This window comes from Acipenser ruthenus, chromosome 1, assembly GCF_902713425.1.
Source record: "Acipenser ruthenus chromosome 1, fAciRut3.2 maternal haplotype, whole genome shotgun sequence".
NCBI classification, from domain to species: Eukaryota; Metazoa; Chordata; class Actinopteri; order Acipenseriformes; family Acipenseridae; genus Acipenser; species Acipenser ruthenus.
Window position 1 is genome coordinate 61,750,822 of NC_081189.1, and position 72,089 is coordinate 61,822,910.

The 72,089-nt window shown below is 37.8% G+C and overlaps 1 protein-coding gene across 9 annotated transcripts; it reads left to right on the plus strand.

Annotated features, from left to right (window-relative positions):
• The first annotated feature begins 3,992 nt into the window (after positions 1 to 3,992).
• On the plus strand, positions 3,993 to 60,222 carry pcm1 (pericentriolar material 1). 9 transcript variants are annotated; one of them, XM_059027084.1, is made up of 40 exons: positions 3,993 to 4,277; positions 7,283 to 7,418; positions 9,413 to 9,658; positions 9,946 to 10,215; positions 10,506 to 10,676; positions 16,027 to 16,143; positions 19,258 to 19,435; positions 25,826 to 25,935; positions 26,022 to 26,235; positions 26,477 to 26,657; positions 27,050 to 27,229; positions 30,031 to 30,185; positions 30,839 to 31,077; positions 31,269 to 31,405; positions 32,493 to 32,622; positions 34,522 to 34,656; positions 34,950 to 35,122; positions 35,300 to 35,509; positions 35,827 to 36,052; positions 37,909 to 38,054; positions 38,754 to 38,935; positions 39,255 to 39,429; positions 41,254 to 41,597; positions 42,013 to 42,162; positions 47,862 to 47,918; positions 48,475 to 48,647; positions 49,681 to 49,812; positions 50,800 to 50,935; positions 51,096 to 51,230; positions 51,421 to 51,545; positions 51,631 to 51,765; positions 53,627 to 53,821; positions 53,967 to 54,026; positions 54,370 to 54,523; positions 56,549 to 56,694; positions 56,998 to 57,070; positions 58,161 to 58,417; positions 58,648 to 58,740; positions 59,074 to 59,191; positions 59,860 to 60,222. In XM_059027084.1, the coding sequence occupies exons 2-40, from the start codon at positions 7,317 to 7,319 to the stop codon at positions 59,883 to 59,885; spliced, it is 6,186 nt and encodes a 2,061-aa protein (XP_058883067.1). In that variant the 5' UTR covers positions 3,993 to 4,277; positions 7,283 to 7,316; the 3' UTR covers positions 59,886 to 60,222. The 9 variants fall into 9 exon arrangements, with proteins under 9 accessions (XP_058883067.1, XP_058883061.1, XP_058883101.1 ...); XM_059027078.1 differs by having other exon boundaries at positions 3,996 to 4,285; positions 56,537 to 56,694; XM_059027069.1 differs by having other exon boundaries at positions 3,997 to 4,277; positions 56,537 to 56,694.
• The last annotated feature ends 11,867 nt before the right edge of the window (positions 60,223 to 72,089 follow it).

The window sequence follows — 72,089 nt, forward strand, 5'->3', positions numbered from 1 at the left end:
CTTCCTTCCATATGATGATGTAGATATCCTTCTGTCTGGTGTTGATGGCTGAAGTGTAATGCTGGCTCCAGGGATCAGCTTATTGCCTCCCTAGCGCATCAGCACACACAACGGCTGCGATGCTGGCTCCGGGGATCAACCACAGTGCGGCCTCCCCAGCGCATCAGCATGACAACCGTCTGGATTGAGCTAAGTAGGGTACATCTCTGGGGTCTTCAAGTGGGCACCTTCCATCCTCGGTGTTTCGTAGACTAGCCCACGACACCTCAAGAGGGCTCGACAGTGATTCTGGCGTCCCAGCATCACCCCCCTCCGTCCCCCACTCAACTCAGCCCAGCTTACTTACCTGTACATCAGCTTTCCTTTCTATTGTGCTTGAGATCCCCAGCCAGAATCTTTCTGTCTCAACCACAGCCAATTGCTGCTCCTCTCTGCTGCTTCAGATAAGTTATTCACTGTACGACGCAACTCTTGGCCACTGAATCTGACGTTGCTGAGAAACCGGGTTGTAGACTGTGCCACAAATCCTCGACAACCCACCTCCACTGGGTAAACCCGGACTCTCCATCCTCGCTGTTCCGCTTCAGTGGCTAGTTGAGCATAATGCAGTTTCTTCCTCTCATACGCCTCATCTACAGCATCCTCCCATGGCACTGTTAACTCTACCAGGTGAACAAGGTGTGCTTGTCTTCCAATGCTAAGGCCAAACATCGCAGCACCTGGTCATGGCGCCAAGTAAACCGTCCTTGGCTAAGAGCCACTTTACATCCTGTCAAAATGTGCCTTAATGTTGCAGGTGATGAACACAAAGGACATGAGGGATCCTCTCCTACCCAGAGGTTTAGGTTCTGTGGTGATGGGAGAACATCATATGTTGACCTGATGAGGAAACTGATCCTGCTCTGTTCCATTGACCATAGGTCTTGCCAGACAATCTTGCGTTGTTCCACACTCTCCCATCTCATCCATTCTCCCTGCTTGGCCTGGGAAATGGCCTTTATACACCTCATCCTCTCCTCCTGCTTTTGCACCTCGTTGACTACCAGCTTCTCCCGTTGAGCTGGGGCTGCCTTGTGCCATGTAGGAGGAGCTGAACTGAGACCAAGACCCCCTCTTCCATGCTGAACTTGCCCCATGATATCACCAATTCGAAGGGCAGCCTTTGCATCCTCCACAGCTTTCTTTGCCGCCCCCTTTCTTCCAGTTTTCAACACAGGTGCTGCCTCCCTTACGCATTTGTCGCGTGACTCTACTATTGTCATTTCCAGTCTGACCTTGGCGCACTTAAACTCCTCGGTTAGAGTGGAGACTGGTAGCTGCAGTATTCCTTTACCATAAAGTCCCACTCTGCTGAGGCAGCGTGGAACTCCCAACCATTTCCTGATATTTGAACTGATTAAAGCTTCCAGCTTCTCTACTGTTGTCAAAGAAACCTCGTACACAGTCAGTGGCCACAGCAACCACGGCAGTAGACCAAACTGAAAGCACCAGAGTTTTAGTTTGCCTGGTAAAGCGCTGCTGTCTGCGCTCTTCAACCCTTCCATTGCTTGTTGTTTAACTTCTCCCACACGAACTGTACCCGTCGTACCATCTCCCAAGGCTCTTCACTGGCTTCTCAGACACTGTTGGTATTGCCTCACTATTAATGAAGAACGTTTTATCTACTACTTTACCTTTAATTATAGAGATGCTCCTTGATTTAGTGGGCTTGAATTGCATTCGTGCCCATTCAATGTTATTGGTTAATTTGCCCAATAACCGATTTGTGCAGGCTACTGTTGTAGTCATGGTTGTCATGTCATCCATGTATGCTCGAATTGGTGGTAGTCACATTCCAGAAGCCAAGCGCTCTCCTCCCACTACCCATTTTGATGCCCTAATGATTACTTCCATTGCCATGGTAAAACCCAGTGGAGAAATAGTGCAACCTGCCATTATTCCAACTTCTAGGCATTGCCATGTAGTGCTGAATTCTGAAGTTGAAAAACTAAATTGCAAATCTCCAAAGTAGGCTTTCACTAAATTTGTTATTGTCATCGGTACACTGAAAAAATCAAATGCTGCCCAAAGAAGTTAATGTGGCACTGAACCATATGCATTAGCCAAATCCAGTCACATGGAGCTCCTTCCTCTCCTTTTTAGCTGATTGAATTTGTTGCCAGATCACATTGATGTGTTCTAAGCATCCTGGGAAACCTGGAATGCCCGCTTTTTGTATTGAAGTGTCAATGAAGCAGTTCTTTAATAGGTAAGTTGACAATCTCTGAGCAATAATGCTGAAGAAAATCTTGCCTTCTACGTTTAATAGGGAAATAGGGCGAAACTGATGGATGCTTGTAGAATCTTTTTCTTTAGGTATAAAGACTCCACCTGCTCGGCGCCATGCTCTTAGTACAACCTGTTTTTCCCATGCCACTTTCATCAATTTCCACAGGATTCGTAGAACTCCTGAAGCACTTGTACACACTGTACGGAACTCCATTAGGCCCTGGTGATGATGAAGCCCTCGCTTTTTTCACAGCTTGCTCTACTTCTTTCCACTTAGGTGCACAGTCCTCCATTTGGTATTCTGGTGGATTGATAGGTGGGATGTCTGAAGGAATTGACATAGGCTCCTGCCTTTTTGAATCTGTATGTGTTTCCTCCAAATATCTCTCCAGCTCAAACTTAGATGCTTTTAGTGTGCCATTCTTCTCACTGGTGAATAACTTCTTTACAAATTTGAATGGGTCTTTATAAAAGTTAGTTCTCGCACGCTCCTTCTTTTTGTAGCGTTTCAGTAGGCGCTCAGCTCGGCGCAATGTTGCAAGCTTATCTTTTATGACCCTTTGTAAGAGATTGAGTCCCTCCTCCTGACTTTGTTCTGTTCTTCTCCATTGCTTCCTCAGCTGTCTCCTTTCTCTAACTAAGCGTTCAATCTCCTGCTGCCGTCTAGACTTTCCAGAAATAGTTTGTACTTTTTCCTTCCTTTTTTCAACTCCAAACCTCTCGCTTCCATATACGTAGATGATGTCCCCAAATTTATCCAGCTTCTTTTCAACTGTTCCACTTAACCTTTCCAATGCAAAGCAGAGATGTGTGTTTACTGTGTCCCATGCAGTTTTCTCACAAACTCTTGGCCATTTAACTCCAGGCTTGTGCCCGTTGAGATTCTTTTCTCTCTTGTGCTGGTTTGTCTGACCGGGTTCACAAGGATCATTAGGTTCATCACTAACTGTGTCCATGCAAGTCCTCCTCACGTCTATGACAGGGGTGCTGATATCCTGCGAACTGTGGTTTGCTTCCTGTCGCTGGATTTCATTCGACTTACTTGACTGACTTCGTAAGAAGTACTTATCTAACGCCATTTGACACTTTGACATTTAGTTCCTGCTTCAGTAATATATCAGAAAGCAGTTAGGGCCCACAGAACTGTCCAAACCAAATAAAATACGTTTATGTCATGTTAACGCTGTGTACATTTTACCAGAGAGCAGACCCCAATACAAGTTCAGTTGGTTTACATTATGTACAGCCCTCATGGATTCACCTTATTTACTCTTGGGGGTTTATAATATTTTTTAACATTACACTTTGTCACGACTTCACCAAGGCACTTTATATTGGCTTTAATAATTTTAAGCTAAAAAATACATAAGCTAAATTACATAATGGATACATTAAAAGTGAGTTTACATTTTAAAGAAAATTATTCTAGTTATAAATTCGAGGTTAAATAGAAAAATAAGAATGTTAAGCATATAAAAAAGACAGTTGGTGGAGCAGGTGTCTCACAGCAACCTACTTTGGTCTTGAATTTAGAAAGTTTTCCATTGGAACAGTCCAAATGCTTTCTCCCAGTTGCTGCATTTAGCGCCAAATCCCTCCACCACTACACGTAATCATTCGAGAGAACAATTAGTCCCCAGCATTCAGCCATTGATTTATCATCAATATGTAAAGATAGCCTTTGTTATTATAGAGTACGTCGTATAAAAATCATTATAGACATTATTTTCAAGTAAAATAGATCACCTATTGTAATATTGTGTGTTTGCAAACCGGTCGCTATTGGTAACGGCATATTCCTCCGCACCTGAGCTAGAGAACACTAAGAAAGATGGCGGCTGACCCACTGTTCTTCCTGGACTGGAAAAGGATTGACTAAATATATGTTTTAAAATTGGCGTTACTGGAATGGTTTTGAAAATATAACAGTACTCGTTTCACGGTATCACTCATATTTAAAAAAAGCTATACTAGCAGTCTGAAGTGGACGTGTTGATTCGTAACATAAGGTAATAATGTAGGTTTGTTCGTAATATATTATTCATTCATTTATTTATTTATTTATTTATTTATTTATTTATTGATTACTGTTCCTCAGTTTGTTGTTGCGGAAAAAAAAAAAAGCCAAGTACGTCCTGAAGGCCTCGGGGGAAAAAAAGAAAAGTTATGTTTTGTTTACAGAGCTGTGTATACATGTGTTGGTGTATTTATAGAATTTTAATGTTAGGATTTAATAGGAACACATGTAATTAAGAATTCAGGATTCAGGTACGGTAATTAAAGGCAAGATAAAGAAAATGTCATGCAGTGTGACGAGCCAGTAATATTTTTTTTTTACAAGAGGGTGTGTAAATGTTGCACTTTGTTAAAAGCAGCAACATAATCCCAGTGTTACTGTACAGTGCAAGACTAAAAACAAACCCAAGTTGCCAACACAGGCTAGGTAGGTTTCAGTCGTTTATTATTAAAAGGTGACTGCAATAATTAACGTTTTTTTTTTTTTGCGCAGTCTGTAATTATAGAATTTTAATGTTAAGATTTAATAGGAACACATGTAATTAATAACTCAGGTACGGTAACTGAGGGCAAGATAAAGAACATGTTGTTATGCAGTGTAACGTCACGAGCCCAGTAATGTTTGTTTTTACAAGAGGGTGTCTAAATGTTGCACTTTGTTAAAGCAACAAAATAATGCCAGTATTGCTGGACTGAAAACAAACTCAAGTTGCCAATTCAGGATGGGCTTCAGTCGTTATTAATAAAAGGTGACTGCAATAATTAATAACTGTGTGTGTGTATTTTGTATAATCTAAACTTTGGCAGCCTACAGGACGGATTTGTGTTATGTTTCCATGGTGACCGTGTATTTTGCTGTAATATTAACTGCATCAGTTTCAATTACTTTACCCCTAATCGTTTTCTTGTCAAGTTTTTCTTCCCTTGTTGAATTTACTAAAGTTTAGAAGCTTGTGTTTGTACGAAACTCTGCTAAATTGAGAACGTTTAAAAACAGTTGCGTATGAATAATTGTATGCTACTATTATTATTTTTGCAATCCTGCCCAAGTGAATTGCGTACTTGCAGTTTTCACTTTTCTATTAATGTAAGAAAAGAAAAAAAGTCGGTCTTTTTTGGTATCTTGTTCTTATGCAAATATTTTATTTTCCTAATTTCTATATCACAAGATACACTGGATGTTTTTTGTAAAACGATTGTTTGAAATAAACTGGTACATATGTTTTGGTTGTGTGATAATTGGTAACTTTTACATTCAATCCATGTATGCTAAAATGCATTTTATTTTTTTCTTGTGAAAGGAAACATTTTTATGGTGACTTCTCTGCCGGAGGTCGTTCGCAGAGGTTGGACTGTGCAGGGATTTGTCTGCTGATATTTGCCGGCAAAAATAGCTGTTTTAGCGCGGTATTTGTTTTACCAAAGATACTAAATAAACAGTACCGTTGGTTTATTGTTTGGTGACAAGGAAAGAGATTTTGGAACAGATCGCGAGAGCGAGGTTGTAATTTCCAGAAGAAACCCGCATGTAATTGTTTCTGGATTGAGCCTTGTGGTTTCTTTGTTGTAAATAACATTGTGTTTCTTTAAGTTTTCCTGGCTTTTACAAGGTATACTGGAATCAGATTTGCATTGGATATTTATGAAAAACAGACATTTCTTCAGGTATGCGGAAACGTGTTTCTTTTAAACGTGGGATATGGAAACATTTGTAATTGCCATAGCTGTAGCTCTGTGGTGTAAATTAACGTCTTTTGAAGTATTTTTTAAAAATGTATTTTACCTTTTTAAAAAGAAAAGCATATTGTGTTTTCACACAGAATCGTCTTGATTTTTAGGCCTTGTATATCACTGAAGCTTGTGGTGGTAAATACTGTGATGTACAAATTATTTTTTGCGCTGTGTTTTTGCAGCATCAGTCAGACTGATGCATGACTGAGTGTCGATTATTTAGGGCTTTTGACTCTGCTGGAACTTGTATTGCTTTTGGGCACGACATGTTTGCTTCCTCGTGGACTCAATTTAATGGATTTTTCATTTAATGACTAGTTTGGCATTGTTCCAGCAGCACACAACTTGATTATAACAGTAGGGTCATTGCGTGTCAATTGAACCAGTCAATCTCACCATACGTCTCCGATTTGGATAAAGATCGGCACAAAATTAGTAAAAGCGTTTTTATTGAAAAATCTGAGCGACTGTTTACACTTTTGGGGGTGCGGGGGGATGCGTAAGCACCACTTTTATTTTGTAGTTTTATTACTGTGTTTTATTTTCCCTGTTTCTTTCACATTTTGTCATTCATTCATTGCCCTGGGCGGACTAAAATAAATCCGTGCGCCTGAGTGGCGTTACAAATAAAGTTCTGTCTCCTGTGTGTCAGTGAATTGTCCACCACCCTTCCACACACCCCTAGGTGTAAACAGTCATATCTCAGGAACTATTAGGAGTTGACCGCTCAGATTTCAGATTTTTCCATGACATCGCTTTTACTAACTATCCAAATCTGAGACGTATGGTGACATTCACAAAATGTCGGTTAATTTGACCCAGTAGGGTGTCAGCATGTTTAGAACTTCAGGTGTAATCACTTTATGTAATACTGCATCCTTTTTGTAAACCGTTCTGGGTTCTGACTTGTCATTTAGTATTTGAAATTTGACTAACACTTGTTTATGTTTAGACCCATCTTAGGTTATGGTACATTGCCAGCAGTATTTCTAATATTTGGAATGTTTCTAAAGTCAGCAGTCTTAATTGGTCTTTAAATTTAAATATAAAGTTAATTTGAACATAACAGGCTCTACCAAATGTTATTCTGATCATGATCTTTTAACAAGGTACTGTAGGAGCAGCATTTCCTTCTCAGTAACAGGGAAAGTTCTAATTGTTTTTTTCAATATGTCACCCCCCACCTGAGCTAGACTTCCATGTTGACCATGTATTTGTTCACTCTGGTGATACAATATCAATTTACATGCTGTCTATGTAATATTAGCTTTTTGCAGGTATATGCTTTAAAGCTGTGAAGTATGGCGACTGGAGGGGCTCCTTTTGAAGAAGGTGTTGATGACCAGGACTTGCCTAACTGGAGTATCAGCAATGGAAGTCTGGAGGACAGGCTAAATAATATGGTAGGTGTTAATGCACCTGATGTAGTACTTTTAAAATCTGGTTAACCATGTGAAGCAGATACTGGTATGCATTGAAACTAAATTACAAGAATATTGTTTATAAGATAACTTCTATAATTAAAGTTGTTGTTGTTGTTCTTAAAGGGACTTTTATTGTTTTTATTTAAATTTGTATTGTGCCTTGGGCTATCTTTTTTTTAGTTTATTTTGTAAAGTGAACTTCATAAATGAAAAATAGATAACTCTAGAACAATCTCTCCTCTCTCTCCTATAAAAAAAAATATATACAGTGCCTTGCAAAAGTATTCAGACCCCTGACCAATTCTCTCATATTACTGAATTACAAATGGTACATTGAAATTTCGTTCTGTTTGATATTTTATTTTAAAACACTGAAACTCAAAATCAATTATTGTAAGGTGACATTGGTTTTATGTTGGGAAATATTTTTAAGAAAAATAAAAAACTGAAATATCTTGTTTGCATTAGTATTCAACTCCTGTGCTGTGGAAGCTCCCAGTTTACACCGCTGAAAGAAATTGCCCTAACGAGGACACAATTACCTTACCATTGGCCTCCACCTGTGAACCATTAAAGTTGCTGTCACATTTTCTGGATAAAAACCCCACTGTTGAAGGATCATTGGTCAGGCTGTGAATCTGAAGGAAAATGAAGACCAAAGAGCATTCTACAGAAGTTAGAGATAAAGTAATACAAATGCATAGATTAGGGAAAGGGTACAAAATAATATCCAAGTGTTTGGATAGCCCAGCGAGCACAGTTGGATCAATAATCAGGAAGTGGAAGCTGCATCACACCACCCAGGCACTGCCAAGAAAAGGCCGTCCCTCAAAACTCAGCGCTCAAACAAGAAGGAGACTTGTGAGAGAAGCCACAGAGAGGCCAACAATCACTTTAAAGGAGCTACAGAGTTCAGTGGCTGGGAGTGGAGTAATGGTGCACCAGTCAGCCATATCAAGAGCTCTGCATAACACTGGCCTGTATGGGAGGGTGGCAAGAAAGAAGCCGTTACTCAAAAAGTACCATCTGAAAGCACGTCTGGAGTTTGCCAGAAAGCATGACCCAGCTGCGATGTGGGAAAAGGTTTTGTGGTCAGATGAGACCAAGATAGAGCTTTTTGGCCAAAACTCGAAGCGCTATGTGTGGCGCAAAACAAACACTGCCCATGCCTCAAGACACACCATCCCTACAGTGAAGTATGGTGGTGGCAGCATCATGCTGTGGGGATGCTTCTCATCAGCAGGGACTGGGCATCTTGTTAAAATTGAAGGAAGAATGGATGGAGCAAAATACAGGGAAATACTGCAAGAGAAACTGCTTCAGTCTGCTAAAAAACTGAAGCTTGGGAGGAAATTCACCTTTCAGCAGGACAATGATCCCAAGCACAAGGCCAAAGCAACATTGGAGTGGCTCAGGAATAAAAAGGTGAATGTCCTACAGTGGCCCAGTCAAAGTCCTGATCTCAATCCCATTCAGAATCTGTGGCACTATTTGAAATTTGCGGTCCACAAGCGTTGTCCAACCAACCTGAACAACCTGGAGCAAATCTGCCAAGAAGAATGGGCCAAAATCATTCCGACACTGTGTGCAAAGCTGGTACATACTTACCCCAAAAGACTTAAAGCTGTTATTGCAGCGAAAGGTGGCTCTACCAAATATTAATGTGTGGGGGTTGAATACTTAAGCAAGCAAGATATTTCAGTTTTTTATTTTTCTTAAATATTTCCCAACATAAAACCAATGTCACCTTACAATAATTGATTTTGAGTTTCAGTGTTTTAAAATAAAATGTCAAACAGAACAAAATTTCAATGTACCATTTGTAATTCAGTAATATGAGAGAATTGGTCAGGGGTCTGAATACTTTTGCAAGGCACTGTAATGTGTGTGTGTGTGTGTGTGTGTGTGTGTGTGTGTGTGTATATATATATATATATATATATATATAAAAATATATTATTTTTGTTTTTTAGGATTGGGGTGTGCAACATAAAAAAGCAAATGGGTCCTCTGAAAAAAACAAGAAAAAGTTTGCCGTTGGAGCTGAAAGTAGAGTAACCAATGACATTTCTCCGGAGTCATCTCCAGGAACAGGTCGAAGAAGAACCAGAACTCCTCATTCATTCTCCCATGTGAAATATGCAACCCAGATGTCTGTTCCAGAACAAGCCGAGTTGGAGAGACTCAAACAGAGGATTAATTTCAGTGATTTAGATGAGGTTGGTGAACTGACTTTTTTTTCCTTAGTATTTACATTGCCAAAACTACAGTAATCGACTTCTGGATCACCACATAAGTGTAATATAATATAACCCAAAAACTTAAATTTATTCACCATTAATTTGTTTTTGCCTAGTTAAGATTTTGATATGAAATAGTTTCTGATTATTAACACTTTTTTTAGCCATAGTTGCATCGCACAGACGTGTAGTGTGAAAAAAAGGATTGTTTTATTCTTATTTAAACTAATATTGAAAATATTTACTTTTTTTTTTTTTTAATACAGAGGAGCATTGGGAGTGATTCCCAAGGCCGAGCCACTGCTGCTAATAACCAGCGTCAATTTGCTGAAAACAAAAAGCCATTTAACTTTTTACCACTATATGTTAACACTAACAAAAGCAAGGAAGTAGCTCTCACTCCAAGCAAAGAGACAACGCAGCAGTCTTCAGGCAAAGATTTGTTTGCGTCAGTTTTGAGCAAAGATTCTTTTCAGATTGAGCAGATGTCTCAAAGTGAAGACGGAAGAGGAGAACCTGAAATAGACAGCAGCCAGGTAAATATTTTCATGCATTGTCTTTGTCAAAGACAATGCATGGTCTTTCTTTTAGAAACAGGTTTAACAAATGGGGAGGGGGTGCTTGTCTTTGGGTGTTCTGCACATGTCCTGTAGTTCCACAGGTTGCAGAGTTCCTCAGTGTTTTGTAAAGCTTTGACGCATGCAAATGTGATTTGATTGAAACTCAACATATTTCCATTAAACCATTTTCACTGATGCAGAAGTGCATAACTGAGTCTCTTTAACTCCATAAAAAAATTACTCTCAAGTATTTCTCTGCTTTTTAGGTTGTCAGCAAACTTGTCCAAATCCGGGAGTATATAACAAAGGCCAGCTCTATGCGGGATGACCTTGTGGAAAAAAATGAAATATCTGCTAATGTTGACCGTTTGTCACATCTAATTGAACACCTTAAGGAACAGGAGAAATCTTACCTAAAATTTCTTCAAAAGATGTTGGTTAGTACAATTTACTAAATATAGTGGCGACACCTGTAAATTCTGTAAAATTTAATTTGGCTGTCTCATCCAGTTGATAAACTTTTGAAGAACAACCTTTAGCTCAAGATTTGAGATGGTACAGTATTTGATTTCTTTGCTATGATTTATTGTGTAAGAATGCATAAAATAAACTAAATATTGTGTTTTGGTATTGTTTGTGTAATATATATATATATATATATCTATATATATATATATATATATCTATATCTCAGTGTTCTCCCCAGGCCTTTTCAGCCGGGTGGGTCGCCCGGCAAAGTGGCTGTAGCCACCCAGCTGAAAAAACCCGATCCGCCCGTTTTGCAGATGCTATTGTGCCTTTAACAACATTTAACCAATCAGAGAGTTGAAGGGGTGGGTTTTCTGTGTTAAGCACTTCGAGAGGCTAGAACGTTAAATGACTGCTAAAAAGTAACCAATTATTTTCAAAGCAAAAACAGTGACAATGAATGCAGGGGCACAATCCACCACCTAATAATATATTTGCGGCAGCTATTTTATTAAAAAAAAAAATTAATTATTTTCGGTTATTATCATTGTCAGTTTTTTGTCGTATTATTATTGTACTGTAAGGTGATATATAGTACACAATGACTATACCTATGCACCACAAAAAAAGCTTATTCTTTTTGTTGTGATATCGTAACACTATGTACCCAGGTGCTTGTGAGAGATATTGGCGGTTCATTTATAGAGACTGTATGCCTTTAAGAAGAAAGGCGTGATGGGAGATCAGCTGCTGTCAGTGCACAGGTGCTGGATTATTACACTGGTTTCATGCAACAGTTATGATGGTGACCAAACTGTGTGAGTACTGTTGTGTTAAAAAATGGTTAAAATGAACAGTTGCATTAAGAAAATGTAGAATAGCAAAAAACAAAAATAGACGTGCATTAACAAAATAAAATGCCCAGCAAACTTAGCATAAAGAAAACTATTTAAATGAAGCAATAAGCTAAAAAGCAAGTGAAAAGTCAACGAAAGACAACACATTATTTAAATTCTTTCTTGCATTATATATTTAAGGTAAGGCAAGTTTATTTTTCCTTTAAGTGTGCCCAGCTATAATGTTCTGAAGCCCGGTTGTACAGAATTCCTGGGGATAACCCTGTGTGTGTGTTTATATTAGTGCTGGCACGATTTGTGCTATTCGCTCATAAATGAAATATTTGTTCGTTTTCAAAAAGTAATGAAAGCCATTATATTGCTCAGAACGCAGGCAGAGACAGCACAGCATCAAGGGCAGGGAGGCTGCAGTAACAAATACATAATATATAAAATCTATATAAAAATCACTACACAACATTTCCAGCAAGTTGGGCACGGTTTAAGTGAAGCATTTAAGAATGACGTGCTTGCCTGAGATTCTGATTCGCTCTGAAGCAGCACAACATAGCTGGCCTTCCTTAGAGATCACTGTGTGCGTGCTCATAATCTAGTTTTAAAAAAAAATATATATATATATTAATCTCGCACCACACGAATGTCGCTTTCATTTGCCATTTTTGAAACTGTTGCGCAACTTCTGGTCAGGTGGTAAATAAGTGCAAGGTATTTTTGTCATTTCTAGCGAATACGAACATCTAATTTTTGTATCCCAGTACATGTCCAAAAATATTCGTTCGGATATTTGTCCCAGCATGCTTATTGGGATACAGAAGTGTGTGTGTGTGTGTGTGTGAGATAATAAATATATATATATACAGTACTGTGCAAAAGTTTTAGGCAGGTGTGAAAAAATGCTGTAAAGTAAGAATGCTTTCAAAAATAGACTATGTTAATAGATTATATTTATCAATTAACTAAATGCAAAGTGAGTTAACAGAAGAAAAATCTAAATCAAATCCATATTTGGTGTGACCACCCTTTGCCTTCAAAACAGCATCAATTCTTCTAGGTACACTTGCACAAAGTCAGGGATTTTGTAGGCATACAGTCAGGTGTATGATTAAACAATTATACCAAACAGGTGCTAGTGATCATCAATTCAATATGTAGGTTGAAACACAATCATTAACTGAAACAGAAACAGCTGTGTAGGAGGAATAAAACTGGGTGAGGAACAGCCAAACTCAGCTAACAAGGTGAGGGTGCTGAAGACAGTTTACTGTCACAAGTCATACACCATGGCAAGACTGAGCACAGCAACAAGACACAAGGTAGTTATACTGCATCAGCAAGGTCTCTCCCAGGCAGAAATTTCAAGGCAGACAGGGGTTTCCAGATGTGCTGTCCAAGCTCTTTTGAAGAAGCACAAAGAAACGGGCAACGTTGAGGACCGTAGACGCAGTGGTCGGCCAAGGAGACTTACTGCAGCAGATGAAAGACACATCATGCTTAGTTCCCTTCGCAATCGGAAGATGTCCAGCAGTGCCATCAGCTCAGAATTGGCAGAAAACAGTGGGACCCTGGTACACCCATCTACTGTCCGGAGAAGTCTGGTCAGAAGTGGCCTTCATGGAAGACTTGCGGCCAAAAAGCCATACCTCCGACTTGGAAACAAGGCCAAGCGACTCAACTATGCACGAAAACACAGGAACTGGGGTGCAGAAAAATGGCAGCAGGTGCTCTGGACTGATAAGTCAAAATGTGAAATATTTGGCTGTAGCAGAAGGCAGTTTGTTCGCCGAAGGGCTGGAGCGCGGTACACAAATGAGTGTCTGCAGGCAACAGTGAAGCATGGTGGAGGTTCCTTGCAAGTTTGGCTTCATTTCTGCAAATGGAGTTGGGGATTTGGTCAGAATTAATGGTCTCCTCAATGCTGAGAAGTACAGGCAGTTACTTATCCATCATGCAATACCATCAGGGAGGCATGTGATTGGCCCCAAATTTATTCTGCAGCATGACAACGACCCCACACATACAGCGAAAGTCATTAAGAACTATCTTCAGCGTAAAGAAGAACAAGGAATCCTGGAAGTGATGGTATGGCCTCCACAGAGCCCTGATCTCAACATCGAGTCTGTCTGGGATTACATGAAGAGAGAGAAGCAACTGAGGCTGCCTAAATCCACAGAAGAACTGTGGTTAGTTCTCCAAGATGTTTGGGCCAACCTACCTGCCGAGTTCCTTCAAAAACTGTGTGCAAGTTTACCTAGAAGAATTGATACTGTTTTGAAGGCAAAGGGCGGTCACACCAAATATTGATTTGATGTAGATTTTTCTTCTGTTCGCTCACTTTGCATTTTGTTAATTGATAAATATAAACTATTAACATGTCTATTTTTGAAAGCATTCTTACTTTAAAGCATTTTCACACCTGCCTAAAACTTTTGCACAATACTCTGTGTGTGTGTGTGTGTGTGTGTGTATATATATATATATATATATATATATATATATATATATATAGATATATAGATATATATATAATGGTGATTAAAAAGTAAGTTTACCACATCAACGTACAATTTCTCACAAACAGGAGGGCATAGGAAGATGAAGTTGCATACGGTTAAGGGAACCATGGCAACACAAATGCCACAGTTAATTTGTCACTAGAGGGTGCCAATGTGGTTACTGCTGCATATTTCCATACTACAGTACTGTGGGTATAAATAGCCACTTGTAAGACACTACAGTCTTCATGCAGGATGGTGCCCCTCCGCATATTGGTAACCAGGGGAAACTTGTCTTGCAGGAGCACTTTCAGGATAGAATAATTTCACATAACTTTCCTTGTAAATGGCCATCTCGTTCACTTGACCTTACACCAGCATATTTCTGGTTATGCGGGTACCTGAAGTCATGTGCGTACCGAGGGAACCATTGCAGAATTTCAAACCTCGATGCCATTGTCCGGGAGGTGGCTAGCATACCTGATGAGATGCGTAATGTAGCTGTAAGGTCCGTTGTCACACAAATGCAGTTCATTCTGGATCATGGAGGAGCACATGTTGAACACTTGTGATTGTCAGAGGTAGGTCATAGTGGCGCCCACTAGAGACAAATTTAATAACTGGCATTTGCGTCCCCATGGTTCACTTAAAGGTGATAGGAAACACTTTTCGGTTTGTTTGTAAATTATCAGATAGATGGGAAAACAGTGTAATCTCTGGTTTGTTTTCATATGTCATGAGCTGTTTAACTTCCGCCATTGCTGGAAATCCCTCCTGTGACGTCACTGGTTGGAGAAGGCAGTGTGAGAAGTGATTTCTGTAATGCAAATTGTTTGGTAAATGTCACATTTTAACATGAGATTCAGAGCTTTATATTGTGACTTACTGATGATGATTTTGTACAATATGATTATAACAAAGTAATTTATATACAATTTACATTTAGCTTTTACATGAGTTGTCCAGTTTCCAAATGTCCATAGTACTTCGTAGTAAAGTAAATGCACTTGGCATCAGTGACTTGGGGCCGGTTGTACTAGTGGATCAGAAAACAGGATTGGATCCCGGTGCATTTTTAGCTGGTTCATGAAAAGGTGTTTGTGTACAAAGTGGTTTTTTTTGGGTTTTTTTTCAAATCAGATCTTTTAACAGCACTTGCGGTAACTAGGGAGAATGAGGAGTAGAGAATGCACGCATATGTATGGTGCTTTAGGTTTCTGCATACAGAGTGACAATAAAGATTCAAAGGTAGACAAGAGGTGGCTTTAGCAGTGCCTTTTCGTGAGAAAGAAACTACCCACGGGGGAAAAAGAGATAAAACTTAAAAAATAATAATAAATAAAATAATAATATGTTAACTTAGCGCACTTAAATCTTTGTTTACAAACCAGCTGTTTGAGCAGTCCAACCAGAGTCTTTTTATTGTGTTATATGGTAAATACAAGGGTGTTGAGAAATGTTATCGTTAGCACTTGAATAATGAATAATGAATAATTTTAATGCACAAGTCCCGCCATTTCCCTTCCCACTTTAACAACCATATGCAATTTCACCTTCCTATGCCCTACCATTTGAGATATGGTCTGTTGATGTGGTAAACTTACTTTATAATTACCCATATATATATATATAGGAGACTTTGTGGTCCAGTGGTTAAAGAAAAGGGTTTATAACCAGGAGGTCCCCGGTTCAAATCCCACCTCAGCCACTGACTCATTGTGTGACCCTGAGCAAGTTACTTAACCTCCTTTCCTCCGTCTTTCGGGTGAGACGTAATTGTAAGTGACTCTGCAGCTGACGCATAGTTCACACACCCTAGTTTCTGTAAGTCGCCTTGGATAAAGGCGTCTGCTAAATAAACAAATTATGATTTTATATATATATATATATATATATATATATATATATATATATATATATATATATATATATATATATATAAATAATTTAAGCAATTCAATGAATTGCAGGCAAGAGAGAATGATGAAGATGAAGTCTGCACTATTGATTCAGCTGTGGGTTCTGGTTCTGTTGCTGAGAGCACATCTCTGAACATAGAAGTGCACTCAGAAGCTTCACATGCCACGGTAAGCAGTTTTAAGCTTATATTCGCCTTGTATGTTAATTAATAACTTAATAAAATAAGTTAATTGTAGTTCATGTTCAATAGCTTTTGAAGAAATTAGCAGACTTTGCTACTGGGATAAAAATCCAAGCATAATTTGGTCAATGGCACAGCTCTGTAGTAAATGTAAAATAATCTTTATGCAGTGGATTGCAATAATGACTCTGAGTATTCTGTCTATAATAAGAGGCCTTAATTTACTTACTTAGATACCAAATGCTTGACAGTTTTTGCAAATAATTCAGGGCAACACTAGCTTATGAGTTTGTGTCCTTATTTAACATAGTGTTTGTCATTTTAACCTAATTAACTACTAAACTGTTACGAAGGAGGCATCTCGTATTCTGAGATTTCGACCCCGTTTTGAGGACACTCTAGGGAAATTAGCCTCACAAGGACAGGTGACAGACTTTGATGTTACTACAACATCAAAAGGGAAAAGGGAGAGAGCTGCTCTGAATTGCAGGGGAATATGGTCTGTTGCTGATAGGATTAATAGCCAGGATCGTGGAGAACCATCAAAGGTACCTAAAAAACATTGCTTTCGACCTTTACTAATTTAGACTTAACTCTGTTGGATGGTGTTGGGAGAAAGTTTGTCTCCTTTCTTGTGTAAATTGACATTTAAATCTTTTGTATTTGTTAGGGGTGCATCGATAATTTGTAGCCTATCGGCATGGCACTGATGAGGGAAAAAAACACGATCGGCAGTTTTTGTTATTTTAGCCGGTAATGTACACCGATATTCATGCTTGAATTTCTTCCAGTACAGAACTGAATGTTTTGTCAGACGCACTTATTACCGTATTCCTTCGAGTTTAAGACACCCTCGAATTTAAAACGCAGCCCAAATTTACCACCCTTAATCTGAGGAAAAAATAAAACATCAAATAAATATGCATTTACAAAGATACAACCTCAATTACGCTGTTGTATCGTACAAAACTGACACGAAACAGTGTGTTGTAGATTAACCATTGAACTTATTGTGCTGTGTACTATAGTACTTAAGATGTTGTCTCTGTCATACACACACACACACACACACACACACACACACACACACACACCCCTCACTCACTTATGGCATCACGTATCCCGGCAACAGCAAGCACGACACAACACTCCACTACATCAGGCAACATGTAACACAGCAACCACAACAGCTTTGATAGCATTGCAAACACAACAGTCAGAAAGGTATGCACAGTACCAACTAACAAAGCATAACATACGCATATGGAGATTGCTCACACCTATTTTACTCCCAATTGTTATTGCGTGGCTTGTTAAACAATACAGGGGTCTGATCAGCATTTCCGATCTGTCCAAGCTGGTACTGTTAGAAACACAGACATTGTAAAAGCTTCTTTGAATACCTCAGGAAGCTATGACTCTTCTTTGAAAATGGCTGCCTGTATGTCATGGATGATTTGAGATCGGGCAGTAACGTTTTGTTTCGTCTTTTTTCGGCAGTCGGTCACGTAGCTGTTTGTGTACTAGGGTAGTCACGTCTTTTGTTTGCCGATTTTAATACATGCGTCACTGTAATGTACTTAAATTTAAGACGCAGGCTATTTTTGAGAAGCAAAAAATGGTTAAAGTGCATCCTTAAATTCGAAGGAATGTGGTATACTAATGATGCAAGAACACAAAGACATTCCCAGTGCTGTGTAACTTGCGATAACTTGCAGTAAATATATCTGTCAAAAGAGCGGTGTTTGGATTTTTTTTAAATATCTGAAGACAATAGGATAGCTGAGTTGTGTGCAGCAGAACAGACTTGATGCTACATTAAATCAAACGATGAACTGTGAGTAGAATATTATTCTGATGCTTTTTTAAAAAAGTGCTCTCCTTAAGACTCTGGAGTGTTTGCCTGACAAATTTTAATAATTACAAAATGGCCTTTTGTAGTTTTTGTTTCTTGCTTAATCTGCATTGCATTCAGCAGGTGTATTCAGCAGCATTTTGAAGCAGAAATGGATTACTGTGCCATCTTTTGTGAAGTAACAAATTCAAGTTTGTCTGAATTTTGTAACTGGAAATTGAATATTTTTATGACATCGTTTTTTATTAAGTGAACAATTTAAGTTGTGCTGCATATAAGCAGTGTATGCATAGGCTACATTTCTCTTCTATTGTACAGTATAGGTAGAAGTTTTGTTTGACAGCAAGTAGCTATAAAATGTCACTATTTTTTTTTCTACAGAAGTGTTTTTACTCGTACAAATGCAAAATGTTATTTTTGTGTGACTTGTAAAACAAATGTATAAATTGCTGTCAGGCACACTATACTACGTTATTCTTTGTATTCATTTTCTGAAGTAAATGCAACAAGTAAACAATACTTGTTAATTTGTCAAATACAACAAGTAAGCCATATCCGTTCATTTAACATATGTAATATACAAATTTAAATATAGGCCCTATGCCTTGTTCTAGTAGCACTAGCTATTATCAATATCCTATTGATATCGGCAAATATGGGTAGATAACCATCGGCTATCGGTATCGGCCAAGAAAATCTCTATCGGTGCACCCTTAGTATTTATTTATTTATTTAATTTTCTTGTTTACTGTGGATATAATATCTCATAGATTTGAAGATAACCTGTTCCACTCCTTATCTTTTGACTTTGTTTCCTGCAATTAGCTGACAATTGAGTAGCTTGTTCCATACTTTTAAAATGCTTGCACTTACATGTCTAGCTAATGATCATTGTTTTCCTTTTCAAAGATGAGCAAGAACATTTCATTGGCACAAAATCACTTACTTTTACACATATCAAAAATAGAAATTGTAATATGCTGACATGGTAATAAAACTAAATTGTCCTCCATTTAGACAGGAAGACCCTTTATTTATTTATTTATTTATTTATTTATTTATTTATTTATTTATTTATACAACCATATGCCCCCAAAGTTGCAGACCCCACATTTTACAAACTGACCAGTCAACCAAGTGCACCACTTGAAACTGGTAACAGAACTTCTGGCTACTATAAAGTACATTAAGTTTAGTTGCATAGAAAAGGTCCTATAAATAAAAATTGGTCTCCTTGCTTCACAGGGTAGCGGTCCAAACCACGATGCAAAAGAAGAGTTGGAAAATCTGAAAAAACAGCATGATCTCCTGAAGAAAATGTTACAACAACAGGAACAGTTGAGAGCACTACAGGGAAGACAAGCAGCACTGCTGGCAATGCAGCATAAAACAGAACAAGCCATAGCAGTAATGGATGACACTGGTATAGCATGATTTAAGTATTTTCTATAGTTTATGTATTTTTAAGGTATATAATTAAAACTTTCTGAATATGTATGGGAAACTTTGAGGCCCAGTCTTTAGCTAGTCCAAGTCTAAATGCTGTTTAACCCTTTTGCTACTATGAATATTCTACCTGTTTGAGGTCTGACTGACATAACTTGACTTCAGCTTGTGTATCGGGATAAATATCCACCAAAAGTATACCATATTATACCTTTCAAAACAGTTGAGAGTCTGAAGATTATTAAGAGAATAACGTTTTCACACTGATGAAATATACCCTACTTACCCAGTTTGAATGTAAAAAATAAGTCTTAACCCTCAGAGTACTACGTCACGGTGAGTGCTCTACGCCACAGGACTACAGCTGTCACACGCAAATAACAGCTTCGGATAGCGTAGCAAATTACTTAATTTTACGCCCAAAAATGTATATATTATATGAAACCTATATATCACAAGAAACGTAAGACATTGAAGTTTTTTGTTCTTTCTGTTATTGATATATTTTTGGACTGAATATAGAAATATGTATTGGCAAAGACACCTTTGTTATACAAACGGTATTTTTATCATCAAAACATCAGTTATTTTCAAAACCAACCATGCACACACGTTCGAAATATGACATATAAATCCCCAGAATGTTCTTTTTAAAATGTAAAAAAACGACAGATGTTTACAAACAACGAATCAAAAGATATATTCAATTTTGCAAGCAATACATCTAGCTGTACAAACAGATCGGAACCGCACAGCACAGTAAACGTACTTGCCCTCGAAAGCCTTTTCTTTTATATAAAGATTGTTCAACATGTATACCAATACAAATAAGTGTTAATTAAATATAAAAGCATATGCAAAACTACTACTTATTATTATTATTATTTATTATTATTAATACACGTAACTTACTTGAGTTGTGGAGACATCTGAATTGGCACAGGGAAGCTTATTCTCTGTAAAGTCCTTTTGCAATCAGTGTTTTTTTTTCAGGTTTGTAAATCCAGTTTGGTGAAGTCAGTTGTTTTTGTGTAGTAATATTTCTTGTTCTTGTACTTGGTTATGATAGCTAGGGTACATCCAAAATGTGTAGGCCACCTGTTCACCAACTTTGCATTTTGGAACCGAAGGTAAGTATTTTCTGTTGCCACGCAGTGTACCAACAAGCTGGGTTTCGTGCTGATAAGTGAAAACTGAAGCGAGTGGTACGGATGTGTAAAAATTGTCAGTAATCAAAGTATGTCCCTTATCCAACAGACCATCCATGAGAGACATAACATCATAGGGCTGGCCAAATTCACTCTTTTCTGTGTTGTTTGAAGCACCTGTGTACACTTTTAATTTGTATACGTACCCGTTTGTACTGTCAGCAAGCACCCACAGCTTTATTCCAGATCGGTGATGTTTTTTGTTTGGAAGATACTGCATAAGTGACGTTCGGTTTTTCAATCCAACCAGGCTTTCGTCGATTGCAATGAATTCATTTAAAACGTAGTACTTCGTAAGAAGAGACTCCACTTTAGTAAATACTGGTCGCACTTTGAATAAACTGTTGTAACCAGGTTCGTCTTTTTTTCTTTTGGTTTCTGTTGTTGAAGTGCAGGTTTGCAAGACAAAAAAGAAACTTGTTGCGGGACATTATTCGCACAAATCCTGGTGTTGCTTGTAGTGCATCTTTTGTGTTCCAGTATTCTTTCATGTCAGGCTTCCACACTAACCCCATTTTCAGCCACAATCCTAAAACAGCACGTAATCTGTTTTGTGTCATACTGCCAGACACCGACCACCATGAAAATAGCCTCTCGTACGTTTTAGATTTAGCATTTCTTTCCCTGTATTTGTTGTTAATTTCTAATGCGTATATATTGGACTTGTTGCAGAAGTGTTCTTGGAGCTCCGTTGAAAACAGCAGCTCAAAGAATTCAGCAGGCCGGGTTGCGCTGCGTGAAATAAATCTCGGACCACTAACCTATGTATACTTCTTTATGTTCGATGTTATTTTCTGTTCTGGCAATTCTGTTACTTGGGTCCAAATCGGGACTCTGAAGTGTTTGTTCAGCAACAGAATTATTATTATTATTATTATTATTATTATTATTATTATTATTATTATTATTTATTTTTTAGCAGACGCCCTTATCCAGGGCGACTTACAATTGTTACAAGATATCACATTATTTTTACATACAATTACATTATTTTTTACATTTTATTTTTACATACAATTACCCATTTATACAGTTGGTTTTTTTTTTACTGGAGCAATCTAGGTAAAGTACCTTGCTCAAGGGTACAGCAACAGTGTCCCCCAGCTGGGATTGAACCCACGACCCTCTGGTCAAGAGTCCAGAGCCCTAACCACTACTCCACACTGCATGTCTTCGTCTGTACTGTTGTCACCTCCCGCCACATCCTCCTCCTCTTCTTCATCCCCCTCGTCATCCTCTTGTTCTCCATCCTCCTCCTCTTTTAAATTGCTGTCATCACTATCCACATAGATATAGTCCCAACCAATTATACGTTTTATCAGCCACAGAAGTTGTAAAACCTTCAAAACATTCTCCGTCCGAATAGCTTAAAAACTCACTCTCTAATCTGCCATTTCTCAACTCTCAGCTAGCCTAGGAGACAGGGTTTTCTTTTTAACCAATAAAAAAAAAATATTAACACCAAAGCCCTCTGCTATTGTTCGGCACGGTTTGTTGCTAGGTAAAATTGACCAATAAAAAAATAACAGAGCAAATGGGAGGGCAGATCTATGTCCGATAATCGGCCCTTTAGTCCTCACGCAGCACACCTCCGTGGGCCGATCATCGGCCCTGTAGTACTCTGAGGGTTAATGTACTAAAGTTCATTTTTCTTTAGAAATGTCTCTGTGTAATTTTAGTGATCTCCAACCTAAAAACTGTAAATGTATCAGTGGTAGCCACAACTCTCAGGAACTAGGACCAGAAATACATTTATAAATAGTGTCTCGTTTTCATTTTACACCAAATTGTTTGACGGGTACATAATGTGAAGAAGTTCGCCATCAGATAGATCTGTCAACTCCAACATTTTCTTAAATAATATATAATTCTACATGATTTAGAAACATTGAAAATATTTCTTAAGGCCCCAGTTGTAGCATTAAAAAGAGAAGCAAATTTAGGTGATATTTTAGTTCACAGTAAACATAAGACTAATTGACAGAATAGGTTCTACAAATACTTGCACTAGTACATGTAAAGTGTAAATACATGGACAAAAGTAAAAATATAATTAAACATAAGATCAACACATCCACTAAAAAGTAATACCTACTGTAAAAAAAAAAAAACAATGTCTATGGAAAAGCCGGTGAAATGTGATGAAATAAAATGTTAGAGACTGGAACAACTTTCATTAATTACAAATAAAAAAATGAATGAACAAAAAGTACAGCACTTCACCAGTCAAGGACATGACATAAATGATGTAATGTTCGTGGTATTAGAACAGCTAAAATTAGACAATGCGACAGAATGAACTAATTAACTCCAATAAATATATAACATTTAAATAAATAAATAAAAAATAAAATTAATTCAGAAGATGTACATGCTGATGCACTGGGGAGGCCAAATCAAGGCTGATCCTTAGCGCCAGCATTGCATGATAATATAAATATAAGTTTATATAAAATAATGTTAATTAAAATTAATACAGATTTAAAGATAGAAGTAAAAATGATGTAACAATATATAGAACACCATTACATCATGTAAGAATAAATCATGGATTTTAATATAACCAATAACAAGTAGCTGTCATGCCGTCAAAAACCTAAAAATACCTAAATACCCTTTGATTCAAACACATGCTCCCTTGAGAAAGATACGTACAACATATCAAAACGTTGGGCAGCTGGCTCTTTGAGCTTTATATATATATATATATATATATATATATATATATATATATATATATATATATATATATATATATATATATATATAATATATTTGTAAAGCAATTTAGTATGCTCTCCGGTAATGCTGCACTTTAAAATCATGGTATTATTATTATTATTTATTTGTTAGCAGACGCCCTTATCCAGGGCGACTTACAATTGTTACAAGATATCACATTAATTTTACATACAATTACATAATTTATTATTAATTATTTTTACATATAATTACCCATTTATACAGTTGGGTTTTTACTGGAGCAATCTAGGTAAAGTACCTTGCTCAAGGGTACAGCAGCAGTGTCCCCCACCTGGGATTGAACCCACAACCCTCCTGTCAAGTCCAGAGCCCCAACCACTACTCCACACTGCTGCCCTATATACCAGTATATACCCTATATACCGGTATGTACCAGAGGTGGCCAAACCACTACTCACGAGCCACTCGTTGCCAGTTCAAGTGTGGCTGTCGGTGAAATGCTGGGTGACGCACACTTTGAGGCTTGAATGAAATGAAGAAAGAATAATAAACAAAAGCAAAAATAAGAGAAACAAAATTAATACAAGTTTATTATTTTTGTTCTCTGTATTTGTTTTATTCTTTCTTCTTTCCCCTTCTCGTGTTTATTTCAGCCTGCATGTTCACTGCACATTTCGTCACTTGACCATTGATACCACGCGCTTGTGCATGCTTATTTCAATCACCTCGAGTGCAAGCCGGATGTGTGGTTGAAAGTCAGTTTGATCATTTTGAATTAAGTACTCGTTCGTTTCGTGGAGACAATGGCATGGAGTAAACCCGCCATGAGTAATAAATGAAAGTATGAGGCTTTAAGCCAGAATGGGGGAAAGTTTGCTTTCACTGAAAAACAGTGGTAAACATCTCTTATCTGCAACAAATCGCTTGCACACTAGACGAGCAACCTCAAACGTCTATGAAACAAATCGCAACACATTTTCATCTGAGTAGCCTGTATCAAACTTGAGAAACAAACCAGCCTCTTTTAAAAGCATGACTCGGTAGTCAGCAGATGCTCCTTTCTGTATTCAGTAAAGAAGCTGATGTAACGACTCAAGCGAGTTTTGTATGGCATGGAATGTTGCCCATGCCAAACTTCCTTATTCAGATTAATGAACCTTTTTTTATACAAATGGAGTGGATGCTAGACTAGATAATGCATGTTTAAATTTTGTATTGCAGGTTAATTTTATATTTACGTGTCTCGACATGAGCAGGTACTGTAATCCATTTCAAAATACAGTTCATGTGTCATGAATGCAGTCGTGAAAACAAGCATTCAAATTTTCAAGGGAAGAGCTTGTGGTTTTTGTTGAAATAAAGGCAGGTGTATTTTGCTTTTATAATAACTTTTATTTATATTTTATTTAACCACCCAGCTGCTTATCCCGCAATTTCCACGTGGAGCGCAAGCAAGTCCAAATGTGTCACTTCCTTGAGAATAGCGTGCAGGCGCTTATGTGCACCTGCAAAGCTTCACACGTCTTTTGAACATGCTTCAAGGAAAAAATAAGAAAACTGTATTGTAAAATTGTATGCAGTTTTGTTTTTCACTGGCAGATGGCAGTAGTCCCTAAGAAATGTGCTTGACAGACCGGGTCATCTGTATATACACAGCTGAGAGTGAAAATTGGATGCCTGTGTATCTACAGAGAATAAAATGAGGAGATTTCTTTATTTGTTGGTGTTGCAGGTTGTAAGGAAGCCTTGTCAGGACTGGTACTTGTCAAAACAACCTATTTATTTATTGTGCATACACTTCACAGATAATAATGCATAATAACAGCGCTATTCACCCATGCCTGAAACTGGGAAAGATACAGTATATGACGTGATTGAAAATTTGCGACGCAAATATGTGCTAGATAAAGACGCTAGCATTGATGAGTGTTTGAAATTTATCGCACAAAAAATAATTTAAAAAGTGATATGCCTGCACAAGTAATGTAATGTTGTTATAATGCTGCCATTGGGGAAAAAAGTATGTTATTTGTACTTCTATTTATGCTGCCATTGGATCTGTATTATAATGCTACAATTGTAAACACATTGTTAAATGTTTAATATTACATATTTTAAAGCTGTTTCATAAATGTGTCGATTCACATTACCGTATTACCAAATGTATAAAAGACAAACCTACTAAAATGTACACCATTAATCCACTAGCAGTTTGAAGACTGGGGGCGTGTATTGGAAAAATAGACAAGAAGAAAAAAAAAGTGAAAATCAAGTTGACGACGAGATATTATACTATCCTATCTACTTCAGCATGTTCCCTATCTTTCATGTTTTTCTCTAGTCCAGGTAGATCAGACTATTGGCTATTTAGACTTGGACCTATTTGATAGCATTTGTCATTATTGTATAATTGTTTAAATGTGTGATCAAAATTATTATGCTACTGTCATTTTTAGTTGTTACAGAAACTACTGGAAGTGTCTCTGGACTGAGCATAACATCAGAGTTGAATGAGGAGTTAAATGATTTGATTCAGAGATTCCATAACCAGCTACATGACTCCCAGGTAGAGTGTGCTTTTTATTTGTAATGTTTTGTCTGTGTGATAATATGGTGTTGGAATACAAAGTTTATAAAATTTGATATCTTTAGGTAAAGGCTGTCCCAGATAACAGACGACAAGCAGAAAGTCTGTCCCTTACCAGAGAGGCTTCCAGAAGCAGAAATTCATCTGCTTCGGAGCAGCTATCGGTAGAGAATGCCCGGCTTGTTAAGCTGAAAGAGCTGCAGGATAAAAAGCACACAATGGATAAAATACTGCAAGAACTGCACACATTGAGAGACCAGACACTCAACAACAACTCATGTAAGTAAACAGTTGTCTGTACTCTAAAAGTAATTTCTCATAGTTGTTTAATTCATTGCCTGTTTCATTCATTGTTGTATTACACTTTCAGTCCTAGAATGATTTAAAAACACATGACACATTCAGGCTTTTTGTATTAACACATAATTGCTGTAGCTATTTCAAGTGCTCTATAATTAAAAATGCTTCTATGGGTGGGCAATTCATTTGTGGATATCTGTCTTCTCTCTGTCTGCATCAGTTCCTTCCCAGAGGAGTGTGGGTCAGAGAAGTATAGATTCAGCTGCTTCAGCACCTGCAGGAACGACTATAGCAGTCAGCAGGGAATCAAACAGCCTTTCCACAGCCATCCGCCTTGATTCAACAGATTCCCAGAATGATAGTGAAGGAGAAGATAATGTTAACCCCACAGAGAAACTCCGGTATGGAAAAAAAATCTATGAATCAATGATAATGATTCAGTTGTTTATTGGTAGGTGTACAGCAGACAATTTAGATATTTGCTTTAGTAGAAAAAGTAGTTTGTCAGAATTAAAGCAGTAGGTATAACGAGGTGCATCATTTTAGATAATCTAATGCTGAAACTAAACCTTTTGGAAGAAAGACTGACCACTCAAGGACACTGCTTTGTATAACCTGTTACACAGCAGCTTTTGCATAGATTAAAGGTTGAGAAGCAGTGTTAGCCTGTCTATCAAGTTTGTTTGTTGTTGAAAGGTTTAGGTAAATATTTATAAAAGGAATTGTTAAAATATATTAATTTTATTACAAATGAACATAGACATTTTTTTTATTTTTTTTTTTTTATGTAAAGAAAACTGAAGGAGGTTCATAAAAGATTAAATGAGCTGCGTGAGCTGGTCCATTACTATGAACAGACATCAGACATGATAGTGGACACAGTCAATGAAAACACTAAAGATGAGGATGAAGAAACCGAAGAGTCTATTTTTGATTCTGATCAAGAAAACCTAGAACCGATTACAAACATAAGGTCGGTAAATCTATAATGGTATTGTTGTTTTTAATGTCCTGTGATCGAGTGGTTTGCAGTGTACAGGTGATGCAGGTGCTCCAACGATGACAGACACAAAGTTCACAGCACAGTTCAAAGCAGTTCTTTATTTTCTGCTTGAGACCGTTAAATAATAATGCTGGCTTTACACAACAATGTGTATTGCCAGCGTATAAACCACGGGGTTTAGTCCTGAAATAGTAATACAAAGAACAACACAGACACAGGCACTTCTCCTGACAGTGAGTGCTCTTAGTGCAGGTGCAGTGCAAGGTAAATACAGTGAGAAGTTGGTGCTGTGTAGTCCGGACTTGATGCAGGCCTGTAGCGACAGCTCCTGGTTTGTGTTAGCCGTTTAACAGTGACAAACACAGACAGTTTCCACAAACAAACAAAACACTTAACACTCTCTATGCTTTTCACAGTCCGTTTCCTTTCTCGGTCATTCTCATAAGCACATCAAAGGAACAGATTACATAGTCACGCCCCCTGCTATAGCTAGTTCAGTCACGTCGTCTCCAATCCTTGACTGACACATCGAATACCGCTTTAGGTCGATGACTTCAGGCATTGTGACTCTGCCCCCTTTCCTGGATGGCTGGCTTCTGACTGACCCTGGAATGAACTGCCAGACCAACCAGTACAAGGCACTCTGTTCTTGTTATACAGCTCCCTCACAGATCAGGAGGGAGATTGTTGACTAGGATTCATTTGCTCTCTGTTATGTTGCACCCCAAATATAGTAATTGGGATATACAGCAGTTAATGCTATGTTAGTGTTCCTCTAACCCTTTGCAGTCCATTTATTAACCTTTTAAAACCCCATCCCCTTGCAAAAAAATTCCGCCTGGGGGGCTGTGCCCTTAAATAAATCACAATATCTTCCAAAGTATAGACAGCACAGGCATGGTTCAGGGCTTGAATTCAAGGTAACCCCTTGGGCATCAATAATAAAACCTCAGGTGTGATAAAAGTCTTACTCAGTACCACACTGGAAGGAGATATCCAGAAAAAATACATAAAAAAAACAACAAACGCTTTTCATTTTTTTTTATGTTCTGTAGTCATTTTTTCAACTTGTAGCATATGAAAAGAGCCAGATATGGAACTATTTGAATAAAGGGATCAAATTCTACAGGAGTTTTTACAAAGGGTCCCCAAACCTCTCCAAACCTCTCCAAAAATGAACATTGTGTAAATCTTTATGTCCAGTGATACACTAGTTTCTTGAGCAAGTTCTAAAAGGGATGTGAACTTCTAGCACCTCACATGCTATCCATTGCCACATGAATTAGATTTTGTAATCCCCCCCCCCCTTTTTTTTTTGTCCAATATTTCATTCAAAAGGTGGCCTTTTTGGAGAGCTTTGGGGTGCCTGAAATGTATCCATGATGAGTATGCATGACAAATACTCTCAGTCCATATGCCACAACTGTCTGGCACATTGCTCTCACATAACTGTCTGTGTGAGATGTCAGTAGCCCCATGAAAATTAGGATTCCTAAAAACTGGTAGAAGTCCTTGATTGAAACTGGATCCCACTGGTATTTTTTCCCCTGGGACTGCTGCTTTTCTCCATTTTTATTTGTGTTTGTACACAAAGATTGAACGACGTTCATGCTGAAGTAAAGCTGGAAGAGGTCTAGCGGGGAATACTTTTTTGAAGTATCCAGTTGTGCTCCAGGTGCTCGTGCAGGACAGAAGCGGTGCTGCATAGGTTCAATGTCGTCCTCAGTCCAATGGACCGCAAAGGGCTAAACAAAGTGAAGGAAAAGGTCATTTTTCATATGAACACCTTTTTTATTCTACGTCATGTACAAAACAAGTCTCGGTACTACTCGGCTTTCTCACCTATCCTAACCTATCCGTCACAGTGGGACTAGCAGTATCATCCCGTGCTGATTATATTAAAGCAAATGCAGCAATACAGGCGGCAAAATGCCTTGCGTATCGCACCGTGCCTGTCTGTTGCGGGCTTTACATGGATTGTGTCAGTGTTCTGTTAAGTTCATCACTGTGGCTTATGTTTTAGTATTACCCCCACCCTCCCATGATTAATCAGTTTACGATTTGTCTTTTTATAATTGGAGAACTTACATGTAAACTTTGGGGCTAAGTTATTCCAATCCAGGGACAAATACTGGTTTTAACCCTTTGCGGTCCATTGTCAGACTGGGTCTGACATCATTATAGCAACGCAAAAAACTGGTTTCTAGTCGTTTTTTCTCTGGAAAAAGCCGAGAAAACCATTCAATTGCCGAGTGGGAGCGACAGGAGCCGAGACAAGTCGAAAAGGCGTATCTCATGAATAGTCATACATGGTATCTGGTATCAGATAACGGGGCAGGTCGTAAGTAAACAAGTTGGCTGACTGAATCAGCGCACAGAAAACACGGATATTTGCAGAGCTTTTTTGAGATGTTATAGTAATAAAATAATGACTTGGATCACATTATTGAGGAGTTTGGTGATAAAACGAGTGATCCGGAGATGTATGTACGACTGTTATTATTATTATTTATTTCTTAAATAGGTGAACGCTATAGCAAACGAAAGGGTGGGGCGGGGCTGGAGATGCCTAGTGAGTGCTTTGTTGATATGCAGGGCCATTTAAACCCATTTGACTGTGGAAAAAAATACTTTTAAACAGCGCGTCTAAAATTAACTGCGCATGTGAAAATTAATTAGACCTGACGTGCCTGACACGCGATTAATAAATGGACCGCAAAGGGTTAAACCTTTTACTAACAATGCCTATTGTACATTTTTATGCTTTTTAGAAACCCACAAAGAGGCGGAAATTGGGCAGAAGTGAATAGTCTGACAAATGCTCAGTGTGGTCCAAATAATAGAGATGGAAGACTGAATACAGATTGTGAGATCAACAACAGATCGGCAACTAACCTGAGGGGTTTAAACATTCCATCTGTGATAGGTACAGAGCATTTATTTATTTATTTATTTATTTATTTATTTATTTTTATGTTGGAAGATCTAGGTAAGTATTCTTAAATGTTTAATTGTGTAATTTGTTTTTCATTTTTTTCATTAAGAACCTGAATTTTTGAAAATCCATTTATTGCCTTCAGTGTCCTGATTTCCTTTGCTGGACAGAGTCCCTTTCCAGGTAGAACTGGTAACATGCTCTTCTTCTTCTCCTTCTTCTTCTTCTTCTTCTTCTTCTTTTCCTTCTCCTCCTCCTCCTCCTCCTCTGTTGACAGGTCATTTACGCAGGATTTCAGCCGTAACCAACATGGAGAAGTAATGACTTTTGTACCGTTGTAGAAATTTCAAGTTAAAGAGCTTGCTAAAAATGAAACAAAGTAACCAATTACTTGTATACTACTAAAAGGAATACAGGTTGTGCTAGCATGTTAGATGTCTACACACTCGCTGTGTCTCAATGCCTTGTAGGAGTGCTGACAATCTCAAATCTTTTCAACCTTAGCTGAGAATTGTTTGTCTAATTCCTTACATTTTCATCTTCTTAGCTACAGTTGCCTTTTTATTTTCCTCACTATGCTGCACTACTAGGGGTTTGGTTTAACATCTTATATAATTTAACTTGAGTGTTTTCTTTTGTTTCAGAGTGCCAGTACAATCGAGAGAGTGCATTCAATGAGGAGGAAGGTGATGATATTGATGATGACTATAAAGAAGATGAGGGGCCAGAGGAGGAGGATCAGGACGATGAGGGAAGTGAAAGTTCTGTTTCCAGCCAAAGGAGCGATCTTGAAGACGATCCTGAGTTTGTAGAGAAAATCCATAGACTCCATACTGCTAAGCAGAAACTGAGACAACTTCAAGAGCTTGTTGCAATGGTGCAGGTGAGTTGCAATGTTTTTCCTCAGCAATACAAGCTATAGTGTCATAGTCCTTAGGAATAATACGGTGGTTTGTTCAATTGGGGTGAAACTTGCTAAGGTCATTCTTTAGACATACACTTAATGTAGGTGATGGTAATGTACCTATTCCTGTTACTGATGGCTCTAATTTTCTTCTAATTCTAAATATTTAGGACAGTGATGATGATGATCTAGCCATTTCAAATGCATCCAATGCGATTGAGGAAGATGAGGGAAATCAGCAACCAAATAACACAAGGCCTAATGTTCCTAAAACACAGAAGGATGTTGCATTAAAAGAAAAGGCTAGGTAATATCTACAACACTATATTCAATGTACTTAACTCAATTTTTATAAGCTGTTGTTTTTAGTACAAAGACTATGTTTTGAAGTATTTCTGTAAGTGGCATAAACGTGTGTTTTTTGTTTTGTCTTTTTTTTGACTGTGTAGAATGGATTGCCATTGTAATTAATCTTAAATGACTAAACTTTGCAACATATCAACAAAGAATGCATATAGTTAAGCTGTTTATATTGTGAGATTCTATGAAGTCAGTCAGCAGTGTGGAGTAGTGGTTAGGGCTCTGGACTCTTGACCGGAGGGTCGTGGGTTCAATCCCAGGTAGGGGACACTGCTGTTGTACCCTTGAGCAAGGTACTTTACCTAGATTGCTCCAATAAAAACCCAACTGTATAAATGGGTAATTGTATGTAAAAAAAATAATGTGATATCTTGTGTAACAACTGTAAGTCGCCCTGGATAAGGGCATCTGCTAAGAAATAAGTAATAATAATAATAATAATATTACTTGTACTGTGATACTTGAAATGTATTTGCTTACGATTGTAAGTCGCCCTGGATAAGGGCGTCTGCTTAGAAATAAATAATAATAATAATAATAATAATAATAATAATAATAATAATAATAATAATTACAACTGGGATTGCGACAGCAATGCCCGGGTGAGTTTACCTGAGATTTCTAATTCAATAATCCTAAAGAGAGAGCAATCATTCAATTATCCCTCCCCCGAATATCAGCCTAAGCTTCCAATTATAATTAGGGCTTCTAATTTTCATTTTAAATGATAAAAAAAAACAATAAAACACTCCCCAATACAAAAAAACACTGAACATGGTTACTCAATTCACATTGACTTCACCCCATTCTATGTAAAAAATAATGCAATTGTATGTAAAAATAATGTGATATCTTGTACCGATTGGAAGTCGCCCTGGATAAGGGCGTCTGCTAAGAAATAAATAATAATAATAATATCTTGTAACAATTGTAAGTTGCCCTGGATAAGGGCGTCTGCTAAGAAATAAATAATAATAATAAAGTAAAGGTGACAACTCCTAAATTTAGTTTATTGGATTATGGTTGTTTGACAGAGAGAAGTTGTATGAAGCTAAACTTCATCAGCAACAGGAAGAACTTCAGCAGTTGCATGATGAAAGACAGCGGTTATTGGAAATTCAGGAGAAGATCCAGGACTTACAGTGGGCTTGTCCTGACTTGCAGGTAGATCGAACTTGCATGTTGGTCTAAATCTTTGTAGTTTTCAATTCTTAAAAAAAAAAAAAATAATAATAATAATAATTCTGTTTTACAGGGTTTGAAATAAGTATACTCTCACTAGCCAAATGCAAGTTGATTTGGTCTGTGACGGGTAGGCCTACATTTCACACATTGGCACGCCCCAGTGGCACATCTGTTTTTATTACTGTTTGATTTTTTTGGTGTGCAAGGATGCGGGAAGTCAGGCTGCTGGAGGTGTGGTTTTTCTTTTGCTTAACTTATGCCTCTTTTCCACTGTACAACCGAGCCGTACCAGGGACAAACCAAGCCCTAACGGTGCGGTTAAGGGGAGCCTAGGTTGTTTTTCCACTACAGAGCCGAGCCGTGCTACTGAAGTCACACACACCGGAAGACAGTTGTTATTAATTGACTCAGTTTGCCATAAGATGTGCAAACAAATGGTGCTCAAAAATTAATAGACCAACAGTATATACATAAATATAGTAAATATATTTAGGAATGTCTTCATAATCCACAAATGTTAGTGATTTTATATCGACTTACTAAAGTTCAGTTAGTTCTTTTGAAGGGGGAAAAAAGGTTTTTAAAATATTTACCAAAGACATCCCATTTTAAGGATAGTTGTTGTTTTTTCGTTTGGGTGCTTAAAAAAAAAAAAAACGCTGTGCGAGGGCAATGACAGCTGTAGTTGTATGTATGGTACAGCTGTACAGTATTTTGTTTGACTATTTTTGTAAATAAGTTTAGAATTGTTTTATTTTCGCTTTTTTCCCCCTTTATGTTAATATAATAAAGGTCAAGGACGTGAAATTTGGTAGAATTGTGATTTTGAGTGTGCAAGTTAAGTGTACTGTACCCGTGGTTTATATCCATTTGCTTCAAATTGTCAGAAATTCGGACATAAACTTTCTTATTTCTGACGCACAACTCCAGATCTTCCTGAACATTTCTATCTGCCCACAGAGAAACTAGAGTCAGCACTTCCTCAGCGTCCCAAGGCTGTACTTTTGTCAGAAGGGGGTATTAGTTTATGTATAAGTATGGCAGATCTGCACTGCCTGCAATAACGTGAATCAACTTTTTCAACCAATTAGCATTGCCATGTGGAGACTGGCATTTTAGTGTTTCAGTCAATAGCAAAAAGCATTGCCATGGAAAGCTGGGTGTTTATTCTTTCAACCTAGCTGCCCCAAGCATTGCCCTGCGAGAGCATTTACCGTCTCGCAGCTGGTTTCACTGTGATTTTCGTGCTCAACAATGTGATGACGGGCTCCCAAGTGGCGCATCTGGTAAAGGCACAGGAGTGAAGGATGCGCCCTATAGCCTGGAGTTCGCCAGTTTGAGTCCAGGCTATTCCACTGCCGACCGTGGACCGGAGTTCCCAGTAGGCGCTGCACAATTGGCCGAGCGCCGCCCGGGGGTGGGGGGGGGGGGAGGCTTGGGTTGGCCAGGGTGTCCTCGGCTCACCATGCACCAACGACCCCTGTAGACTGGCCTGCCTGTAGTTGCCCAGACACTGCAGCTCTGAGGTGACTGCATGGCAAGCCTGCAGAGTGAAAAGAAGTGGACGGCTGACGGCACATGTTTTGGAGGATGTGTGTGTCCGTCTTTGTCCCTCCCGAGTGGCAGCGGTGAGCCGGGTTAAAATAAACAATAATTACCAAATTGGGGAGAAAATAAGAGAAATAATTGCCGATTCCAAATTTAAAAAAAAAACAAAAACAAAAACAGACTTCTTGTATATCATTTCAGCCTTTCTCTACTACATGTACATTTTCATTTCTGAGTGTAAACTTCAAGAATAAACATGATTTTAAAAATGTTTTGCTTTGAATGTACATGAATCTGTACACATTTAATGATCCTTCATGTCTTCTCCAGTTGTCTGTGTCTAGTACAATGAGTCAGTCAGTAGTAAAAAAGCTGCCCGCTGCTACATCAACTCCTGCTGTCACTCAAAGTGGAGTAACAAAACCAGTGCAAGAACCTGAAGAAGATTCACCCGCAGATAATGAGGTGATGCACTGCTATCTTTTCTGATTTTTGTAGACACTAGGATAGAAATAAGACTCCCATTACATAGCAGTTTGATTCACTCCTGGTTTTACTATGAGTTTAAAAAGACCTATCTGAGATTGTTACATATATACTGTGGCTAATCAAGCTCATATTAAAACTTGCAATTTCCATCCATGGACACTGCTTCTATGTTGTAGGAGTGCATGGTATTATTCATTTATATATGTATCAAATTAGATTGACCTTAATTTATTAATGCTTTTAACAATATTTAATTTGTTTTACTTTAGCTCTGGTCTGAGATGCGTCGGCACCAGATCCTTCGAGAAGAACTTCGACAAAGGAGAAAACAGCTTGAATCTTTAATGGCTGAGCATCAGAGACAAAATGTGTTGAATGATAATACCTCCAAAAGCGAAGGGACAGATGCACAGGGTTCTCAGCAAATGAGCAGAAATGAAAGGTTAGCAATGCATGCTGTGGCCTTGTGTGATGGTTTTCACTCATTTTAACAGGGTTATTTTATCCTGTCTGATTGGATAAAATAACCCTGTTAAAATGAATAGGTGACAATGAAAGCTAGAAGTGAAGTAGGAAAAAATAATATATATATATATATAATTGTTTCTTAAACTTGCAGAACAATGGCAACATGGGGTGGATCTACTCAGTGTGCACTGCACGATGATGCAGATGCACTGGAACATGATGAAGGTGGTTTCCTTTCTGAAGATGCTGTCCAAGAAGAGGAGGAGGAGGAGGAAGAGCAGGGAGACACCATCTTGAATGAAAACTTCCCTGTGTACTCCAGGAGTCAGAGGCCTTTCACTACAAGAAAAGCTAGAGACAGGTTGGTTTTATGTTCATGATGAACCTAAGTGCAAACCTAATAAAATAATATGTATTACACTAATGTATTAACATTGGGTTGGGATACAAATGCATTGTTGCAAACAATATACACTATTCAAAAATGTTGTATTAAAATAAAAAAAAATACAAATTAAGATTTGGCATATATTTTACAATATTCTTGTTGTTTTGGCAAGAATTCCGGTAAGTTTGATTTGTATGGGTACAATGGTTATTAGCATATATGTAAAGTGGTGATTTATTCCATTGACTTGTATGTGTTTACTGACATATCTTTTATTTTAAATTGTTAAGCAACTGGAGGAGGCATCATCAGTTTTCTGTAGATGGTGACATTCGCACCTCAGCCAAGTCCAACCAACAGCAAAATGTCAGCATGAGACGTCAGGAAAATCTTCGCTGGGCATCTGACCTCTCTTTCGTTGAGGAGACAGAGCCATGGCAGGAACAAATTAACAAGCTGAAAAAGCAGCTTGATTTCAGCACTAGTATGTGTCAAACTCTAATGCAAGACCAACAGGTAAATCAGAGTATGTGTCTGTAGGGGGAGGGGGAGTGCGGCACAAGTAATTTGTTTTACAGTGCTGCTTGATTACAAAACTCATCTTTTCATTATGTAAATACAGAGGGCAATGTTTTCCATAACATTGATTCTCACCCAGTGGCAGTAGATTTAAATGACAAGGGGTCTAAAGCATAATTTCTCAACCAGTGGGTCGCAACGGTCACGGACTGCTTACTCCGGTAAAACAAAAGTGTGCTTGCAAAATGAGTTCCACCAATCAAATCTAATTAATTTACCCTGAGAATGAGGCAGCCGGAAATTGTTGAGTGCAAGAAAGTGAGTGCTTTTATAACTGTTAAGACTCGGAGCGCTAGGATCTGGAAAGCTAAAAGCGGTAAAAAGTTAAATTAAGTCTATCTAAAATAAAAGAAAATAAAAAATTATAATTAGATTAGTGAATTTTATTTATTTATTTTAAATGGATGGTTCTTTGAAATGCGTTGGGCCTGACCAAGATGCTGCATCACCATCAAATTCAGTGACGGACAGCAGAAACCAAAGGCATAGCGAAAAAGAAAAGGCGGTGGGCCTAAGCATAAATACGACAAATCGTATCTTCAGTTGGGCTTCACTTATATCAGTTCCAAAACTGAACCCAAACTGCAGTGTGTCATTTGCTGCGAAGTGCTTGCCAATGAAAGCATGAAACTGTCAAAACTCTAGAGGCATCAACAAACGCTACACCCGGGTGATGAAGGTAAATCTGTGGCTTACTTTAAAAAGAAAGCATCTCGCTAATAACACCTCGCTGGAGAAACCTTAGAGGGCAAGCAGGCACAGATCGCACATTAGGGTTTTTTTTTTTTTATCAGTTAATTACCTTTATAGTATTTGTAATATGTACTGTTAGGTTGTATTTATTTATTTATTTATTTATTTATTTATTTATTTATTTATTATTAGGGGTTCTGGCTTTCGGTAAAAAATATTTTGCCAATAAATGCCTGCCGAATTTAATGTTCAAGTTACTAGCATTTATTTTATAAAAACGGTAAAAGCAGAATCTCCTCCTTGTTTTTATTTTGAACTCCATTTCCCGACGTCCCCTGCTGAGAGAATGTGCGTGAGAAGGCTTGCCATGTCCGTTCGTATCAGGTGTGGTGTTGCGCACACTCCTTATGTTTTCTGCAACGTCCAGAACGATCCTCAATGTCTGCTGCCAGCTTGGAAAAATGTGTGCTGTGTTGGTGAAAAGAGTTTTGATGTTTAAGTTGGACGTCTCTTTAAGGTGGATGTACAAGTTAATTTCAACGGAGCTGACAAACTGCAGTGCAGCATTTGTCTTCCATGATTCCTTCATTTGGCCTGGCTTTGGTTTCAGGAGAGTAAATGCCTTCTACTAGTGACACAACCTGCGAATATAACATGTTTTGTTTTATTGATGTTAGTACTGTTAATATTACATTACTGTTTAAGTTGTTTATGTATACCGATTTTTACCAGTTTCATTGTGGAGCATGGGTAGGAGGGTGGTTTTAACAGATTTTGACCGGTTTCGTGGTCCTGAAAATAAGTGCCGATAAGTACCTGCCTATTTTTTTTTTTTTAAAGTGCCAAAAACTGGAAACCCTATTTATAATATCTACATACAATTAAATATTTAACTGTTTTTTAAATGTCTGTATTGCTTTGATTTTACTGGGTTGGTCACAGCTTCAGTAGAAAAATACAAAAGTGGGTAACAAAAAAAATAATAAATGGTAGAGAACTGCTGTTCTAAAGGGTTTGAAATAGCAAGATTTTTTGTTAAGGTATATTTTCAAGAAAATGGCAGTGAATTGTTAAGTCTTACATTTGTGTTTTTTCAACAGACTCTTTCATACATGCTTCAGACTCTGCTTACCAGCCCCTATAGCATTTTGCCAAACAATGTTGGATCCCCACAGGTGCACCTAATCATGCACCAGTTAAACCAGTGTTATACACAGTTGGCTTGGCAACAGAGCAATGTTCAAAGGTACAAAACATTATGAAAAATATTTGTCATGATTTAAAATGTTGAAATAATGAAAACCTGACTACAATGTAAAGGGGGAAAGTAGGCAGGCTTTGTCTATAAGCACAAAGTAAAGGGTGCAGTGTAGGAAATAAAAGCTTTATCGATACACCTAGCTTACCTGATGGTCCCATCTTGACACTGACAGCCCTCCATGCATTGACTTTTTGGTTTGCATACCGGTAAAAAGTAAGTTGTATTGTAAAGGCCTGGATGGTAGATTAGCTTTATTTCCATCTTGTTTGTTCGTTCTGTACAAGCCATCTTCTCGGAGAGGAGGGATGGGTGGTGAGAGAGGAGAGAGAGCCTCATACTTTTACCTGATTGGCTGCTGGTAGGCTATGTAACGAAGGAGCAGCAAAAGTTGAAATCTCCTGCACGCCACCTTGGGTGTGAAGTGCCTTGATTTGAAAACAGTAGTACACTTAAACTAATTTTGATTTTGATCAACTTGTATCTTGCCAGGGTGAGTTCCCCCTGGATTTTCTTAGAACACTTTGAATCCCCTGGAAGGAACCAGCCAAAGCATGTTTCTATTTTAAATGGTTTCTTAAGTGTTATTGTGGTTAAGGTTACCCATGGCCAGTAATTGAATGCTTAAGATGTCAAGTTTGTATCTGCATGAAAAAGAAAATTAAGTACAACTTTTATTTCAATCAGGTTGAAGCAAATGCTAAATGATCTTCTTCGGCAGCAGCAGTTGCAACAGACACAGCAAAGTGTTGGACAAGATCCTTGTCTGTGCCCTCCTTCTCCGAATGTTGTATTTCCTTTCAATTTTCTTCCCCCTTTAAATTCAATGAACATGCCTGGGCTTGCACAGTTCTCTCCTATGTCTGCTGGTATGTATTGTGTCAGAGCTGATCAATCTGAGTTACTAAATATAGTTAATTGCATAGATAACAGTATATATTAAAGATGTATATCCTTATAGCCTTAAATGTACTTAAGAAAAAACAATCCCTGCAGTTGTATTACTACTTCCTATAACATGTTTTATGTTTGGGCAATTGGGGGGGTGCAATGTTAAAATATATGTTTAGGAATATATATTGAAAGTAATAAGAACTTCAAACTATTTCTAATTTTTTTGTCCTAATAGTATGGTTGTTTCTAATACATATTTTCAGTATTTGTTTTTCATTTACATTATCCTTGCAGGTTTTAACTTTAACCCTGTGTTTCCACCTGGCTTTGGAGACTTTTATCAAAATGCAGCTACCAAAACTAGTGAGCAACAGCAACAAGCAGATCACAATACCTCTGCAAAAACAGAGTACATGGCTTTTCCAAAACCATTTGAAAGCTCTTCTCTGAATATGACAGAAAACAAATGGTAAGATGACACAATCATGGCATATGTGTTTAAACACTAGAACTGCCAAGGCCGTCAATTTGATGGTTTTCACTTTTAAAATTGAAATTACTCTGCATGTGTGAAAGATACACGGTTGTCCGTTCTTGACTTTTCCTAAATACATGTATTAAATACCCTGACGGAATTTGAAAGGCAGGATCGCAAAACTGAAAAAAGTTATAATCCCCTCCTACCTAGAACCGCCAGACGCCATCAGATTGACAGCTACATAAAAAAAATAGTATTTTGCTTTTACATTATAGTATTCTATTTTATTATTTTATGTATCAGTCATGACCATGACGGCGATGTATTGAACTGATTAGATCAATCTGCAGCCCTTACATAAATGAAACTGAATACAACGAAGTATGGAGTTGACATTTTAGACCAGGTGGCATGGGGTATTTCATGCTTTTATTCTTTAAGAAATGAACAGGCAATAATAGCTAGGAGAAACTATACTGTATATACTTTACAGCCTATTGCAGCTAGCCAAATAATTATTTTGTACAGAAGTGCAAAGCATTTACGTGCTGAAGGTATTGTATTGATCACATATTTTTTTCCTATGCATCTCGTCTGCGTAGCCTATACTGTATGCGCTTTTTAGGTCTGTACAGGTGTACAGCCGACAAATGCAATGGTAACACCACACTTTAGCTGTGCCCAAATCATAAGAAGACTGCATGCAGGTATGTGATTTAGGAGAGCACTTTGGCTTCTTTGATAACATGTTGTGATTGTAAACCCCATTCCTTTTCTTTATTTATGTTACCGTATTTCAATTATGTCTGTATGAAAGTAGTTTTGTCCAAATGTTTGCTTTTTTTATTTGTATAGTTTGTTTGCATATACATGCTTTTTTTGGCTATTGGCTACATAAACACATTTATTTTCAATTTTCTGCTCCTTATTTCATTTGTACAGTTTTGTACCATCATAGTATACGTGTATATAGAAGCATTTCTGTTCAGAATTTTTTTTTTTTTTTTTTTTTTTTAACGCAGTGCGTATAGCCTATGTGCATTTAGGTCTGTATAGGTATATAAACCCATTTATTTTCGTTTTTGTCTTGCGTATTTACAATGTTTCAGATGTATAGTATGTAGTATACCTGTATATACAGTCATTTCTGTTCAAATGTTTGTTTATTACATCTATCGTTTTTTTGCAGTTGCGCTTCATGTAATATGTCTGTATATAAATTGTTTTCTGTTCAGATGTCCATTTATTTATATTTCGGTTGTGCAGATGCTTTATGTGACATGGCTGGATAAAACTATGACTTAAATCTGATTGTTTACCCTTTTATAACAATATGTTTTTAATAAGGCCGTCAAATTGACGGCTCATGGCGGTTATAGGTATGCCTATAACTCTGGCGGTTCTAGTGTTAATACATTGCACAATACAAAGAAATTACTCTAAATAAGCATTAATTAGCATACTAAAATATATTTGTGATAGAGTAGAATATTTTTGTAGATACACATTGAAGGGAGTGGTGTCATTCCTAAAATCCTTACTTTATGCATATAAAAAATTGCTATTTTTGCTGTTGTATCATTTGTTGTGTTTATTAGCATTGCCACCATTGACAATGTACTGCTTTGATGGGATACCTGAAAGGGACCCCTGACTCCCCAAATCACATTTCTAGAAGGGGTTTCTGAAAGCTTTCTACAGACAAGCCACTGGAAATAGATCGAAGTGTGTTTCTTTTGAATACAACTAGAATTAGAAGCATTGAAACATTTCCTTTTTTTTGGTCTTAATGTATAATATTTTTAACCAAATAAGGCAGCAAAAAGAAACCAAAGATGGAGCTGAGCAGCAAGGAGCTGCTTGGATGGATGGTGGCAAAACTGAAGAGCATCTCTCCAGCCACATAGGAAAGGTTATGTTGGGCCTGAAGACCAACATCAGGCAGCAAGCTGCAGGCAGTGGCAGACAGTTTGACCAGGAGTCCCTGGAAAGTTTTAGCAGTATGCCAGATCCCATGGATCCGACAACTGTGACTGAAACCTTCAAATCAAGAAAAGCTTCAGCACAAGCAAGTCTGGCTTCTAAAGACAAAACTCCCAAGTCAAAGAGCAGAAGAAGAAATAAAGGCCAAGGCAAAAACCCGAGAGCTGACGGCATTGGTATGTATTGAAAATCTGTTAGACGCCCCCCCCCCCCCTTTTTTTTTATTTTTTATAATTGCTTATAAATCAAGCAGTTTTATTGTCAGTTTGACTTTACTCTTCACTTCGACATAAGATGTCAGCCATATTGGGATCAGGTGACTTGGTTGGTTTTCAGGTAATATCCAACGCTTTGAGATTTGCTTCATATACTGTATATGCAAGTTCGATCATGTGTATTGTACAAGAAAAATGAACCCTTTTAGCGTTAATAATTTCACAAAGTTTCTCACACTGCAGTATCAAAAGTACCTCATATCTCAAACCATTTGAGGAATTGCTTACATAGGTGTATTCTACAAGTTCCATATTTCTTTTTGTTCGTCTCCCATTTCTAGTTAAATGGTTTTTTTTAATCCATTTTTTTTTTCAGGGCAAGACAGTGCTAGTGTCTCAAGTGCCAGTGACTATAAAGAGAGGGGTCTCCACGGCAAACAGACAGAACAGTCTGGAGAGGCCTTGGATAAACTAACTCATGACAAACTGGGGAAAAAATTAAGTAAATCCAATGATCTTTCATCAGGTAGTGTTGATAACAATTAATGTTGGAGTTACATTCTTGGAATATGATTGTCAAACCAGCTTTTCCTGTTATGGTTAAAATAAAAATAATTTAATTAGAATACTATTTTTTTAGACGTTTGTATAGGATCAAGCACTTCTAAAATAAGTACAGCATAAGCAGTTGGATCTGCGGGTGGTTTTTGCATTTTCCTGTTTTTGTTTTTTTTTGTTTATCTTCATCTCCCTATTTTATTTTAGTGCTGGGAAGAACATAGGATTTTCATGTTCGGATATTCGCCCATAATTTAAATATTTGTTTGAATATTTGTTCGTTTTTCAAAAAGTAATAAAAGACATTAAGTTCTTCGGAACGCAGACAGAGACAGCATAGCAGCAAGGGCAGAGGGTGTGGTGGTGGACCCTATGTGTGTGCGCCTTTATTTTACAGCAAGACCTTACAATAGGTAACACATTAAAAAGAAAAATATCCCAGGAGTAAAGAATGAGTTGTGTATGGCTTACTTTACCCCAGTGAATTAAATACAAAACAAAGGATGCCAAATAGCAGTTCAAGTTAAATTTTGTTTTGTTTATTTTTTTTCATTCCTTGTCATTGCCGTTTCTCCACAGTGGCCATTGACACGTTCTCATAAAGTATAACATGAGGTTTACTTCTGCCTTTTGAGGCTGAACAAGCAAACGAAAACTGAAATTTAACTTTAACACTTCAAATAAAACAAATGTGGAAATGGCGTTGTAACGTGAAGGGGGGAAAAAACTTTCGTTTATTACATTCCACATAACAAAGTTGCAACAACATATATACAGTCTATGAAAATCACTACACAACACTTTCAGGAAGTTGGGTATTGTTTAACCGAGGCATTTCAGAATGACGTGCTTGCTTTTTTGTCTGGCTCGCTCTAAAGCAGCACAACGTGTTTTTGTCCCAGATGGCTTTCCATAGAGAACTATGTGAGTGTGCGCACAATCTAGTTTGTTTTCATTTTTGCTGTCTAAAACTTTTAAATAGAGGCTCAAGAGTTGCTGTGTTGATTATATGTGTTTATATATATATATATTAATCTCATATCACACAGAGTTCTTTTTCTTTTGCCATTTTTTTAAACTGATGCGCAAATTCTGGTGAGATGGTAAATAAGTGCAAGATATTTTTGTCATTTGTAACGCATACGAACATCTGATTTTTGTGTCCCAATACATGTCCAAAAATATTCGTATCTGATTTTTTGTATCCAAATACATGTCAAAAAATATTTGTATGTATATTTCTTCCACCACTAATTTATTTTAGTGCTGGGTCAAATATCTGAATATCCAAACATTTATTTTATTTTATTTATTATACATGTATTCAAAGGGAATATATATATGTGTGTGTGTGTGTATATGTGTATATATATATATATATATATATATATATATATATATATATATAATGTATCAAAGTGTTTTGCCTTGCACCAATTGACCACATTGCTAGAATATACGCAGCAGTTTCTAAAATGGAAAAATAGTCTGTGTGGGATTTCTATAAAAAAAAAAAAACAGAAGATCAACACGCAACTCTTGAGTCCAGATTCGCATGCACAAGCAAAAAAAGCTGTCCAATAAATAGTAAAGAACTGTTTTAAATACACTTTAAAACAGTTGTAATTGCATGCGTGTCAATCCATGTGTAAGAATCCCCATATTAACCAGTCCTGAGGCAAGAAGTAGGGTTCACCATTTTCTTGAGCTAGATTTGCTGAAGCCAAGTGTCAGCGTCTGTGTGACTTGTAATTTTATTGGATGCTGAGCTCCAGAAAAAAGAAAATGGGAGTGCAAGGTATACTATACAGGGCATTGTCGTGATTGAAGTTCTGTGCTGGTGATGACCTCATAATCAAAGAATAGAAAAAAAACATGCACAATAAAAATAGCCAAACCGCCAAAGACTATTTACATGCCCTTCAGCTGTGTAGAAAGAAAAGTAAACACAGTGCTGTAAACTACAACAAGTTTACTTATATTTCTACACAGCTGAAGGCCTTTTGTCCAAAACATCCTGAAATAAACTTTTTTTTAACCATTTAAACCTTTTGTGTACATGCAAAAAAAACTTTTTTTTCATTTTAGTAGTGCTGTTATACCTCCATATATGGATATATTTAGGGGTGATATTAAAACGACAAAAGAAGGGAAATGTGGTGTTAAGGTTTTTAACCCTAAGACTTCAAATCAGTGTCCCGCGAGATAGTCAAAGCAGAGAAAGTAATTGTTATGTTTAACTCAGCAAATGAAATAAATATTTGTTAGTTCAACTTGATCTCCCTCTGATTTATTTTGTAATATTAATCAAAAGTCAGCAAAGGACTCGCTCAGTCAATTAAAAGTTCACTATTAACATTTCAAAAGTTGTTTGGCGAAACTTCACTTCTTTAACATTAGATGCCGTTTGATTGCTTGTGTTAATGACTGCAGCTCAACTCGCACTCTGTACATTCATTTATTGGACATTTACAGTTTTTTTTTTAATATTTTAAAGCTATTTTAAGCATAGACTACTTAAATATCACAAGTACATGGTGACTGTATAAATATATACTGAGCATCAAAAGAAACTTATCTTATATTTGAGCATCAAAAGAAACATACCACTTTATATTTGAGCATCAAAAGAAACGTATCACTTATATTTGTATGTGTGTAAAATTCACTAGATGTGATCGAAACATGACAAACTCCGTTTTAGAGCAGGTGCAGTGACTTTATTGTGCTGATTTAACAGTTGACATCACGAAGATGCTGCAAAGTGATCTGTCGATCTTGGGCAGGTGTTGTGACTCGTGGCCTGTCATTGACAGTGTGTCTTGTTAAACCGTTTCACCAGGTTTGAAATTGCTGGCTGTGAGTACCCAAGACGGCGAGCCACAGTACGTTGCCCTAGTTCAGCCTCCAACATGCCGATTGCATGAAGGCACTGCTCTCTTGACAGATGTGGCATATTGTTGTTTTTTTTTTGTTTTTTTTTCTCTGATTCTTTATTGCTTTTATTCAAGCTTGCAATTCATCAACTGAAATCACTCCATATCCAGTGTCCAATGAACTGTCTCGCTAATTAGGCAATTAAGTGCATATGCTTCAGTCATAGTCACTCAAGCGTGTCATGGTTAAGGATCAATAACCGAGTGATTAAAAAGAAACCAAAAACATTTTGTCAATGTCCATCATTTATTCATTTATATACCTTTTTTTTTTTTTTTTTTTAATAAATGTGTTATAATAGTGATAAGTTTCTTTTGATGCTTGGTATATTAACATAACCAGAAGTGATGCATATACACCTGCTTCGTAATCTTCATATATCCCGGTGTGGAAGGGTGGTGGGCAATTCACTGACACACAGGAGACAAAACTTTATTTGTAACGTCGCTCAGGCGCACTGATTTTATTTTGACCCACATAGGGCACTGTTTTCCGTGGCCTGAATACTGCCAACAATAATCAGGACCACAGGGTTACCAATAAGGTAGACAGTCCAGTGCACATACAAGTGCTCAAAATAATAATGAAAACAAAAGGCACAAAGAAAAAGGGAAAACAAAACACTACTAACAAAAACTACAAAATACAAGTGCTGCACTCTGCAGCGTTTCCCCGACCTTCGCTACCTGCACCATCCGGGTCTCCGTCTTAGACTACTGTCTATACTTTTGGGCCTGCCCACGGTTTCTCCGCTACCCCTATATTTTTATTTTGTTTTGTTTTCGTTCTCCGGCCGTTCTCGGTCCAGCAAGAGCTTCCGCTTGCTCGTTTGTCGTCCTATAGGGGCCGACCTGAGGGAACAACAGAGCGTTATTTTATAGGCCCAGCAATCCCCCAAGTCCTGTCTCCCAACCATTCAGAGAGAGGGAGAGACCACACACCCTCGTCCCACCTCTCTGTCATTGCCATGACTGACAGGCGGATCTTACGGGTTGCTGCCCTCTTCCTGCAGAACCATGCATGTGCCAGACAGTCAGAACAGATCTTCCCTGTTACACCAAGACTGTCTGAGGATGTACGAGTACATTGTAACATTGTAACTTGAGTCACTATTGAAACAATCTTTAAAAATGAAACAAACTTTTGCTGGAAATAAGTCTTTTAAAATGGTCTGTGTTGGCTGCAAAAAAAAATAAAGCATATAAAATAGATTTTTTTAAAACAACTTTGAATTACATATAAAACCAAAGTTTTAGTGTTTTTCTTTATAAAAAACATGATTTTTTATGAAGTTTTAAAACCACAGATACCGTCAATTATTAGTAAATTATATAACATCATATATGCCACTGGAGCCTATCAACTTAAAAAAAATAAAATAAAAATAAACTGTATATGACTAAGCATAGACGTAAACAGCTAGTGTTTCTCCCTCGGTTACATTGTCTATTACAAAGGCAGACACAAAGATGAAATCAGTATTCTTCACAAGCGTCTTAATGAAAGCCTGACCTACTGTGTGGTTAAGATGCAGTGTATCTGCTAAGTAAGCAGTATGTTCAAGATTACAAGCTGAGCAAAACAAAATCCCACCGTCTGCATGCAATGTTCCCTTTTCGTAGCTCTGAATGTGATCTGTTAATGAATTTAGCTTTTTTTTTTTTTTTTTGTCAGCTGTCTCCATTTTTAATATTAATCATACACTGCAAGATAGTAATAAATCAACACTATCTACAACCATTTTAAACTTCCTGCCTTTGACTCGCATGTTTCTTCACTGTACAGTATGAGGAATTCACCAATCATGAAGCTGGTATTTGTTTGCCGGACCGTGTACAACTACTGTAGCGCTACTTCTACTTGATAAAAGTATGAAATGAACAGTAATGTAAACTACTGTAAGGAAAATAAAATGCATATTTTTCACTTTAGGCAGTCCAGTACACAATTTCTGTGAAAATCATAGCATGAGTTTTCAGGGCCCTACATATAAGGCTAATATGATCTGTGCTCAATCTGTATCTAGTTATTACCTCCTCCTCACACAGCCCCAGTAACGTCTGCCTGGTCCGAAATACACTCTCCCTGACTTTCCTTCTTGCTCTCCTGTGCAGCTCTTCTGCTGGTTCTGTGACACCGCATGGTTTCAATAAGCAGTACTTTTAACACATGCTGAGGCACCTAGTAAAGTTAGTGTCCTTGAGTGAATATGGTTTGCATATGAAATACCTACCTTGCTGTATTTTGTGATGTAATTTGCATACATTTCCACACATTAACATTCATTATATTTAAATGACTGGAACGCAGTACTTTTTCCCCGCGCTTTTTTACACACACGAGGTTGGCTGCCACTGGTTAGTGAATACAGCAGGTGTAGAAAGCATGCAGTAAAGGTGCTTACTGTGTGCAATTAGTAGTCGTAGTAGTAGTCGTAGTCGTCGTCGTCGTATTGGTTTTGTTTTGTTCTTTGAATATAATGTAAAATTAGTTTAGTTTATTCACTTTGCCCACAGGGCCAGCACAGGTACATCTCAATAGTGCAGTACAAATACAAAGAGTGACATTTACTAAGATTACATTAAAATAACATGTTTGTCCCAGCACACATTTATTATTATTATTATTATTATTATTATTAATTTTATTACGTTTTTTTTAAACCTTCTTTTTACTTGTTTCTGCACACCTCGTTTTGTGTATCACTTTTATCTGTCCAATTCCCTACAGCACATGTTTGGAGAGCACCCTTCCACTCTAACAGAAATGCATGCACTGAAGCACCAGGTAATTGTGTGTCTCTGCATGTTTATCAGTATTGTATGTGAAAATCTGTTTTTACATTTAATCCTTTTTTTTTCCCCCCGATTTTGGACTTCCCTTATTTGAGTCATCTATGTAGTGTCACTTTTTTTTTTTTTTTTTTTTTTTTTTTTAAGAATTATCTATTAGGATTAAAATGAACAAATTGCTAATTTACCCTCCATAAAGCAACAGACTGTTCTAACCAATTTTAGTGTTGTCCAGATTTTATATTTAAATTAACTGCACATTTTTACTTATTCCATTTGTCTCTTAGCTTGTTTTAGAAACTGCGTTCAGCACCTGCAAATGAAGCTGAGATGTGTGCTGTTTTTATTACCATGCATTTGTTTAAATAAATTGCACAATTAATGTGTGTGTGTGTGTGTGTGCTTTACACAGTTTTATAGTGCTAATTTGCTTATTTATACAAAATGTTGCAACTGTAAACTTGGTCACTTCTCTAACATTAAAATAGTGTAGCAGTACATTGCACATTTATTATGAATTTATTTGCTACTCAATTGTTTGTTTTTTACAGAAACTGGCAGTGATTTTTCTATGTTTGAAGCTTTACGGGATACAATCTATTCTGAAGTGGCAACTCTAATTTCACAGAATGAGTCTCGACCACATTTTCTTATTGAGCTTTTTCATGAACTTCAGATGCTCAAGACGGACTATTTGCGACAAAGAGCACTTTATGCCCTACAGGTAATGCTAATTTTTTTTTCATGTACTCCAGATCTACACATGGCTGACTTTAATGGATTTATTATATTTTGTTGGGTATCAATAATGTTTTACTTTAATACTGGGAACCTATGTTATGCCTATCAAATCTCCTTGAGGAGGGGGGGGGGGGGGGGGCAGAGAATTTCACAGAAGCCTTTACTTTGTATTGTGATCTAAGATGTCCGCCATGTTGGGGTCATGTTAAATTTTAGTTTTCTGAATGTGAGAAATACCTAACACTTAGATTGGCCATATTGGCTACACACTCGGAACACATTTGTTCTGTGATGACCTAGAACAAGTTCAATAGAAGAAAAACCATTGGTGAAAGCACGAAGTATAGTGTCAAAGCCTTGTATCCGAACCCATTTGAGGTAATGACTAAGCATGCTGGGTTTTTATAACCTTGAAAATATAATGTGTTGGTATATATATGACGTTGACCTCCTGACCTAATATGACTGCTGTGTGATTTTTGCTCGTACAGCTGCTTAGAGAAAGTACACTGAGTTACTGTCTTACACTATAAATGAACAATTTTACTGCTTCACAGTTGTATTCTCAAACTTCCATTACAAATGCTGCCCAGTGAATATTAACTGTGTCAGTGCCACATTCTTTTAACCACTGACCATATTTGTGATACAGTGCTTGTTTTCAACCGTCCGGACATTTTATACAATTCTTTCATGTCTCTATATTACTTTATTTACAAACCATTTAATCTGATATAACATACTCCTTTAGATTATGCTACTAGTGTTGTTTTTCTTGTTCTCCCTTTTCTAGAGAAATGTGAGGATATATAAAAGCATATTTTCTCATTGTGTGGCTATCCATTTTTTTTACAACCTATGTTCCATGGTTCCCTTTTTTTAACCCCCTTTAGCATTTACAGCATTTTGTTTGTTTGTGTGTGTATGTATGTATCTGGGGTGAGGGTTAAATTGTTTGCTTTTGTAGCACTTTTTGGGGTACTGGATACAGTCCATTTAACATCTTATAATTTTAGGACATTGCTGCCAGGCATCTGTCAGAGAACAAAGATACAAATGAGGAGACTGCAGTGTCACTCAGTTCAGCTGCATGGGCTGCTTCTAATTCAGAACTTACTCAGAGTGAAAGTCTAGCTACAAGTGATGCTGTAAGTGTGTTACTTTTAAATTTACAAGGAGCTTTGTTTTAAATATGTTTCACTGTTTTACAGTCCTGCTATTAACCCCTCAACTCAAGATGTAAAAATCAATATCAGATTTTACATATACTTTTTATTTATGAACAATAAATATTTCTTTTTGAAAAGAAACAATCCTACAAAAAAATATCTGTAAATGGCATCACATGCAATGAACAATAGAATAAACATTTTATTTGTGAACTGTATGATGCATACAAAACACAAGCTTTTTGAAGAATAAAAAGTTTTTATGCACATGTATTTTTTTACTCTTTCAAAACATATGTCACATCAGCTAAAACACATCATTACATTTGACCTTTTTACTGTATTTTGTCTACATGTGAAGGGCTCACTTGTTGGTATGCACAGGAATGTAAACTCCTTTCAGCTATTAAAAAAAATTCAAAACATGCAGAAAGGAACGTGTGTTTTGCTCTGTTGCTGTATACTCTGGTGCAAAATAAAAATGTCTTAATTTTCACAAATAAATCTTCGTTTTCAAAATCCCCTGATCGTACCAGACTCCTATATATTGATTTATTTTGTTTGCAATAATAGCAAGCAAGTTATACCAATATAAAATAAAAGTAAACAAGTAATACTACAAATAAACAACCAACATTTAAGTAAATGCTATATATACACATTTAGATACCCATTGGTTTGCTGCTGTATCTTCCATTCCTCTCAATGCACTCACAGATGCAAGAGATGTTTGTGTGAAATGTGATTGAATAAAAATGTCACCAGACAAAACCCCAACACAACCTGTACAGCATGTACACTGGCAGAAAAGGTTGAAAGAAACCCATAGAATAGCCGGCAAACCTTGACATACGCAGATCATGGTCATGGTCCTACAAGTGCTTTGCCTTTTGACATGCCTGCATACGGCCTGGAGCTGAAGTGGTTAAGTAAGCGTATTATGATTCCCTATTTTTATTTATCTAGGAGGTATCGGAAAAGAGCATTGAGAGCAAATCTCGCTTAAACAGGAAACAGAATGAAGGTGATGGTGAATTTTTGGATAATGCAAGTATATTGTCAACCACTTCAAATCTTGAACCTTTTGCAAATGATGATCTAGGTAAGTTATGTTGTGTTCCGTCAACTTTATATTACTTTTTTGTGCAAAAGGGACTGGTGCTACATATAGAAACTGTCTTTAGGGTGCTGTAGACAAGCATAACTGGAATGGTTACATTGGTAAAACTTGTTTTTAATTTTTTGCATGTTTCTTGGTGCAGGTAACACTGTGATTCACTTAGACAAAGCACTGGCTAGGATAAGGGAATATGAGCGCATGAAGCTCCAAGCTGAATATAACAGGAATGCTGCAGACTCTTCCGCTGCTGAACAAGGTGCTGCTGAAAGCTTAGAAGGTACTTCTTTCCCGAGTACTATTTTTCTTTGGCTGTGCTTAACCTATTTTGCAGTATTATTATTATTATTATTATTATTATTATTATTATTATTATTATTATTATTATTATTTAAAATACATTTCTGAAAATGTGGTGTTCTACAATATTTGTATTAGTTTATTATAAATGATTTTTGCTTCATGTTCAGGTGTTTGCAGGAGACGTTCTATTGCTGGGCATGTTTCTTCAGATATTCCTTGTCCACGCATTGATACTCAGCAACTGGATAGACAGATTAAAGCCATCATGACGGAAGTCATACCCTTTCTTAAAGTGAGTAAATAAAAATGTTTAATGAAATGTAGCTGTACAATAGAATATAAAATCTAGTAGTAGCTAATGCTGACTTTTTTTGTAGGAGCACATGGAGGACGTTTGCTCTTCACAGCTGCTAACTTCAATTAGACGTATGGTCCTGACACTCACACAACAAAATGATGAGAGCAAGGAGTTTGTGAGGTTTTTCCATAAACAACTAGGCGGTATACTACAGGTTAGTTTGACCTACTTACATCTTGGCATATCATTAAAAAGTCTTAACATGGTTATCATTGGAATTTGTAGGGTGGTTTCAGTACTTCCTGATCAAAACTACAGTCAATTCTCATTAAGGCGAACTTGGATTAAACTAATTTCCTGATACTACAAATTTTCTACATGGTTGCTGCCAAATTTAGCAGTCACATATTGTAAATGATTTCTGATCATATGAATTCACTCAACACGAATTTCCTGTTTTGTTGATTTATTTTGGAGCCCCACCAGGGAAGAACATTTTGAATAAGACAAATTGCCCTAGTTCGAACAGCTGTGTGTAAATGATATTGAGAAATGTAAACTTCCATGCAGATTAGTACTCCTATTTTAGTGCTGTTTTGGGACTACTGATCCTATGATGCATTTCCAGTTTCCTTAGTGCTCATGCATCTGTGCCTTTTCCATGAAGCATTGAAATGATGCAAAAAAAACTTGCATTATCCCTGCAGACGAAAGTGGAGTTGTTGAAATGGGGGATAATGCACCACTGTAAAAGAAAAAGAAAGATGTTGCTGAATATTTCAATACTTTTTCAACCATTCTGAAAAAAACAGGATACAATTCAGACCTATGAACAGCAAAACTGTAAATGCAAGTCATGAGCATTTCAGATTTGCTAAATAACCTAATGTTCAGGACGCCTTGCTTTTGTGGTTTAAAAATGCCCGACATCAGAATGGGACGTGCAGATTTCAAGCTGTACTGTATACTTTTTAAAAGTTCACTTACAACTACATTTTCAATAACATGCACAGTACTTTTAAATAATAATTTCATTGTTTCATTTTTTAAAATTTGATTTGTGTCACTGTAACTTCAATACAGTGTCAGTGTGCATTTGGCTTAGACTCCAGGTAAAAATGACTGCTACAACTGGATACTGTAAAGCAAAATGGGCAACACAAAATATTTCTAATTTTGTTTAATGTGGTATTTAGCTTTTGATAAATGGAAAAATAATTTAGTATTTAAAAATGATTAGTTAATTGTTAAGAGATAGTTACAGAAGATCATGTGACTAATTGCCTTCATTTGGTCAACATTCTAATTGTAAAGCATAAAACACAAGTGGTAGTAAATTTAAAAGTCACTTGTTTAGATAGTTTATGTAGATTTTAAACTGACCTGGATAAAAACCACATAATATTTAAGTTTTAGCTGCCTTGTGCTCTCAGAGCATTCACTCTTAAGCTTATTGTAGGCTGCTGAGCATTGGTTTTGCGTGTGGTATGCCATGACTCCTTACAAACCCAATTCATTACATCAACCGCCATATGGTATTCAGTCCATCTGCCGTTTTCTCTTTTAAAAAGAAAATGTAGATGGACTCAATTTTGAGAGTTTTTTTTATAAATAAAAAAAAAAATAGTTGGATTTTGTAACTTTTATATAACCAATAAAGCAAGCTTCTGTGAATGGGTTGTATCAATAATCTTGGCAGGTAAACGGTCCTTGGTTTGTTTACTTTTGTGCTTTCAGAATTCACTCCTAATCTCCCTATAACTCTAACATGTACAGTGTGTCATGTTTCTTGTGGCATAAGACCTCCCATGAGGGACTTGTGTCTAGACAGTAAAAACAAAAATGCATAGTTTATTTTAGGATGGCTCCTTAGTTCATTCAGAAACTACATAAATAAACTGTTAAGACATTTCAACAGCCTGGTGCAACTTCACCACTGGAAAATTTGCTTACAATACAAAGGACATCTGCCATTCAGAGCTGTTTTAACTTGTAGCATTTGAAAAGCAAACAATTTTTTAAAAGCAAGCATATAATATTCCCAATATTAACTATGTATTCATTTGCACTTTTAGGATTCTTTAACTAAATTTGCTGGTAGAACTCTGAAGGAATGTGGAGAAGATCTTCTTGTGGAAATTTCCGAGATCCTTTTTAATGAATTGGCTTTCTTCAGGTTAATGCAAGATCTTGATAACAGCAGCGCTATAAAACAGAAATGTAAAAATAAAATGGAACCTACAACTGTTAAACCAACTCTTAATCCAGAGGTTTGTTTGTTCTTTAAATAAGATCTACATTTTTCATTGTTGCTGCAATTATTTTTTCCCTCTCTTGAATCATCTTGACCTTATTTGTTTTTTGTTTTACATACACCATTAAATGTCACTTAACTAACTTTAAAATGTATTTTAGGAAAATAAACTGCTTGAAGGCGAACAGTCTTTTACAGGAGATTTTGAGGATGAAGATAAAGTAAGTTTACTATTAAATTCATCCTGGCACTGATTAATTTTTCTCCTTTAAATGTGAAGTAACATATTTTATAGTGCTGTATATTAAGTTTAGTGGGCCCAGCTGTTGGATCTGATCCCTTCACAATGCGACAGTATTTCTGACATGGCAAATAACCTGTCGCTGCTCGGTCATATTAAATTGTGTGTGTGTGCTAATGAGTATTCTGTCAATGAAGATAAAACCATCTAGGTTGATTTTTTACATTTTATATTTTTCAACCCTTTGACATCTACTGACAGCTGTAGTTTACGTTTGTTGTGAGATGCCACTGACGCATCATTTTTATTTATAACAATTCCAGGACAAAGATGAAACTGAGCAGAATCCTGTAATTGAGTCTGAGATCAATGAAACTGCTGAAGTTAAGGAGAACATGAGCTGTAATACATCTGACAGAGAGGAGGAGGAGGAGGATGATGAAGATGATGACAGTGAAGGTCTGCCCGTTTCTATAAGTAAGTATAGGCTTTGTAATAGCAGAGATACAGTACTGTGCAAAAGTTTTAGGCAGGTGTGAAAAAATGCTGTAAAGCAAGAATGCTTTCAAAAATAGACATGTTAATAGTTTTATATTTATCAATTAACAAAATGCAAAGTGAGTGAACAGAAGAAAAATCTACATCAAATCAATATTTGGTGTGACCACCCTTTGCCTTCAAAACAGCATCAATTCTTCTAGGCACACTTGCACACAGTTTTTGAAGGAATTCGGCAGGTAGGTTGGCCCAAACATCTTGGAGAACTAACCACAGTTCTTCTGTGGATTTAGGCAGCCTCAGTTGCTTCTCTCTCTTCATGTAATCCCAGACAGACTCAATGATGTTGAGATCAGGGCTCTGTGGGGGCCATACCATCACTTCCAGGACTCCTTGTTCTTCTTTACGCTGAAGATAGTTCTTAATGACTTTCGCTGTATGTTTGGGGTCGTTGTCATGCTGCAGAATACATTTGGGGCCAATCAGATGCCTCCCTGATGGTATTGCATGATGGATAAGTATCTGCCTGTACTTCTCAGCATTGAGGAGACCATTAATTCTGACCAAATCCCCAACTCCATTTGCAGAAATGCAGCCCCAAACTTGCAAGGAACCTCCACCATGCTTCACTGTTGCCTGCAGACACTCATTCGTGTACCGCTGTTCAGCCCTTCGGCGAACAAACTGCCTTCTGCTCCAGCCAAATATTTCAAATTTTGACTCATCAGTCCAGAGCACCTGCTGCCATTTTTCTGCACCCCAGTTCCTGTGTTTTCGTGCATAGTTGAGTCGCTTGGCCTTGTTTCCACGTCGGAGGTATGGCTTTTTGGCCGCAAGTCTTCCATGAAGGCCACTTCTGACCAGACTTCTCCGGACAGTAGATGGGTGTACCAGGGTCCCACTGTCTTCTGCCGATTCTGAGCTGATGGCACTGCTGGACATCTTCCGATTGCGAAGGGAAGTAAGCATGATGTGTCTTTCATCTGCTGCAGTAAGTTTCCTTGGCCGACCACTGCGTCTACGGTCCTCAACGTTGCTCATTTCTTTGTGCTTCTTCAAAAGAGCTTGGACAGCACATCTGGAAACCCCTGTCTGCCTTGAAATTTCTGCCTGGGAGAGACCTTGCTGATGCAGTATAACTACCTTGTGTCTTGTTGCTGTGCTCAGTCTTGCCATGGTGTATGACCTTGTTAGCTGAGTTTGGCTGTTCCTCACCCAGTTTTATTCCTCCTACACAGCTGTTTCTGTTTCAGTTAATGATTGTGTTTCAACCTACATATTGAATTGATGATCATTAGCATCTCTTTGGTATAATTGTTTAATCATACACCTGACTATATGCTTACAAAATCCCTGACTTTGTGCAAGTGTACCTAGAAGAATTGATGCTGTTTTGAAGGCAAAGGGTGGTCACACCAAATATGGATTTGATTTAGATTTTTCTTCTGTTCACTCACTTTGCATTTAGTTAATTGATAAATATAATCTATTAACATGTCTATATTTGAAAGCATTCTTACTTTACAGCATTTTTTCACACCTGCCTAAAACTTTTGCACAGTACTGTATCTTTCCTTAATAGCACTTCAAAGTGGCTGTAATTTACAGGCTTACCCTCCCTTTAAATTATTTGGCTACTTGTCATGCATGGAACTTGTCATGTCTTTAGATGAAAAATGTATGACAGGTTTGTACAATAGCAAACACTATTAAACCATCAGTACAGTTTTATCAATATCAAACTTTATTTAAGCCATTAAAACACTTGTATCTCATGAAGATATGTAGAATAGGTTAATATCTTTTTGCCCAATTTTGGTTAAACATTTCAAGGATGTTAAACAATCAGTTTCACATGAATTAACTGTGCATGTAGGTAATGCGAGATACCTGTATAGGATGGATGGCACAATACGTTTTTGTTCACAAAACCACCAATATGTTTCTGTGACCTATTCATAACCCTTTTTTTTTATATATATAAAACCTAAGGTCTTTCTAAAGCAGAGACTCAGGCGCTGACTAACTATGGCAGTGGGGAGGATGAGAATGAAGATGAGGAACTGGAGGAGTTCGAAACTGAACCTGTTGAGGTTCAGACCTCCCTGCAAGCTAGTAATGAAACTGCTGATGAAAATGAGCAGGAACAGGTAGCTTGCAACTTTCTTTTAATTAACACAAATCAATCTGTAAAGTACTAAAACGAAATTGGGTAATGGGGTGGTTGTGTGTTTTTTTAATATATTTTTTTGTGTGTTATTTATAATGGGACTGTAGGGAATATATCTTTCCTATAGGGAGTAAATAATAATTTTCTGTAGGGAATAATGAATAAGTATAAATAATAAATAGAATCTGTTTTTTGTTTACTCCTGTACAATGTGCTAATTTCTTGGAGGGTGGGCTAAATTGCAAAACCTGTGTTATGAAATGTTGGTGTTTTTGTCTTATAGGCTACAAATGTAAAATCCCAAAATGTGACGCAGACAGATCGGTCTGAGCAGGATTCTATTGATAGCACAGAAGGTATGTTCAAGTTATGCTTTAGAGCAAAAAACAATAGTCGTTTTAATGTGCTTGTGAGACATAACCTGAAAGTTGCAATTAGCACAGACCCATAATAAAGGGCAGATAAACAAAATGGTCAGTAGAGTGATCACAGCCAGCACCATTCAAAATAAATGTACAAAAGCAAACTTCATTCGCATAGCTGTTCATGTGATTTGTTTAGTTTTTTTATGGGGAATACCAGGCACTGAAATGAAAGGAAAAAGGTGGAGTAAATATGTATATTTTAAATAAATAATTGTAAACATAATGAACACTTAATAGAACTACAAACTATGTAAATCTCAAGTCTATGGGATGGGAGAGTGTTGTATTAAAAGTACATGGGTGAAAGTGTTCTGTCTGTAGATTGAATTCCATCAAAATTGCCTCTCCCAGGGCCATTCCTATGAAGTCATTGAAGGCACCATTAGTCCAACATTAATAAATAGAAAAACACATTAAAACACACCCTCGCGAACGCTGGTTTGACCCATAGTCCGTTCTGCACTGTTTACAACAGCTAACGTTGAAGGTGCTGGGCCGTTTTGGAGACTACAAAATAAATTATTAATTAAATATAGGCTAGGTATTTGTTAGGTTTTAGTTTGTTTTTATTCTCTATTAAATTATATTCAGATGGTTATTTTTAGTAGGTTTGTGTTGCTGCGGGGCCATGAACGGTTTTAAGTTCAACAACAGCTCTAAATAAAATGTTGTTACTGTTAAGCACTGGTAATAATCTGAAGCAGTGGTATTTCAAAATAAGAGGCCCGTTTTTACTTTAGTGAAGTAGGCTAGAATGTGTTTTTGTTTGTTTGTTTGTTTTTTTGTATGTTTTTTTTTGTATAATTGTTTTATATAAATATATAAATTTTATATATATAAATATTTGTTTTTTAAAATTGTGAATTGGGCATACATGTAAAAGGTGTGATCAGTAACATTTCTAAACTGTTTGTTGCCTAACCCCATGTGTGATTTATCAGGTTAAAACATAAGTTTTTAAAATTGCTAATGCTAAGAATTGCTTAGAAATAACAAATTTGGTATCCCCCCCCCCTTCAAGCTAAAAACAATGTAACAGCTGTTACTGAACCCATTGATGGGAACTCTAAAGAATTGAATGAGAGTGGTGCTGATGCTGCCTCTGCTGCTGCTAAAAATGAAGTCACTACAGAAGAGGTGGTTCCTTCCTTACCACTTATTGAAGGAACAGTTGCAGATACTGCTCCCATGCAAATGGACACTGGATCTGCCACTTTAACTCCAGAAAGCTCTTTGGCTTGCAGCCCTGATACAGATTCTCCTGTCATGATTGACTATGTAAGTTTAAAAAAGAAATAGGAGGCATTGCACTATCCAATTTCCCTATTACAATATTGATTTCTTTGCTTTTTGACACAGACTTGCAAAACTGTAAATGGCTGTAATAGGTTACTAAATACAGTATGAACCTGGTCCTGGTGAGCATGTTTTGTAGTAATGAAGCTTCTAATAGTTTGGCATTAAATTTATATGATAGGACTACATTGCTGAGATGCCTTTTTTCTTAGGAGGCTGGATCCGGAAACCTAAGCCAGAAGTCTGACGAGGAAGACTTTGTTAAACTGGAAGATTTACCATTGCAGCTTTCGGTGTTGTGTGAGGTATGTATGTAGATTCAAATGTGCTTTCCACAGACAAGCACATCTAACATGTCTCCTATAAATGTATCCATAATAATAATTTAAAAAAGAGAAACAAAACACTGTTTAGTACTTTTTTAGAGCCAGGTAATGTTTTATGGGCTTCTGGTTGGCTCTTGGGAATGATTTAAGAATATATATTTTTTTATTTATTTCTTTTTTTCTTGGTGGGAGAGTGATGCAATGCAGACATAACTTTTTCTATTTTTAGTTTGCTTGTCACCTGTATTACCATTAGGAAGATTGTTTAAGTTTATGTGAATTCTAATTTCTAAATACTTTTTTTAATACAAGGATGAACTGTTGAAAAGAATTGCAGAACAAGAGAACAATCATTCAACTCCAGAAATTAATGGTAGTGGTGATGGACCCCAAGGCCTTGCTGGAAATGCCCAAATACTGAAAGAGCCTGGTAATGCTGCGTTTAAAAAATGCAATTTATCAGTTGCCATCTATTTTAAAGTTTTTAATGATCACATATGCAATTTTAACATGATGATATTAATCTGTTACTGTACTTTCATACTATCTTCTGTCAGCTTTGTATCAACAATGATATTTAAATATTGCTTTCAACCATTAATGAAGAAATGCTATTTGTAAGGGAATAGTAGTTCAGTTCATGCTTAACTTGTTTGTTCGGGACAATCCCATTGATTTGATAATGCATGCTGTATTTAAAATTGATCTCAAGCTTGCTTCGCTGAGGGCAGAGGGACTATTCCTTTTTCATTTTTTGGGGGGGAGGGGGTGCTTGCTGCAGGAGTTGAGATGGGGGTAAAGTGCATTGCAAATGAGCATGAATGCAGGAAAAGGTAGGCAACAGGATTATATTTAGGTCCCTTTTGTCTTAATTCTAGTGTGTTGACCCTGTTGAAATTTCCAAACTATACTGTTGCTAGTTTTTCTCCAACTTGAGTTTTATGCTGGGGATGTTTAACAGTGACAAGATTGTATCCAGCATTGTCAATATATGATGGATTTTACAGGCAGCACTGTTTATGTTGAAGTTGATCTGTGCTACATAATATGAATATGTAGTCCAGATTCATTGTGTACACTTTTTTTTTCTCTTTTCAGAAATTATTGGAGCCCAAAGTGCATGAAGACACTTTTTAATGTAGTTAATTTTACTGTATATGTAAGTTAGCACATGTACACCTGTTGTTCCTACACACATTTCTGATTTAAAATTGTAATAACTTGTAAAATGTAATTTGACACACACACCACCTTTTAGTGTAGATGTGCTGTACGAGCACTACAAAGCCTTGCAGAATTAGATATGCAAAGTATTTAATGCACTGTTTTAATGTGTGTCTTACAATCCTTTTATGTTTGACTAATGTTTTAGGCCTGTTGTATGGTTTACATTTTCCTGTTTTGTTTTAAAATGTTTACTATGCAGTTTAAAATAAAATATACATTTCTTGACCTGTAAAATGTGCTTCATTTCTGGTGATTTGTAAACTGTAATTCAGGACTGAGGCGCCTATTCTTTAAAAAAAACTTGTATCTTTAAAAAACTAAATCCTGTTAGTTAATAAATCCCTCCAATACACATGGAAGAACGCAATCTCTAAAAATTGTATTTAGTGATATTCGTTCGAATTGGATGTGGAACTCTGCATGGATGAATACAGAGCTCCCATGACAGGAGAGTCTACAGAAAGTGAGGTATCATTAGTTAGCCCTTAAACCATGCTTACAAAGTAAACAAAAACAATTGCAGAAAAACCTTTAATGTATTGAATTTTCACAAATTCTTGAAAGTGTGTATTGCTGTGCTGGCCCATTTACAAGATGTACAGTATGAACTTTTTTTTTTCATTTCAAATATATATTTTACTTTAAGTCAGAATCTGGTCAATTAAGTTTTACCGGTAAATGTCAACATTTACCAAATAAGGTGTTAAATGACAAAAATTATTGAGGCATGGTAGACTCTCGTGGCACTTGGAGTTACATAGGACTCCTGAAGCCTTACAATTTGCTGAAACGAGACATTCGGTCATTAGCCAGAGACACTTGGTTATTCTTGAGATTTACCGGTACATGTCCGAAATAAAGGGTGATCATGTTTATTTCTGACATTTACCGTTTTGCTTGGTAAATGCTGACATTTACCAGTAAATCTTAATAATTTGCCAATATTCTGACTTGCCGTAACACATACACTAGCAAAGTTCCTCCCAGAAAATTCTTAAATAATGCTCGTCAACGGATTGTTATAAAATGATACCTTACATACAATATAAAATAGAATATGAATAGGGCTGTATTCAAATCTTTGAAGGTTTTTTTTCTGATAGCCAATCTTTCAAATGAAACCATTTTCTGTAGTTTATGCACCATTTTGAATCTATACATGTCTATTGCTTTGTGCTACTGTTCCTTGATTACCCATCATAAACATACCAGCTATGCACCTCTCTTGAAACAATCACATCATCGATGTATCAATTACATCTTTACCCTATTCTGTACATTTTCTACATATCGGCTGCCTCCAATGGTACAGTGAAATAAAATATCAAAGACCACTAAAATCTGTATGTAGTTTCTATAATAGAATGGAACTGCAGCCTTTCAGGTCTGCTCTGCTGAGATCACCTTGTTCAAAGCAGAATACACCTACTTCTGCTGTACAGTGTTTTCTCTGTGTCACTATCTGAGTTTAACATTAGAGACATGAAATATTCAAGGTAAAGAATTAATGAAGCATCCTTATACACAAAAATACAGTAGGTGTAATGTAATTGCACACTCTGGTGCCTTTGTCTCAGAGGAGCCAGTATAGCATCCATGCATTTGAGAAAGTGCGAGGAGCTAGAGTGGGGCGGAACAGAAGTACACTTAACTCGTATCCGGTCCCTTGAAAAGCAGACCGCGATTATTTCCTCTGGCTGGGTTTTACTGGTATGTGAAAGTAGACATCCCCTGACTGACTGCAAAGCTGTTGTATTGTTAGCATCTTGAACCTTCATACTCTCAAGTACAGATTGAGATGTCTGAGGTCAAGGATCCTGTTTCAGCACCAGGAAATGTCTAGAGTAAAGCCCTACTTTTTCGTTGAGAGGGTGAACAATTGCAGTAGCCTGTTTCTGCAGCAGGGCCAATATCTCCCGAGACACTGAGGTTCCATGACCGTTGTTATGATAATGCCCTGAAAAGGAGAAGGGACGAAATGAAAATGCAGAGTGTAGCTGGCCTTGATGGTGATTAAACACCCAGGTGTCTGTGGTGTGTGATTGGCAATAATCTAGGTCAACTTTATTTATATATATATATATATATACAGTACTGTGCGAAAGTTTTAGGCAGGTGTGAAAAAATGCTGTAAAGTAAGAATGCTTTCAAAAATAGACATGTTAATAGATTATATTTATCAATTAACTAAATGCAAAGTGAGTGAACAGAAGAAAAATCTAAACGAATCCATATTTGGTGTGACCACCCTTTGCCTTCAAAACAGCATCAATTCTTCTAGGTACACTTGCAAAGTCAGGGATTTTGTAGGCATATAGTCAGGTGTATGATTAAACAATTATACCAAACAGGTGCTAATGATCATCAATTCAATATGTAGGTTGAAACACAATCATTAACTGAAACAGAAACAGCTGTGTAGGAGGAATAAACTGGGTGAGGAACAGCCAAACTCAGCTAACAAGGTGAGGTTGCTGAAGACAGTTTACTGTCAAAAGTCATACACCATGGCAAGACTGAGCACAGCAACAAGACACAAGGTAGTTATACTGCATCAGCAAGGTCTCTCAAAGGCAGAAATTTCAAGGCAGACAGGGGTTTCCAGATGTGCTGTGCAAGCTCTTTTGAAGAAGCACAAAGAAATGAGCAACGTTGAGGACCGTAGATGCAGTGGTCGGCCAAGGAAACTTACTGCAGCAGATGAAAGACACATCATGCTTACTTCCCTTCGCAATTGGAAGATGTCCAGCAGTGCCATCAGCTCAGAATTGGCAGAAAACAGTGGGACCCTGGTACACCCATCTACTGTCCGGAGAAGTCTGGTCAGAAGTCTGGCCTTCATGGAAGACTTGCGGCCAAAAAGCCATACCTCCGACGTGGAAACAAGGCCAAGTGACTCAACTATGCACGAAAACACAGGAACTGGGGTGCAGAAAAATGGCAGCAGGTGCTCTGGACTGCTGAGTCAAAATGTGAAATATTTGGCTGTAGCAGAAGGCAGTTTGTTCGCCGAAGGGCTGGAGAACGGTACACGAATGAGTGTCTGCAGGCAACAGCGAAGCATGGTGGAGGTTCCTTGCAAGTTTGGGGCTGCATTTCTGCAAATGGAGTTGGGGATTTGGTCAGAATTAATGGTCTCCTCAATGCTGAGAAGTACAGGCAGATACTTATCCATCATGCAATACCATCAGGGAGGCATCTGATTGGCCCCAAATTTATTCTGCAGCATGACAACGACCCCAAACATACAGCGAAAGTCATTAAGAACTATCTTCAGCGTAAAGAAGAACAAGGAGTCCTGGAAGTGATGGTATGGCCCCCACAGAGCCCTGATCTCAACATCATCGAGTCTGTCTGGGATTACATGAAGAGAGAAGCAACTGAGGCTGCCTAAATCCACAGAAGAACTGTGGTTAGTTCTCCAAGATGTTTGGGCCAACCTACCTGCCGAGTTCCTTCAAAAACTGTGTGCAAGTGTACCTAGAAGAATTGATGCTGTTTTGAAGGCAAAGGGTGGTCACACCAAATATGGATTTGATTTAGATTTTTCTTCTGTTCACTCACTTTGCATTATTAACATGTCTATTTTTGAAAGCATTCTTACTTTACAGCATTTTTTCACACCTGCCTAAAACTTTTGCACAGTACTGTGTGTATATATATATATATATATATATATATATATATATATATATATATATATATATATATATATATTGCGAGCCAGCTCATAGGTCAACCAGCAGGAGGCGCTCGTGGCAGGCTGAAGACAAGCCGGGCTACACAACACGGGGTTGGAATGACCCGTGGCTGGCTTGGAATCAGCCTGCCATGAGTTTGAGGAGTTAATTGCATGATAGGCTACAGGTGCTGCTAGTATAGGAGATAGAGTTAGCTTATTGATTAGTAATTGCTTCATTTGGCCAGCACCTGTGGCCTATCTGGGCCGCAATTTAAAAAAGGTTTATTTGTCTGTGTTCGAGAGATCGCTTGGACCGTCTGAACCGAGTGGAGAGATGCAATACCAACCTGAAAGTTATAACAGAAGTACTGAAAGTATGGTGGATAAGCTGTGAGGCATCTAATATCTGTTTGTGTTTTGCTTATTTTACTTTTGTAAAGAGACCTGCTTCCAGTTTATTTTGTTTGTTTGTTTGTTATTTGTTTTGCTCCTTCGTTGCAGCAGAGATGCTATTAAAAATACTTTCTTTGGAACTTTGTCCGTGTGCGACCAACCCCTCACAACATATATAGCCTACTGTCTTGTAAACATTTGTATGAGCACACATATCTACGAGCAAACATATAATGTACAAATAAACATGTAAAGACTAAAGAGGGAACTGTTAGCAGCAACATCATCTTTTTATTAACAAAAGGCAATGAAAACAAAGTCTGGAACACAATTGGAGCACCACAATTGCATTATGATATTTGGCCACTAGATGGCAGTGAAGGTCAGGAACTGTAACACTATACAAACACTGAACTGAAGAACTGACAAGGCAGAACAAAAAAGCTATTAAAAGCTTAATAGTTTAAAAGCATAAAATATATCAAAATCCCACTTAATAATGACATTAAATTAACATTGAAATGGCCCTTATATCAGGCAGGTGCAAAGTGCAAACAAACAATAATAGTTAAATAAAAATGTTTAAATAATGAAAGAAAATACCCCCAGATAAAGTGCAAATTGAAAATAAAAAATGAGTTCAAAAAACAATAAATATCTAGTGACATATCAACGATAGGAAGTAGTACAGTACTTCAGGCGGGGGAAACCAGTCGCAGAGGTCCCGGTGCTGCCTAGCGCACAGGCCGGGTCGCTATAGATGCAAATACACAGCCACTATGCTATAATAAAATGCTATGCTATGGCAGGTAGGGTGATACTTGGACGAGCTGACTGTCCAGTTAAAGTGATGAGAAAAAAACCCCATACAGCCAGCTATCCCGGTTTAGCTACCTATAACCCATTTAAGCCCACCGGTCACTATAGTTGCCAAAGTCTATGCTTCTCTTTTTTCTTGCTTCAGCTTTTTTACAAGGGTTATACATGTTTTTATAACTAATAAAACATAAGTAAACAGTCATTAGACCTGCTATACACAAGTTCCTGGTTCCTCACAACCAAAGCACAGAAAATGTAACAATGCAGTAAACAAAAGCCTGGCGATGCGTGGTGAATCGCAGACTGCAGAAAGAAAACGATAAGTGCTGTCTGTATTTTGAAACGGATTAGTATTTTCTGTAGTATTTAATCATATCCTGATGTAACTATCACTGACACTGTTATCTGCTGTATTATTGAATTGTATTTTGTCACACTTGTACTTGCTTGAACCAGTCATTGTATTTATCTTGCTCTTAATTGTATTATATTATATATTATAAATTGTATTATATAGGGCAGCAGTATGGAGTAATGGTTAGGGCTCTGGACTCTTGACTGGAGGGTCGTGGGTTCAATCCCCAATGGAGGACACTGCTGCTGTACCCGTGAGCAAAGTACTTTACCTAGATTGCTCCAGTAAAAACCCAACTGTATGAATGGGTAATTGTATGTAAAAAAAAAAATAATGTGATATCTTGTGTAACAACTGTAAGTCGCCCTGGATAAGGGCGTCTGCTAAGAAATAAGTAATAATAATAATAATAATAATAATAATAATATTATTACTTGTACTGTGATACTTGAAATGTATTTGCTTACGATTGTAAGTCGCCCTGGATAAAGGCGTCTGCTAAGAAATAAATAATAATAATAATAATTACAACTGGGATTGCGACAGCAATGCCCGGGTGAGTTTACCTGAGATTTCTAATTCAATAATCCTAAAGAGAGAGCAATCATTCAATTATCCCTCCCCCGAATATCAGCCTAAGCTTCCAATTATAATCAGGGCTTCTAATTTTCATTTTAAATGATAAAAAAACAATAAAACACTCCCCAATACAAAAAAACACTGAACATGGTTACTCAATTCACATTGACTTCACCCCTTTCTGCGTGAAAAAATAAATAAATAAATAAAAGTGCAGATGGGCAATGCCCCTCCTTCCTAACATATCTTGCATTGATTCATTCCGAATACTTTAAACCCACCCCAACTACTGAGTGGCAGAAAATTCCTACATTTCTATTGGAGAATTGTAACACGCTTGCGAGATGTTCTTGCTTGCGAGATTTAATGCCTCCACCACCATGGGAGGACTACCTGCCGCTCCTGCCTCCGCTGCCTTGGGAAAATTACCCTGCCACTCCCGTCTCCACCACCAGGGGGAGAAGTGGAGCTCCCGCTGCCGCCTGCTTGGCTGGTGGCTCCGCTGCCGCCATCGCCTGGGGATGCTGAAGCTGCTCCCGTCCGGAGTTGCTGCCTGTCCTGCTTTGCCTGGGGTTGCTGCTTGTCCTGCTTCGCCTGGGGTTGCTGCCTGTGCTGCTTTGCCTGGGGTCGCCGGCTCACCGTCGCCTGGGGTCGCCTGCTCGCTGTCACTGCCTGGGGATGCCTGCACGTCACGGCCTGGAGATGCCGGCATGTCACCGCCCGGGGATGCCTACATGACACCACCTGGGGAATTGTTGCCACAAGCAGCAGTTTCGCTGCAGGATTACGTGTGGTTGGAGACCCAGAAGAGGGAGCTGCCAGCTATCAAGAAGAAGGGGCAGGTGAGGAGACCACCACCACCACAGCCCCGACCACCACCCCTGTGCCACAGCCCGGCGCCTGGGGGTTGGTCCCCTCGACCTGGGCTTCCAGACACCCAGGCTGCATGTCTGGACCTCTGGTCGCTGGGCTTGGCTCCCAGGTCACGGCACCACTAGGCACAGGTGGTCGTCTGGTCTCCTGCTCTGCTCCCCCTAGTAGCCCAGACGTCGCTCCACGGTCGCCTGGGTTCTTATCTCGGCCTGGGGCTGCAGCCGACTGGTCGCCTGCCCGCGCTCCCGACACCCCATCCAACGAGCCTGGGTCCCCTGTCGCCAGGTCTTGGTCCTGCCAGGAAGACGCCGGACTGTGGAACAACCCGCCCTCAAGAATGGGAGAAGGTGGACAATCAGGGACTTGATGGAGAGTGGATGGCTTTCAAGGGAGGGATGGTAGCTGCGGGGGCCACATGTGCTTTCAAGGGGGGGTGGTATGTGGAAGGGCAGGGCCCTGCCTGTAAATAATATTGTTTTGTGGTGTTTTGGTGGTGGTTGGCAGGGATGGGGTTAATTTCCTATCCCTGTCAAAATACATGTGAGAATGTGGCTGGTCCTAATTGAAGCAGCCCCATCCTGTAAATAGAGAGCACAGGGCTCTGCCCAGCCTCAACAGTTTTGTTTTTGTTTAAAACTTTATTTGGTTCTGTGAGCAGTGTTTTGTTCAACTTTTTGATTTAATTTTGTTTATTAAAATGCGCATCAGTGCTTAAACTACAGCTTCCTTGTCTCTGAGTCTTTGTCCCTGCCGATACCATCTGGGCCCGCAACGCTACCCTGTCACATAATGGAAGACAGCAAAGGAAAGAAGGTACAATTGAAGTGTGCAAGTACTGTCGAGTTACTATACATATTGTGAAAGTACCGGTGACCAAAAACAATAATTTCATACAGTATATAAAAAAAGCGAAAGCCCTGAAAAAAAAAAAAAAGTTTTACATATAACTTGAAAATAGCTACAAATAAACTCTGAAAAATGAAATTAATAAAAACTGAAAAACAGAAGCCCTATTTATAATGCAGTGAAGAGTTTTTGTTCAGGTTGACTGATGTGACATTCTGCATGACTGACTGTCTGAGAGATTCTGGAGATGTTAAATTAGTGTTGAGAAGAGATGTAGGCAACGTCTATAAAATAAAAATAGAGCCATTGTATAAGGGCAATAACTCACTCCAGGGTGTGTGCTAAGTCAAAACATATTTTGGCCTATGGCGGCCCCGTGCCTCACAACGCACCCAGGCGTGTGTAAGAGAGGCCTATGTCATCCTGCACACCCTGTCATGGGTTATTGCTTACTTAACTATCTGTGACTTTCTTATTTATTAATACTCATTAACATTATTTTTCATTGAAAAATCGTTGCATCAGAAGTGGACAAAATGTTTGCAGAAAATACATTTTACTCTTTGCAAATTTTAGGAAATTTTAGTGTGAATTTCCATGGGGACTACTTAATATACTTTGTGAAAGGTGCTTACTCATACCATATTCCAGATAATATATACATTTTACTAATCTTTCTTTTTAAAATCTAAAATATTAAATGTACATAAAAAAAAAACACAAAAGTAATTCTCTCTCTCTCTCTCTCTCTCTCTCTCTCTCTCTCTCTCTCTCTCTCTCTCTCTCGGAATTAAGACTATTTATTTGTTTGTAGACTTATCTCCAGCCTTGCCTTCTACTCCTTAACCATTTGAGTACCAAATGAAGTACGAGCACACATCTTTGCAAACACAGACAATTACTCTTATGTCATATAATATGAAATCTAAACCGCTTTGAAGATGCTTTGTCCTCGAATACAAAGACCACCATTTCTTTTCATGAAAAAATGTAATATTTAATTAAACATTTTTAAATAACTTTTTCAAGCAAACTGTTTCAACCACACTATTATAGCTATTAAGCCCTCTCCCTCTCTCTCTCTCTCTGTGTACTGTATTTATACCAAACCTGACTCCTGAAAGGTTACATGAAAATGTATTACCAAATCAGAATGCTTGCCCTATATACATCCCTGGCTATTTGAATACAGCCATTACAAGCTCGACAAAGAATCTAAAACTGAAGAAAATGATATCTACAGTTCATTCTTGAAAACGTGTATTTTCTTTTGCAGTACCCATAATTGACCACTAGATGGCCATTGATTGACAAGTTATCATCATGTGACTCTGACATTAGGCTTTCTTCAGTTGTTTGCAAACTTATGTCGTCCTTATCACACATGTTGAAAGGTAATTAGTGATCTAATTTAAGTTAGTAAATACAGTTCATTTAGTTGAGATTCATGCACATACATTAACGTCATATATTTAGTGCAAGAGGATATAGAAATTAGTGAGATCATTCTAATTAAAGTTAAATGACTATAGCTAACTGTAGGCTAATTATTAGCTATCTATGACAATTTGATAATACCAGTGACATCATGTACAATGCAGATCTCAACCCTGGTTGTGTAAGAGCCAAGTGTTGGAAATATTGTTGTTCGTTTTTTATATGTAATTTCTACCTATCAATAACATTATGGGGAATTGCTACGTGCAAAGAGATTGATAATATGTTTATGTAACACACCTGTGTATTGCCCTTTAATTGAAACTCTCTGTTATACATAAGCTTATATTATATGTTAGGTCATGTAATGTCCTCAGTTTAGAGTTTATAGAAGGAAATAATGTACCTCAAAGGGTTGTAGAATGTTTGGTGCCACTTTCCAATCAGTACACATCAATTCCATACAAACTTGAATGTCTTTTAAAATCCATAGTACTCACGTCTGATTGGACTAGGGGGCATGTACCTTCTGTAGTTTTTCAGGACCAGGGTTTGACACTGCAGCACCTCAGTAGTGATAAAAAAGATGAGGCTTACTATTTAACACCATTTCATGTATTTGACAGATCTGGAACAATGAGAATACTGCAAACAATCTTTCTCCTGTCCTGTATCATTTGGGTATGTGCAGGACATGGACAGAGAGCAATGTCAGATGAGACCTATGATGTGATACTCAAGGCACTCAAGGGGGAATTTAATGTCCCTGTAGCACAGAGATCAAGGACCCAGCGTGCTGCTCTTGTTCGACTGTGGCGGAATAGGCAACTTTACGCCCTCACTGAGGATGGCCATGCAATTACATTTGCTGGAAAATTGGTAGCAAAGAAGTCAACTATCCCTACACTTGTGAACAGGGTTCTTGATGAAACAAAAGGCTCTGGTGCAAGAAAGGTGAACATACACCTTAGAGAAGAATACTCTGGCATCAGTCGAGCTAGTGTACAAGACACATTGGACAGGTCAAGACGCTACCATCTGCATAAGACGATATTTGGAAACAAACCCATTCCAAAATCCATTAAAGCCAAAGCAGTTCAAGATCGCCACCAGATTGACCTTCTTGACATGGGCAAATGGAGAGTTGCGCATGGCCAAGCCACATATAGGTATATCCTGACCATAGTAGATGTATTTAGCAGATACATATGGCTAAGACCATTGAAGAGTAAACACAGCGCTGAGATTGCCAAACATCTTGAGGACATTTACTCTGAGCATGGTCCACCAAAGATTTTACAACATGATCAAGGAAAGGAATTCAAAGGTGCAGTACGAAAACTAATGGAATCCCTTCAGGTGAAAATAATTCAGAGCTCGCCATATCATCCCCAGAGCCAGGGTAAAGTTGAGAGGAGCCACTGTGTACTGAGGAAAAAGATTATGTATGACCTAGTTAACTATCAACAAGGAGGAGTCAACTGGGTCAAGCATTTACCAATTTATGCCAGGATAATGAATGAAGACCCAAAGGAGGTTTTAAGTTGGATGTCTACTTTTCAGGTGTACTATGAAAGAAAAAGTCATAGAATGTCCAATCAGTTAACCTGTTCCCCAGCTCAAGTTCATGAAGAACACTGTCTACCAACCCACAAAACACTGCCTACCCAAAAGCATAGGCTTTTGTTTGAGGATAACCGAATGAAGATTAGGAGAAGGGCACGAAAGGCTACACAACGCTGCACAAGACAAATGACTTTGTCTGGAAGTCATAAAGCCTCTATATACAGGGTAAATGACAATGTGTTGGTCAGGGTGAAGAGCGGTAATCGTAGAGTTTCACAAAGGCACTTTGTATTACCAGGTTTAGTTGTGAAAAGAAACCTAAAGTTGCACAAATATAAGGTTCAGTTCCATATGCCCAATAACCCCACTCCAACACAAAAGTGGTTTTCAGTGTCTGATGTGACCAGTGTCACAAGACTGGAGGAAAAGCAGCGCCCAAACTCTCAGCCCAAAACAGTTCAGCAAACCCACCTGCTAATTCCTTACACACATGAGGAGAGATTGGAGTCTTTTGAATCATCAAACCTGAACATTCGTTTAGACCCTATTCCAGATGGCAGTTGCCAATTTGCTGCTGTTGCTGACCAATTAGCGACCATTGGAATATTCCATTCTGCATCAACATTGCGAGAAGAAATTGTGGCTGATCTAACATTTCATCCGCATGGAGTGGATGGGACACCACTTTCTGAGTATGTGGAGGGGACATGGGGGGATTATTTACAGAGGATGGCACAACATGGCACATATGGTGACCACATAACTCTTCAAAGAGCCTCCCAGATATTCAATGTTCAGTTTGTTGTTGTGTCAACTCTTGGTTTGGATGCAACCTCTGTTATCTCACCATCCGGTTGTTATTGTGAAAGCTTGCCTCTTTTGGTTCTTGGACATTTTGCTGAGGGACACGGGGAACATTATGTAAGTTTAAATGGACCAATTTTTCCTTATATTCAGGCCATTCAGGAGGCAGAGAGGCATAGACTGTCTTTCAGAAAACCAGATCGAACACCTACTGGAGTTGACCCCCAACCTGGCCCTCTGGCTGACCCTGAACCTGGCATTCTGGCTGACCCTGAACTTGGCCTTCTGGCTGACCCTGAACCTGGACTTCTGGTTGACCTTGAACCTGGCCCTCTGGCTCACCCTGAACCTGGGCCTCTGGCTAACCCTGAAGTTCAGTCTATGGCTAACCCTTTGGTTGACATGGTAGTGAATCCTGACAATGAGCATGGAGCTCAATACCTACCATCAGAAATCTTTTACAAAATTATTGAGTTATCTCTCAATCTAGATATGTCAATGCTGGGGACATTCAATAGTCTCACTCTTATTCCGTGAACTATCTAGACCATATCATCCCAACCTGTTTTTGGAACTGGACAAAGAGAATGCTGTTCCATTAGTGTTATGAAGCTATACAAGGCTGCTGGACGCAGCAGTGGTCTCAGCACACGTATAAAAGAGTTATTTGGTAAGGACAAACGATGGATGAGAGCCTGGATTCTGCTCAGTCACATAGCCTTCGGACAGTACAAAGTTAAGGACATC

What these genes read in the sequence shown, in the direction of transcription:
- pcm1 (XM_059027078.1), top strand. Translation starts at nt 7,317, where the DNA reads ATGGCGACTGGAGGGGCTCCTTTTGAAGAAGGTGTTGATGACCAGGAC. An exon ending in AACCCCACAGAGAAACTCCG is followed by an intron (nt 26,658 to 27,049) that starts GTATGGAAAAAA and finishes TTTTATGTAAAG; the next exon opens with AAAACTGAAGGAGGTTCATA. An exon ending in GGGCTTGTCCTGACTTGCAG is followed by an intron (nt 32,623 to 34,521) that starts GTAGATCGAACT and finishes TGTCTTCTCCAG; the next exon opens with TTGTCTGTGTCTAGTACAAT.